General features: G+C 44.8%; 1 protein-coding gene across 4 annotated transcripts; it reads right to left on the minus strand.

The window, feature by feature from the left end:
* Positions 1 to 17825: 17825 nt before the first annotated feature.
* Positions 17826 to 38173, minus strand: prkag3b (protein kinase, AMP-activated, gamma 3b non-catalytic subunit). Of its 4 annotated transcripts, none has more exons than XM_031806139.1 (13): positions 37863 to 38173; positions 36308 to 36344; positions 35404 to 35516; positions 34176 to 34257; positions 32663 to 32721; positions 32339 to 32384; positions 30215 to 30266; positions 29970 to 30096; positions 29597 to 29762; positions 28343 to 28380; positions 28074 to 28220; positions 24775 to 24868; positions 17826 to 18173 (listed from the first exon to the last, which is right to left on the minus strand). In XM_031806139.1, the coding sequence occupies exons 1-13, from the start codon at positions 37878 to 37880 to the stop codon at positions 18121 to 18123; spliced, it is 1032 nt and encodes a 343-aa protein (XP_031661999.1). In that variant the 5' UTR covers positions 37881 to 38173; the 3' UTR covers positions 17826 to 18120. The 4 variants fall into 4 exon arrangements, 3 of the variants coding, with proteins under 3 accessions (XP_031661999.1, XP_031661998.1, XP_031662000.1); XM_031806138.1 differs by having other exon boundaries at positions 17828 to 18173; positions 30215 to 30269; XM_031806140.1 differs by having other exon boundaries at positions 17828 to 18173; positions 30215 to 30269; positions 35404 to 35544; positions 37863 to 38086.
* Positions 38174 to 67159: the final 28986 nt, after the last annotated feature.

Genomic DNA, 67159 nt, shown 5'->3' on the forward strand with positions numbered 1-67159 from the left:
GAGCCACATTCCCACTGGGCCTGTCAATTAGACTGGAGAGAAAGAGAGGGGAGAGGAAGAGGAGGAGAGGAAGAGAGGGGGAAAACAAAGGAGAGGAGAGGAAGAGAGGGGGAACAAATAGGAGAGGAGATGAAGAGAGGGGGACAAAGGGGAGAAGATGAGAGGAAAAGAGGAAGAGAGGAAGAACAGAAAGGAGGAGAGGAGAGGAGAGGAGAGGAGAGGAGAGGAGAGGAGAGGAGAGGAGAGGAGAGGAGAGGAGAGGAGAGGAGAGGAGAGGAGAGGAGAGGAGGAGAGGAAGAGAGGGAGAGAGGAAAGGAGGAGAGGAGAGGAAGAGAGGGAGAGAGGAAAGGAGGAGAGGAGAGGAAGAACAGAAAGGAGGAGAGGAGAGGTAGGGATTCATATTTTCCTGAAAATCTCCCAACTTTCAATACGAGGAATAATTCTTATCCCCAAAGTCCTGGGAAATGGGAAAGTGCCCATTTAAAACGTTTAAAGCCAAGATATGGTCACTATTCCAGGGTTCTCCAAAAATACGATTGTCACTGCGCCACCTGTCCGTCTTGGTGGTGCCACTATGTAAAGATTTCACAGCAAGTAAAACTGGTATTTAATAAATGGTAGAGTAACTTCTGATCGCAAATAACATTGTTGTGAATTGCGAAAAAAAGGTTGTTCATAAATTCTGATCGTTACCGTGTTCCCCAGTTAATTCAGCAGTAAGCCTAGGCTATTTCAACACAGAGCGTGATCAGGACCCACAGAGCGTGATCAGGACCCACAGAGCGTGATCAAGACCCAGAGAGCCACAGAGCGTGATCAGGATCCACAGAGCGTGATCAGGACCCACAGAGCGTGATCAGGACCCACAGAGCGTGATCAGGACCCACAGAGCGTGATCAGGACCCACAGAGCGTGATCAGGACCCACAGAGCGTGATCAGGACCCACAGAGCACACCCCGAGAAGGCTATAGCGTTGTCAAATCATACAAACTTTGTAACGGCAGTCAAACAAAAGTCAAATGACAAAAGTTACTTTGATTTGCTAAATAATCTTCAACAAATGACATGATATCTCCTATTTGGAAAAAAAATGTAGTTGATGGGGAGATGAAGATTGGAAATAGTTAGTATCAAAGTATCTTAACGGGGAGATTAATTCTCCAAAACTTCACCACACACAAAACAACGGTTAAACATTACATCCCGTAACTGTCAGCCAAATGATTTGATTCACCTTGTGACACGTCAGGCAGCAGCGTGCAATCTGGTGTTTGTAGTGTGGAAAACAAAACCAAGTGCATGGCATCCTTTCAAGTCCAGTTAGCTTCACGTCGTCAATGCATTCGTGCAGAACTTGAGTTTCATTTCCAACTTTTATTACGCTTTTATTATTATTATTATTTTACTGATAATGGCCGTAGCTTAAATGGCTTTAAAACATCTTATGAATCAAACACTTTTCCTTTCAATTTTCCGCCTAAAATTACATACCCAAATCTAACTGCCTGTTGCTCAGGAATTGAATTGAAAGAAGGAACCAAAATATAAGAAAAAATGGTTCTTTTCTTTGCCTGTTGTTGCTCTGGTTCTGTAATAGTCACAGTTGAATGCAACTGACTCAGAATCCCACAGGTCTGACCTTTCTAACAGTACTAACCAGGTATTTGTAAGACTTGTAGTTTGAAATGCATTTCCTGAAGTTATTATAAAAAGCCACCAGAGGGCGCAAGAGTTTAACAAGTTTAAACTGATCTTTGTTGAGGATGCTGGAGCCGTGATAGATTTCTGTTCGTTCATTATTTCCATGGATTACTATGGACTTTAGCAATCTCAGCAAAACCTAAAAATATAAAATTGTGTGTGTGTGTGTGTGTGTCCCAGCTAGTACACAATGTTCTGAGAACCATATGTTTCTAGGGCTTGGTGAGAGTGTGGTTGTTTTGTGGTTATTTTACAAACAATCTTCCCACAATGTTCTGGGAATGGTGCAGGGTAGTTGCTTGTTTTAGGAACATTCTCAGCACATTTAAGGAACTTGTCAAAAAACACATTATTTTTCTCCAACTGGTTTGACAAAGGGAATGTTCTCAAATAGTACAAAAGAACATGTTTTTCTGTGGGAAATTTCAGGACTTCAGTATAAAGTTTACTAAGAGGTTACCTCATCGTTCTATTTAAAAAGTCCCGGTCTCAAATTGTTCAGAGAACGTTTAAAAAAACGTTCCATAAAAACCCACAAGGAAACATTAGTAAGGTTCAGAGAACGTTCACAGAATGTTATTTAAAAACATATTGCGTTCCGTTCTCAGCGTCAATCAAACTCCTGTCTGTCCCCCATCTTGTTAAGTGTGTTCAGGTGTGTTTGGCCGCGCCCACTGATTGGCCACACCGGATCTTAAATGAGTGTTTGTTTAGTTTGAAATGGAGTCCGTTTGAATAAACGAAAACGAACAGCTTCGTATGCTAACGCCATCTTTGTGGCACAGTGGACTAAATACATGGATAGAAAACAGAAGACTATGATTGGAATCTCACTGATGCCTTGTGACAATAAAATGAATACATGTTTTTCAATGATTCAGGAAATGAACTTCCATGTGTCCTGTGTCTGTGCTTGGAGTTCAAAACAGATCAACCAAAACAAGCTGTCAGAGTTATTAAATGTCTCATTGAAACATTCAGTGAAACCTTTAACCCTTTGTGCTTTGCTGGAAAAGAAAACGACATCCATTGTGCTATGGGTCAGACTGACCCGCACAGTTTAAACACACTGAGGACAGACAAAGAATCAATTAAAAACAGACTCAACTTTATTTTTGTCATGTCATACCTTTCAGATTTCAGAAATTTCAAGAACATTTGATTTTAAAAAGTCTATATTTAATAACTATGAGTTAAACACATTTGCCTTTCTGAAGGCAAATGTATATTGTAGTGTACTGTATACTGAGCTACTGTATATTGTACTGTATACTGAGCTACTGTATATTGTACTGTACTGTATACTGAGCTCCTGTATATTGTAATGTACTGTATACTGAGCTCCTGTATATTGTAGTGTACTGTATACTGAGCTACTGTATATTGTCTGTATACTGAGCTACTGTATATTGTCTGTATACTGAGCTACTGTATATTGTAGTGTACTGTATACTGAGCTACTGTATATTGTCTGTATACTGAGCTACTGTATATTGTAGTGTACTGTATACTGAGCTACTGTATATTGTCTGTATACTGAGCTACTGTATATTGTCTGTATACTGAGCTACTGTATATTGTACTGTACTGTATACTGAGCTACTGTATATTGTACTGTACTGTATACTGAGCTATTGTATATTGTACTGTACTCTACACTGAGCTACTGTATATTGTACTGTACTGTATACTGAGCTCCTGTATATTGTCTGTATACTGCGCTACTGTATATTGTAATGTACTGTATACTGAGCTACTGTATATTGTCTGTATACTGAGCTACTGTATATTGTCTGTACTGTATACTGAGCTACTGTATATTGTACTGTACTGTATACTGAGCTACTGTATATTGTCTGTATACTGAGCTACTGTATATTGTCTGTATACTGAGCTACTGTATATTGTACTGTACTGTATACTGAGCTACTGTATATTGTAGTGTACTGTATACTGAGCTACTGTATATTGTACTGTACTGTATACTGAGCTACTGTATATTGTAGTGTACTGTATACTGAGCTACTGTATATTGTAATGTACTGTATACTGAGCTACTGTATATTGTAGTGTACTGTATACTGAGCTACTGTATATTGTCTGTATACTGAGCTCCTGTATATTGTCTGTATACTGAGCTACTGTATATTGTCTGTATACTGAGCTACTGTATATTGTCTGTATACTGAGCTACTGTATATTGTCTGTACTGTATACTGAGCTACTGTATATTGTACTGTACTGTATACTGAGCTACTGTATATTGTCTGTACTGTATACTGAGCTACTGTATATTGTCTGTACTGTATACTGAGCTACTGTATATTGTACTGTACTGTATACTGAGCTCCTGTATATTGTCTGTATACTGCGCTACTGTATATTGTAATGTACTGTATACTGAGCTACTGTATATTGTCTGTACTGTATACTGAGCTACTGTATATTGTCTGTACTGTATACTGAGCTACTGTATATTGTACTGTACTGTATACTGAGCTACTGTATATTGTCTGTATACTGAGCTACTGTATATTGTCTGTATACTGAGCTACTGTATATTGTCTGTATACTGAGCTACTGTATATTGTCTGTATACTGAGCTACTGTATATTGTACTGTACTGTATACTGAGCTACTGTATATTGTAGTGTACTGTATACTGAGCTACTGTATATTGTACTGTACTGTATACTGAGCTACTGTATATTGTACTGTACTGTATACTGAGCTACTGTATATTGTAGTGTACTGTATACCGAGCTACTGTATATTGTACTGTACTGTATACTGAGCTACTGTATATTGTCTGTATACTAAGCTACTGTATATTGTACTGTACTCTACACTGAGCTACTGTATATTGTCTGTATACTGAGCTACTGTATATTGTCTGTATACTGAGCTACTGTATATTGTAGTGTACTGTATACTGAGCTACTGTATATTGTCTGTATACTGAGCTACTGTATATTGTCTGTATACTGAGCTACTGTATATTGTACTGTACTGTATACTGAGCTACTGTATATTGTACTGTACTGTATACTGAGCTATTGTATATTGTACTGTACTCTACACTGAGCTACTGTATATTGTACTGTACTGTATACTGAGCTCCTGTATATTGTCTGTATACTGCGCTACTGTATATTGTAATGTACTGTATACTGAGCTACTGTATATTGTCTGTATACTGAGCTACTGTATATTGTCTGTACTGTATACTGAGCTACTGTATATTGTACTGTACTGTATACTGAGCTACTGTATATTGTCTGTATACTGAGTTACTGTATATTGTCTGTATACTGAGCTACTGTATATTGTACTGTACTGTATACTGAGCTACTGTATATTGTAGTGTACTGTATACTGAGCTACTGTATATTGTACTGTACTGTATACTGAGCTACTGTATATTGTAGTGTACTGTATACTGAGCTACTGTATATTGTAATGTACTGTATACTGAGCTACTGTATATTGTAGTGTACTGTATACTGAGCTACTGTATATTGTCTGTATACTGAGCTCCTGTATATTGTCTGTATACTGAGCTACTGTATATTGTCTGTATACTGAGCTACTGTATATTGTCTGTATACTGAGCTACTGTATATTGTCTGTACTGTATACTGAGCTACTGTATATTGTACTGTACTGTATACTGAGCTACTGTATATTGTCTGTACTGTATACTGAGCTACTGTATATTGTCTGTACTGTATACTGAGCTACTGTATATTGTACTGTACTGTATACTGAGCTCCTGTATATTGTCTGTATACTGCGCTACTGTATATTGTAATGTACTGTATACTGAGCTACTGTATATTGTCTGTACTGTATACTGAGCTACTGTATATTGTCTGTACTGTATACTGAGCTACTGTATATTGTACTGTACTGTATACTGAGCTACTGTATATTGTCTGTATACTGAGCTACTGTATATTGTCTGTATACTGAGCTACTGTATATTGTCTGTATACTGAGCTACTGTATATTGTAGTGTACTGTATACTGAGCTACTGTATATTGTAGTGTACTGTATACTGAGCTACTGTATATTGTAGTGTACTGTATACCGAGCTACTGTATATTGTACTGTACTGTATACTGAGCTACTGTATATTGTCTGTATACTAAGCTACTGTATATTGTACTGTACTCTACACTGAGCTACTGTATATTGTCTGTATACTGAGCTACTGTATATTGTAGTGTACTGTATACTGAGCTACTGTATATTGTCTGTATACTAAGCTACTGTATATTGTCTGTATACTGAGCTACTGTATATTGTCTGTATACTGAGCTACTGTATATTGTAGTGTACTGTATACTGAGCTACTGTATATTGTCTGTATACTGAGCTACTGTATATTGTCTGTATACTGAGCTACTGTATATTGTAATGTACTGTATACTGAGCTACTGTATATTGTAGTGTACTGTATATTGAGCTCCTGTATATTGTCTGTATACTGAGCTACTGTATATTGTCTGTATACTGAGCTACTGTATATTGTCTGTATACTGAGCTACTGTATATTGTACTGTATACTGAGCGACTGTATATTGTACTGTATACTGAGCTCCTGTATATTGTCTGTATACTGAGCTACTGTATATTGTACTGTACTGTATACTGAGCTACTGTATATTGTCTGTATACTGAGCTACTGTATATTGTACTGTATACTGAGCTCCTGTATATTGTCTGTATACTGAGCTACTGTATATTGTACTGCACTGTATACTGAGCTACTGTATATTGTAGTGTACTGTATATTGAGCTCCTGTATATTGTCTGTATACTGAGCTACTGTATATTGTCTGTATACTGAGCTACTGTATATTGTCTGTATACTGAGCTACTGTATATTGTCTGTATACTGAGCTACTGTATATTGTCTGTATACTGAGCTACTGTATATTGTCTGTATACTGAGCTACTGTATATTGTAGTGTACTGTATACTGAGCTACTGTATATTGTACTGTACTGTATACTGATCTACTGTATATTGTCTGTATACTGAGCTACTGTATATTGTCTGTATACTGAGCTACTGTATATTGTCTGTATACTGAGCTACTGTATATTGTACGCGCAAAAAATGTGGGAAATTATAATATTTTCTACTAATGCTTTTTGGGACTCTGTTCTGGATGTGGTGAGGAAAGAGAAGATTCATCTCTACTACAATGAGACAACCGGTGGGCCAACGTGCACAACATTTAACTTCGTAACATTAGCTAGCTGTCTAGTTGGACTATTTTACATTAATTCTAAGGCATTTGTGTCCCAACAGGAGGAAAATATGTCCCCAGAGAATCTGGAGTCAGACATGGATTCAGTTCACTCTGGACCATTAGAATCTGGAGTCAGACATAGATTCAGTTCACTCTGGACTATTAGAATCTGGAGTCAGACATGGATTCAGTTCACTCTGGACCATTAGAATCTGGAGTCAGGCATGGATTCAGTTCACTCTGGGCTATTAGAATCTGGAGTCAGACATGGATTCAGTTCACTCTGGACCATTAGAATCTGGAGTCAGACATGGATTCAGTTCACTCTGGACCATTAGAATCTGGAGTCAGACATGGATTCAGTTCACTCTGGACCATTAGAATCTGGAGTCAGGCATGGATTCAGTTCACTCTGGACCATTAGAATCTGGAGTCAGGCATGGATTCAGTTCACTCTGGACCATTAGAATCTGGAGTCAGGCATGGATTCAGTTCACTCTGGACTATTAGAATCTGGAGTCAGACATGGATTCAGTTCACTCTGGACCATTAGAATCTGGAGTCAGGCATGGATTCAGTTCACTCTGGACCATTAGAATCTGGAGTCAGGCATGGATTCAGTTCACTCTGGACCATTAGAATCTGGAGTCAGACATGGATTCAGTTCACTCTGGACCATTAGAATCTGGAGTCAGACATGGATTCAGTTCACTCTGGACCATTTGGACAAACCTTTAGATTAGATAATTTTGTCTTTGGTATGTGAAGTTTGGAAATACAAATAAGTTGATATCACAACGATGTCATCAGTCAAATATTTTAAATGTGTATTAGCCAATTCACTCAGGTTACACACAACACAGATAACATGAACTAACATTTGGGGAAACTGTCAAATGAATGTATTGAAAATGCCTAAAATGTATTTTTCTGCTCATAGGGCAGAGTGGTGCTGGTAACAACTGGGCTAAAGGCCACTACACAGAGGGAGCTGGTGGACTCTGTTCTGAATGTGGTGAGGAAAGAGGCCCGGGAGCTGGTGGACTCTGTTCTGGATGTGGTGAGAAAAGAGGCCCGGGAGCTGTGACTGTCTACAGGGAAATCCGTGAATAATACTCCAACCGAAATCGGGAACACTTTTACAGTTGTGCCCTCTACCAAAGTATCAGACACTGTTGTTGAGTCTTACAATGTTACCCTGTCCATTCACCAGCTTGTAGAGAACAGATGAACAGACTTATTGCCTAGACAATGAAGCCTACGATATCTGCTTTGTGTACCGTAAAGCTGGACGACACGGAGTTCACTGAGGCAGAGAGCAGCACGAATGGCCTGGTGTCAAGAGTACCAGCATTACCAGGACGCCACCGCTGAGGAGGAAGGAGAGTTTGAAGATGATATAGGCTGAAAAGACTAACACCTAACATCTTCATTTTCCTTGGTTCTGTTGTCCAGTTCTATCAGGTTCTGTTGTCCAGTTCTATCAGGTTCTGTTGTCCAGTTCTATCAACAGGGTTCTGTTGTCCAGTTCTATCAACAGGGTTCTGTTGTCCAGTTCTATCTATAGGGTTCTGTAGTCCAGTTCTATCAGGTTCTGTTGTCCAGTTCTATCAGTGTCTGTTGTCCAGTTCTATCAACAGGGTTCTGTTGTCCAGTTCTATCAGGTTCTGTTGTCCAGTTCTATCCATAGGGTTCTGTTGTCCAGTTCTATCTATAGGGTTCTGTTGTCCAGTTCTATCAATAGGGTTCTGTTGTCCAGTTCTATCAATAGGGTTCTGTTGTCCAGTTCTATCAATAGGGTTCTGTTGTCCAGTTCTATCAATAGGGTTCTGTTGTCCAGTTCAATCAATAGGGTTCTGTTGTCCAGTTCTATCAATAGGGTTCTGTTGTCCAGTTCTATCAATAGGGTTCTGTTGTCCAGTTCTATCAATAGGGTTCTGTTGTCCAGTTCTATCTATAGGGTTCTGTTGTCCAGTTCTATCTATAGGGTTCTGTTGTCCAGTTCTAACAACAGGGTTATGTTGTCCAGTTCTATCTATAGGGTTATGTTGTCCAGTTCTATCAATAGGGTTCTGTTGTCCAGTTCTATCAATAGGGTTCTGTTGTCCAGTTCTATCAATAGGGTTCTTTTGTCCAGTTCTATCAATAGGGTTCTGTTGTCCAGTTCAATCAATAGGGTTCTTTTGTCCAGTTCTATCAATAGGGTTCTGTTGTCCAGTTCAATCAATAGGGTTCTTTTGTCCAGTTCTATCAATAGGGTTCTGTTGTCCAGTTCAATCAATAGGGTTCTTTTGTCCAGTTCTATCAATAGGGTTCTGTTGTCCAGTTCTATCAATAGGGTTCTTTTGTCCAGTTATAATTCTTGGTTTTGTTTAACACCACCTGTTTTTCTGTGATATTCTGTCCATATGAATGTTGCATTTGGTTTATCTACCAAAACACACGGTCTCAGCCTAATGGTTGGTTTATCTACCAAAACACACGGTCTCAGCCTAATGGTTGGTTTATCTACCAAAACACACGGTCTCAGCCTAATGGTTGGTGTGTTTACCAAAACACACGGTCTCAGCCTAATGGTTGGTGTGTTTACCAAAACACATGGTCTCAGCCTAATGGTTGGTTTATCTACCAAAACACATGGTCTCAGCCTAATGGTTGGTTTATCTACCAAAACACACGGTCTCAGCCTAATGGTTGGTTTATCTACCAAAACACATGGTCTCAGCCTAATGGTTGGTTTATCTACCAAGACACATGGTCTCAGCCTAATGGTTGGTTTATCTACCAAAACACATGATCTCAGCCTAATGGTTGGTTTATCTACCAAAACACACGGTCTCAGCCTAATGCTTGGTGTGTTTACCAAAACACACGGTCTCAGCCTAATGCTTGGTGTGTTTACCAAAACACACGGTCTCAGCCTAATGCTTGGTGTGTTTACCAAAACACACGGTCTCAGCCTAATGCTTGGTGTGTTTACCAAAACACATGGTCTCAGCCTAATGGTTGGTTTATCTACCAAAACACATGGTCTCAGCCTAATGGTTGGTTTATCTACCAAAACACACGGTCTCAGCCTAATGGTTGGTTTATCTACCAAAACACACGGTCTCAGCCTAATGGTTGGTTTATCTACCAAAACACACGGTCTCAGCCTAATGGTTGGTGTGTTTACCAAAACACACGGTCTCAGCCTAATGGTTGGTGTGTTTACCAAAACACATGGTCTCAGCCTAATGGTTGGTTTATCTACCAAAACACATGGTCTCAGCCTAATGGTTGGTTTATCTACCAAAACACACGGTCTCAGCCTAATGGTTGGTTTATCTACCAAAACACATGGTCTCAGCCTAATGGTTGGTTTATCTACCAAAACACATGGTCTCAGCCTAATGGTTGGTTTATCTACCAAAACACATGATCTCAGCCTAATGCTTGGTGTGTTTACCAAAACACACGGTCTCAGCCTAATGCTTGGTGTGTTTACCAAAACACACGGTCTCAGCCTAATGCTTGGTGTGTTTACCAAAACACACGGTCTCAGCCTAATGCTTGGTGTGTTTACCAAAACACACGGTCTCAGCCTAATGCTTGGTGTGTTTACCAAAACACACGGTCTCAGCCTAATGCTTGGTGTGTTTACCAAAACACACGGTCTCAGCCTAATGCTTGGTGTGTTTACCAAAACACACGGTCTCAGCCTAATGCTTGGTGTGTTTACCAAAACACACGGTCTCAGCCTAATGCTTGGTGTGTTTACCAAAACACACGGTCTCAGCCTAATGCTTGGTGTGTTTACCAAAACACACGGTCTCAGCCTAATGCTTGGTGTGTTTACCAAAACACACGGTCTCAGCCTAATGCTTGGTGTGTTTACCAAAACACACGGTCTCAGCCTAATGCTTGGTGTGTTTACCAAAACACACGGTCTCAGCCTAATGCTTGGTGTGTTTACCAAAACACACGGTCTCAGCCTAATGCTTGGTGTGTTTACCAAAACACACGGTCTCAGCCTAATGCTTGGTGTGTTTACCAAAACACACGGTCTCAGCCTAATGCTTGGTGTGTTTACCAAAACACACGGTCTCAGCCTAATGCTTGGTGTGTTTACCAAAACACACGGTCTCAGCCTAATGCTTGGTGTGTTTACCAAAACACACGGTCTCAGCCTAATGCTTGGTGTGTTTACCAAAACACACGGTCTCAGCCTAATGCTTGGTGTGTTTACCAAAACACACGGTCTCAGCCTAATGCTTGGTGTGTTACCAAAACACACGGTCTCAGCCTAATGCTTGGTGTGTTTACCAAAACACACGGTCTCAGCCTAATGCTTGGTGTGTTTACCAAAACACACGGTCTCAGCCTAATGCTTGGTGTGTTTACCAAAACACACGGTCTCAGCCTAATGCTTGGTGTGTTTACCAAAACACACGGTCTCAGCCTAATGCTTGGTGTGTTTACCAAAACACACGATCTCAGCCTAATGATTTTAATAAACACTAGATATTCAGAGGTAATAATTTATTACATTTAATTCAGTAGAATGTGAAATCAGTATTGACAACATCAAGCTTTTTACACAGGTTTCTATAATGTCAACTTTGAATGAATTCTCAGTTGTATGTTTTACCTTTTCTGCTGACTGGTTTACAATGGATGACTGCAACTGTGTAATTGAATATTGCATAAAGAACAAATAAGATGTAAGGCAGAAACTAATATCACCTAATGCTAATGACTACTGCAAACTATTGGTACGCTTTACGTTCCTGAGGTAGAGAGAGACTCAACACCACTACAAAATTAGACGGTTCAATTGTTATGAATATTGCTATGACAATCCAATTGTAAGGCCATTTTAATTTCAGTTTAGTTACATGTTTAATGTTTGTCTGAAAATATTTTACATTGATCCAAATATTACACTTTTTAAAACGTTTACATTTCAAGACTGTTATGAGGCACAGACAGTAGCATCCAGGTCAGGGGGTAGGCAGGGTCAGGGGGTAGGCAGGGTCAGGGGTAGGCAGGGTCAGGGGGTAGGGGGTAGGTAGGGTCAGGGGGTAGGTAGGGTCAGGGGGTAGGCAGGGTCAGGGGGTAGGGGGTAGGTAGGGTCAGGGGGTAGGTAGGGTCAGGGGGTAGGCAGGGTCAGGGGGTAGGTAGGGTCAGGGGGTAGGCAGGGTCAGGGGGTAGGCAGGGTCAGGGGGTAGGTAGGGTCAGGGGGTAGGCAGGGTCAGGGGGTAGGGGGTAGGTAGGGTCAGGGGGTAGGCAGGGTCAGGGGGTAGGCAGGGTCAGGGGGTAGGGGTAGGTAGGGTCAGGGGGTAGGTAGGGTCAGGGGGTAGGCAGGGTCAGGGGGTAGGTAGGGTCAGGGGGTAGGCAGGGTCAGGGGGTAGGCAGGGTCAGGGGGTAGGTAGGGTCAGGGGGTAGGCAGGGTCAGGGGGTAGGGGGTAGGTAGGGTCAGGGGGTAGGCAGGGTCAGGGGGTAGGGAGTAGGTAGGGTCAGGGGGTAGGTAGGGTCAGGGGGTAGGCAGGGTCAGGGGGTAGGTAGGGTCAGGGGTTAGGCAGGGTCAGGGGGTAGGTAGGGTCAGGGGTTAGGCAGGGTCAGGGGGTAGGCAGGGTCAGGGGGTAGGCAGGGTCAGGGGTTAGGCAGGGTCAGGGGGTAGGCAGGGTCAGGGGGTAGACAGGATAAAGAGGGGTATATATCTGTGCAGCAGGCGAGGCCAGGGTCAGGGTGTAGGTAAGGTCATAGGTGAGGCTCCTTCTTCATCAGGAGACTCCTGTCCTGGCAGCCTCAAGTCCTGACAGACTCCTGTCCTTCCTGGCAGACTGCTGTCCTTCCCGGCAGACTGCTGTCCTTCCTGGCAGACTGCTGTCCTTCCTGGCAGACTGCTGTACTTCCTGGCAGACTGCTGTCCTTCCTGGCAGACTGCTGTACTTCCTGACAGACTGCTGTCCTTCCTGGCAGACTCCCTCCCATTCACCCCCCTAACACCTTTCTGTTTCTACTGTTCCCAAAGAAAATGTTCTTCCCACTAAGGTTGAAAAGATTTGGTATCAGATCCTCAAAAAATGTATCCAGCTCCATCATTGAGAGCATCTTGACTGACTGCATCACTGCTTGGTACGGTAAGTGCATCACCGTCGACCGCATGGCGCTACAGATGGTGGTGCGGACAGCCCAGTACAGCACTGGGGTCGAGTTCCTTTCCATTCAGTACCTCCATATCAAATCGGTGGGAAAGGAAGACATGGAAATATGTCTAAGACTCAAGCAACTGTTCTCTCTTCTACCGAATGGCAAGAGGTACCGGAGCGCCAAGTCTGATACCAACAGGCTCCTGAACAGCTTCTACCCCCAAGCCATCAGACTGCTGAACAGCTTTTACACCCAAGCCATCAGACTGCTGAACAGCTTCTATCCCCAAGCCATCAGACTGCTGAACAGCTTCTATCCCCAAGCCATCAGACTGCTGAACAGCTTCTACCCCCAAGCCATCAGACTGCTGAACAGCTTCTACCCCCAGGCCATCAGACTGCTGAACAGCTTCTATCCCCAAGCCATCAGACTGCTGAACAGCTTCTACCCCCAAGCCATCAGACTGCTGAACAGCTTCTACCCCCAAGCCATCAGACTGCTGAACAGCTTCTACCCCCAAGCCATCAGACTGCTGAACAGCTTCTACCCCCAAGCCATCAGACTGCTGAACAGCTTCTACCCCCAAGCCATCAGACTGCTGAACAGCTTCTACCCCCAGGCCATCAGACTGCTGAACAGCTTCTACCCCCAGGCCATCAGACTGCTGAACAGCTTCTATCCCCAAGCCATAAGATTGCTGAACAGCTTCTACCCCCAAGCCATCAGATTGCTGAACAGCTTCTATCCCAAAGCCATCAGACTGCTGAACAGCTTCTACCCACAAGCCATCAGACTGCTGAACAGCTTCTACCCCCAAGCCATCAGACTGCTGAACAGCTTCTACCCCCAAGCCATCAGATTGCTGAACAGCTTCTATCCCCAAGCCATCAGACTGCTGAACAGCATCTACCCCCAAGCCATCAGACTGCTGAACAGCTTCTACCCCAAGCCATCAGACTGCTGAACAGCTTCTACCCCCAAGCCATCAGACTGCTGAACAGCGTCTACCCCCAAGCCATCAGACTGCTGAACAGCTTCTACCCCCAAGCCATCAGACTGCTGAACAGCTTCTACCCCCAAGCCATCAGACTGCTGAACAGCTTCTACCCCCAAGCCATCAGACTGCTGAACAGCTTCTACCCCCAAGCCATCAGACTGCTGAACAGCTTCTACCCCCAAGCCATCAGACTGCTGAACAGCTTCTACCCCCAAGCCATCAGACTGCTGAACAGCTTCTACCCCCAAGCCATCACACTGCTGAACAGCTTCTATCCCCAAGCCATCAGACTCCTGAACAGCTTCTACCTCCAAGCCATCAGACTGCTGAACAGCTTCTACCCCCAAGCCATCAGACTGCTGAACATCTAACAAAAAATACCTACATTTACTTTTGCAGTGACTGTATGCACACTCAAAAGGACTCTGCACACTCACACTGAGACTCCAACACACATTTGCTCACAAACACATTCATTCTGACTCTACACATATGCACGCATACACACTCCCGTAGAATCATCATATACGCTGCTGCTACTCTGTTTATCAGATATCCTGATATCTAGTCTCCTTACTCCTATATACAGTGCCTTGCGAAAGTATTCAGCCCCCTTGAACTTTGCGACCTTTTGCCACATTTCAGGCTTCAAACATAAAGATATAAAACTGTATTTTTTTGTGAAGAATCAACAACAAGTGGGACACAATCATGAAGTGGAAGGACATTTATTGGATATTTCAAACTTTTTTAACAAATCAAAAACTGAAAAATTGGGCGTGCAAAATTATTCATCCCCTTTACTTTCAGTGCAGCAAACTCTCTCCAGAAGTTCAGTGAGGATCTCTGAATGATCCAATGTTGACCTAAATGACTAATGATGATAAATACAATCCACCTGTGTGTAATCAAGTCTCCGTATAAATGCACCTGCACTGTGATAGTCTCAGAGGTCCGTTAAAAGCGCAGAGAGCATCATGAAGAACAAGGAACACACCAGGCAGGTCCGAGATACTGTTGTGAAGAAGTTTAAAGCCGGATTTGGATACAAAAAGATTTCCCAAGCTTTAAACATCCCAAGGAGCACTGTGCAAGCGATAATATTGAAATGGAAGGAGTATCAGACCACTGCAAATCTACCAAGACCTGGCCGTCCCTCTAAACTTTCAGCTCATACAAGGAGAAGACTGGTCAGAGATGCAGCCAAGAGGCCCATGATCACTCTGGATGAACTGCAGAGATCTACAGCTGAGGTGGGAGACTCTGTCCATAGGACAACAATCAGTCGTATATTGCACAAATCTGGCCTTTATGGAAGAGGGGCAAGAAGAAAGCCATTTCTTAAAGATATCCATAAAAAGTGTCGTTTAAAGTTTGCCACAAGCCACCTGGGAGACACACCAAACATGTGGAAGAAGGTGCTCTGGTCAGATGAAACCAAAATTGAACTTTTTGGCAACAATGCAAAACATAACGTTTGGCGTAAAAGCAACACAGCTCATCACCGTGAACACACCATCCCCACTGTCAAACATGGTGGTGGCAGCATCATGGTTTGGGCCTGCTTTTCTTCAGCAGGGACAGGGAAGATGGTTAAAATTGATGGGAAGATGGATGGAGCCAAATACAGGACCATTCTGGAAGAAAACCTGATGGAGTCTGCAAAAGACCTGAGACTGGGACAGAGATTTGTCTTCCAACAAGACAATGATCCAAAACATAAAGCAAAATCTACAATGGAATGGTTCAAAAATAAACATATCCAGGTGTTAGATTGGCCAAGTCAAAGTCCAGACCTGAATCCAATCGAGAATCTGTGGAAAGAACTGAAAACTGCTGTTCACAAATGCTCTCCATCCAACCTCACTGAGCTCGAGCTGTTTTGCAAGGAGGAATGGGAAAAAATTTCAGTCTCTCGATGTGCAAAACTGATAGAGACATACCCCAAGCGACTTACAGCTGTAATCGCAGCAAAAGGTGGCGCTACATAGTATTAACTTAAGGGGGCTGAATAAATTAGCATGCCCAATTTTTCAGTTTTTGATTTGTTAAAAAAGTTTGAAATATCCAATAAATGTCGTTCCACTTCATGATTGTGTCCCACTTGTTGTTGATTCTTCACAAAAAAATACAGTTTTATATCTTTATGTTTGAAGCCTGAAATGTGGCAAAAGGTCGCAAAGTTCAAGGGGGCCGAATACTTTTGCAAGGCACTGTATATCTACCTCCATCACTCCAGTATCCCTGTACAATGTTAATATGCTACTGATCCTGTATATAGTCACCTTCCCCCTATACATATCTACCTCCATCACTCCAGTATCCCTGTACATTGTTAATATGGTACTGGACCTATTAATTAAAGATGACATCATATTTATGGACCAGAAGAACATTATTTAAAGATACATAATATTTACAGTAGTGGTCAAACGTTTGGACACACCTACCCATTCAAGTTATGGTATACAGAAGACAGCCCTATTTGGTAAAAGACCAAGTTCGTATTATGGCAAGAACAGCTCATATAAGCAAAGAGAAACGACAGTCCATCATTACTTTAAGACATGAAGGTCAGTCAATACAGAACATTTCAAGAACTTTGAAAGATTCTTCAAGTACAAAAACCATCAAGTGCTATGATGAAACTGGCTCTCATGAGGAAATGAAGACCCAGAGTTACCTCTGCTGCAGAGGATAAATTCATTAGAGTTACCTGTCTCTCATGAGGACCGCCACAGGAAAGGAAGACCCAGAGTTGCATCTGCTGCAGAGGATAAGTTCATTAGAGTTAACTGCACCTTAGATTGCAGCCAAAATAAATGCTTCACAGAGTTCAAGTAACAGACACATCTCAACATCAACTATGCAGAGGAGTGTGCTTGAATCAGGCCTTCATGGTCAAATTGCTGCAAAGTGGCCGCTACTAAAGGACACCAATAAGAAGAGACTTGCTTGGGCCAAGAAACACGAGCAATGGACATTAGACCGGTGGAAATCTGTCCTTTGGTCTGACGAGTTCAAATTTGAGATTTTTGGTTCCAACCACCATGTCTTTTCGAGACAGAGTAGGTGAACGGATGATCTCCGCATGTGTATTTCCCACCGTGAAGCATGGAGGAGGAGGTGTGATGGTGTTGGGGTGCTTTGCTGGTGACACTGTCAGTGATTTATTTAGAATTCAAGGCACACTTAACCAGCATGGCTACCACAGCATTCTGCAGCGATACACCATCCCATCTGGTTTGTGCTTAGTGGGATTATCATTGGTTTTTCAACAGGACAATGACCCACAACACACCTCCAGGCTGTGTAATGGCTATTTGACCGAAAAGGAGAGTGATGGAGTGCTGCATCAGATGACCTGGCCTCCACAATCACCCGACCTCAACCCAATTGAGATAGTTTGGGATGAGTTTGACCGCAGAGTTAAGGAAAAGCAGCCAACAAGCGCTCAGCATAAGTGGGAACTCCTTCAAGACTGTTGAAAAAGCATTCCAGGTGAAACTGGTTGAGAGAATGCCAAGAGTGTGCAAAGCTGTCATCAAGGCAAAGGGTGGCTACTTTGAAGAATCTCAAAATCTAAAATATATTTTTGATTTGTTTAACACTTTTTTTGGTTACTACATGATTCCATGTGTGTTATTTTAATCATTTTTGATAACAGTCTTCACTGTTATTCTACAATGTAGCAAATAGTACAAAATAAAGAAAAACCTTGAATGAGTAGGTGTGTCCAAACTATTGACTGGTACTGTATATATATATAAATAAATAATAGTTTTGAACGGGTTAGGAGAGATTTTATAAAATGTACATTTTTTTGGTTGAATTTATACAAACAAGTAAAATGTATAGAAACAAACACAAGTAAAAACAAGAATATAAAAATATGAAAGTATTATCATTATTATTATTATTATATTAAGTATTGGTGCAGAAAATAATAAACCTTTTAAAAAGCATTTTAAAGTTACCGAGCAAAATCCAAAAAATATTTACAGAGTTTCTGTCTTCATTCATTATTAGTGTCCCAATGTGTCTTCAGTGATCAGAGTTTGAGCTCTTCGTGAAATCTCTGTAAAAAGAAGCAGATCAACAAGTCATTATTTTTGACAGAGACTTTACAAAAATCAAGCATGTCTGATTTCACCTCCAATATGAAGATGTGTTGTCTTAAATGGTTTCATTTTTGTCCTTGTTTCATTTTATGCAGTTCAGCAGCTCAGAAACATCAAAGACAAAGATGCTGTTTTGATGATCAAAACAAACGCTGTGCAAACAAGAAGAAATGGGTCAAGCAGATTGGTTTACTGCAGTTACCTCTCACCTATCACACAGAACTGATTGACAACAGCCTCCCTCTCACACAGAGCTGACTGACAACAGCCTCCCTCTCACACGGAGCTGACTGACAACAGCCTCCCTCTCCCACAGAGCTGACTGACAACAGCCTCCCTCTCACACAGAGCTGATTGACAACAGCCTCCCTCTCACACGGAGATGACTGACAACAGCCTCCCTCTCACACAGAGCTGACTGACAACAGCCTCCCTCTCCCACAGAGCTGACTGACAACAGCCTCCCTCTCACACAGAGCTGACTGACAACAGCCTCCCTCTCACACAGAGCTGACTGACAACAGCCTCCCTCTCACACGGAGCTGACTGACAACAGCCTCCCTCTCCCACAGAGCTGACTGACAACAGCATCCCTCTCACACAGAGCTGATTGACAACAGCCTCCCTCTCACACGGAGATGACTGACAACAGCCTCCCTCTCACACAGAGCTGACTGACAACAGCCTCCCTCTCCCACAGAGCTGACTGACAACAGCCTCCCTCTCACACAGAGCTGACTGACAACAGCCTCCCACTCCCACAGAGCTGACTGACAACAGCCTCCCTCTCACACAGAACTGATTGACAACAGCCTGCCTCTCACACAGAAGTGATTGACAACAGCCTCCCTCTCACACAGAACTGACTGACAACAGCCTCCCTCTCACACAGAACTGACTGACAACAGCCTGCCTCTCACACATAGGCTGCCAATTCGCACCCTATTCCATACATAGTGCACTACTTTTGACCAGGGCCCATATCTGGTCAAAAGTAGTGAAATATATAGGGAATATGGTCCAATGTAGTGCACTACATAGGGAATAGGGTGCTATTTGGGATGTAGCCGTTCAGAGATAAAATACCATGTTGACTCTACAGAGGTTATTCACAGACACAGAGACAGATATTCTGGTCTCTGGTCTCGAGGTCGACCGATTAAATCGGCGTGGCCGATTAATTCGGGCAGATTTGAAGTTTCCATAACAATCGGTAATCGGCATGATGGCAGATTAGATTACATTGTGTTCCACGAGGAGACTGCGTGGCAGGCTGACTACCTGTTACGCAAGTGCAGCAAGGAGCCAAGGTAAGGTGCTAGCATTAAACTTATCTTAGAAAAAACAATCAATCTTCACATAATCACTAGTTATCTACACATGGTTGATGATATTACTAGGTTAACTAGCTTGTCCTGCGTTGCATATAATCAATGCGGTTAATTTATCATCGAATCACAGCCAACTTCGCCAAACGGGGGATGATTTAACAAACACATTCATGGAAAAAAGCACAATCGTTGCATGAATGTACCTAACCATAAACATTAATGCCTTTCTTTAAATCAATACACAAGTATATATTTTTAAACCTGCATATTTAGTAAAAATAAATTCATGTTAGCAGGCAATATTAACCAGGTGAAATTGTGTCACTTCTCTTGCGTTCGTTGCACGCAGAGTCAGGGTATATGCGACAGTTTGGGCCGCCTGGCTCGTTACGAACTAATTTGCCAGAATTTGACGTAATTATGACACAACATTGAAGGTTGTACAATATAACAGCAATATTTAGACTGATGGATGCCACCCGTTAGATAAAATACTGAACGGTTCCGTATTTCACTGAAAGAACAAACGTTTTGTTTTCGAAATGATAGTTTCCAGATTTGACCATATTAATGACCAAAGGCTCGTATTTCTGTGTATATTATATTATAATTAAGTCTTTGATTTGATACTTGATAGAGCAGTCTGTCTGAGCGATGGTAGGCAGCAGCAGGCTCGTAAGCATTCATTTAAACTTTCCTGTGTTTGCCAGCAGCTCTTCGCTGTGCTTGAAACACCGCTCTGTTTATGACTTCAAGCCTATCAACTCCTGAGATTAGGCTGGCAATACTAAAGTACCCATTAGAACATCCAATAGTCAAAGGTATATGAAATACAAATGGTATAGAGAGAAATAGTCGACACGTCATAATTCCTATAATAACTACAACCTAAAACATATTAACTGGGAATATTGAAGAACTGGGAATACTGATCCATCAGCTTTCATATGTTCTCATGTTCTGAGCAAGGAACTTAAACGTTAGCTTTTTAACATGGCACATATTGCACTTTTACTTTCTTCTTCTTCAACACTTTGTTATGGCATTATTAAAACCAAATGTTTCATTATTTATTTGAGACTAAATTGTTTTTATGTATAATATTAAGTTATAATAAAAGTGTTCATTGTTCATTCAGTATTGTTGTAATTGTAATTATTACAAAAAAACACAGCCAAACTTGATTGTTTTTTTTTGCGGGGTGTATTGAGCGAAGTGAACTGATTTGAAGACAACGAGCAATGGCCTCATTGCGCACCAATAATATTAGCGAAGTTTCGTTGATTGACTGTATTTCTGCCCAATGACCACTGATCTTCTTGAAATCTAGCTTGGTAGATAGCCAATGAGCTGAGATAAACAGCAGTATGATATATAAATATATATATATAAAATACAAATAATATATATATATATACAAATCGGCAGATTCATCGGCTTTTTTTGGTCCTCCAATAAATCGGTATCGGCGTTGAAAAAATCAGAATCGATCGACCTCTACTCTGGTCAGAGACCACTGCCACTACTCTACTCTGGTCAGAGACCACTGCCGCTACTCTACTCTGGTCAGAGACCACTGCCACTACTCTACTCTGGTCAGAGACCACTGCCGCTACTCTACTCTGGTCAGAGACCACTGCCACTACTCTACTCTGGTCAGAGACCACTGCCACTACTCTACTCTGGTCAGAGACCACTGCCACTACTCTACTCTGGTCAGAGACCACTGCCGCTACTCTACTCTGGTCAGAGACCACTGCCGCTACTCTACTCTGGTCAGAGACCACTGCCACTACTCTACTCTGGTCAGAGACCACTGCCACTACTCTACTCTGGTCAGAGACCACTGCCGCTACTCTACTCTGGTCAGAGACCACTGCCACTACTCTACTCTGGTCAGAGACCACTGCCACTACTCTACTCTGGTCAGAGACCACTGCCGCTACTCTACTCTGGTCAGAGACCACTGCCACTACTCTACTCTGGTCAGAGACCACTGCCGCTACTCTACTCTGGTCAGAGACCACTGCCACTACTCTACTCTGGTCAGAGACCACTGCCGCTACTCTACTCTGGTCAGAGACCACTGCCGCTACTCTACTCTGGTCAGAGACCACTGCCACTACTCTACTCTGGTCAGAGACCACTGCCACTACTCTACTCTGGTCAGAGACCACTGCCGCTACTCTACTCTGGTCAGAGACCACTGCCACTACTCTACTCTGGTCAGAGACCACTGCCACTACTCTACTCTGGTCAGAGACCACTGCCGCTACTCTACTCTGGTCAGAGACCACTGCCGCTACTCTACTCTGGTCAGAGACCACTGCCACTACTCTACTCTGGTCAGAGACCACTGCCACTACTCTACTCTGGTCAGAGACCACTGCCACTACTCTACTCTGGTCAGAGACCACTGCCACTACTCTACTCTGGTCAGAGACCACTGCCACTACTCTACTCTGGTCAGAGACCACTGCCACTACTCTACTCTGGTCAGAGACCACTGCCGCTACTCTACTCTGGTCAGAGACCACTGCCACTACTCTACTCTGGTCAGAGACCACTGCCACTACTCTACTCTGGTCAGAGACCACTGCCGCTACTCTACTCTGGTCAGAGACCACTGCCACTACTCTACTCTGGTCAGAGACCACTGCCACTACTCTACTCTGGTCAGAGACCACTGCCGCTACTCTACTCTGGTCAGAGACCACTGCCACTACTCTACTCTGGTCAGAGACCACTGCCACTACTCTACTCTGGTCAGAGACCACTGCCGCTACTCTACTCTGGTCAGAGACCACTGCCACTACTCTACTCTGGTCAGAGACCACTGCCACTACTCTACTCTGGTCAGAGACCACTGCCACTACTCTACTCTGGTCAGAGACCACTGCCACTACTCTACTCTGGTCAGAGACCACTGCCACTACTCTACTCTGGTCAGAGACCACTGCCACTACTCTACTCTGGTCAGAGACCACTGCCACTACTCTACTCTGGTCAGAGACCACTGCCACTACTCTACTCTGGTCAGAGACCACTGCCACTACTCTACTCTGGTCAGAGACCACTGCCACTACTCTACTCTGGTCAGAGACCACTGCCACTACTCTACTCTGGTCAGAGACCACTGCCACTACTCTACTCTGGTCAGAGACCACTGCCACTACTCTACTCTGGTCAGAGACCACTGCCGCTACTCTACTCTGGTCAGAGACCACTGCCACTACTCTACTCTGGTCAGAGACCACTGCCGCTACTCTACTCTGGTCAGAGACCACTGCCACTACTCTACTCTGGTCAGAGACCACTGCCGCTACTCTACTCTGGTCAGAGACCACTGCCACTACTCTACTCTGGTCAGAGACCACTGCCGCTACTCTACTCTGGTCAGAGACCACTGCCACTACTCTACTCTGGTCAGAGACCACTGCCACTACTCTACTCTGGTCAGAGACCACTGCCGCTACTCTACTCTGGTCAGAGACCACTGCCACTACTCTACTCTGGTCAGAGACCACTGCCGCTACTCTACTCTGGTCAGAGACCACTGCCGCTACTCTACTCTGGTCAGAGACCACTGCCGCTACTCTACTCTGGTCAGAGACCACTGCCACTACTCTACTCTGGTCAGAGACCACTGCCGCTACTCTACTCTGGTCAGAGACCACTGCCACTACTCTACTCTGGTCAGAGACCACTGCCACTACTCTACTCTGGTCAGAGACCACTGCCGCTACTCTACTCTGGTCAGAGACCACTGCCACTACTCTACTCTGGTCAGAGACCACTGCCGCTACTCTACTCTGGTCAGAGACCACTGCCGCTACTCTACTCTAGTCAGAGACCACTGCCACTACTCTACTCTGGTCAGAGACCACTGCCACTACTCTACTCTGGTCAGAGACCACTGCCGCTACTCTACTCTGGTCAGAGACCACTGCCGCTACTCTACTCTGGTCAGAGACCACTGCCACTACTCTACTCTGGTCAGAGACCACTGCCACTACTCTACTCTGGTCAGAGACCACTGCCGCTACTCTACTCTGGTCAGAGACCACTGCCACTACTCTACTCTGGTCAGAGACCACTGCCACTACTCTACTCTGGTCAGAGACCACTGCCGCTACTCTACTCTGGTCAGAGACCACTGCCACTACTCTACTATGGTCAGAGACCACTGCCGCTACTCTACTCTGGTCAGAGACCACTGCCACTACTCTACTCTGGTCAGAGACCACTGCCACTACTCTACTCTGGTCAGAGACCACTGCCACTACTCTACTCTGGTCAGAGACCACTGCCGCTACTCTACTCTGGTCAGAGACCACTGCCACTACTCTACTCTGGTCAGAGACCACTGCCACTACTCTACTCTGGTCAGAGACCACTGCCGCTACTCTACTCTGGTCAGAGACCACTGCCACTACTCTACTATGGTCAGAGACCACTGCCGCTACTCTACTCTGGTCAGGCCACAGTGAGGAGCATGATGAGCCAAGGCAGAGTGAGTCGAAGACAGATGCTGGAAAAATGATTGACCAAGAATCATCAAGTTCTGTAGATTCTTGGGTTTGAAAGAATTGTCCCACAGGCCAACAGGACAGCAGGCAGACAACAGGACCACAAGCCAAGCAGGCAAGCAGGGAAGAAAGAAGGGAGGAGGGGAGTGGAAAGGAGGGGAGAGGAGAGGAGGTGGCAGGGAGGAGAGGAAGGGAGAAGAGGGGATGAGGTGAGAGGAGAAGGGAAAAGGAGGGAAGAGGGGAGTGGAAAGGAGGGGAGAGGAGGGGAGGAGAAGAGATGGCAGGGAGGAGGGAAGGGAAGAGGAGAGTTGGGGAGAGTGGGGGAGAGGGGAGGAGGGAGGTAAGGAGAGGGCGAGAGCAGAAGAGAGGAGAGGAGGGGAGGAGGTGAGAGGAGAGTGGAGAGGGAAGAGGAGAGGGGAGAAGGGGAAAGGAGGGATGGGAGAGGAGGGAGAGGGGAGAAGGGGAAAGGAGGGAGGGGAGAGGAGGGAGAGGGGAGAAGGGGAAAGGATGGAGGGGAGAGGGGAGAAGGGGAAAGGATGGAGGGGAGAGGAGGGAGAGGGGAGAAAGGGGAGGGTGGGCGACCGACAGCCAGTGGGCTTACCTGGGGTTGGGGCTGGGGAGGGGCTGGGAGGTGGTGGGTAGTGATAGATGGACCCCCCAACCCACAGTCAGGTGCTAAGAGAAAAGGGCATCAATACCTGCCGGGGTCAAGACCAGGGCCTGGAGGAGGTCAGAGAGCGAGACGATCCCCCCCACCACGTCATCTTTATCCACCAGCACGAGACGGTGGACCTGGGAGGAAGAGGAGAGAGGGTGAACCTGGAGGAAGAGGAGAGAGGGTAGAGGAAGAGGAGAGAGGGTGAACCTGGGAGGAAGAGGAGCGAGGGTGAACCTGGAGGAAGAGGAGAGAGGGTGAACCTAGAGGAAGAGGAGAGAGGGTAGAGGAAGAGGAGAGAGGGTGATCCTGGAGGAAGAGGAGAGAGGGTGAACCTGGGAGGAAGAGGAGTGAGGGTGAACCTGGAGGAAGAGGAGAGAGGGTGAACCTGGGAGGAAGAGGAGAGAGGGTGAACCTGGAGGAAGAGGATAGAGGGTGAACCAGGGAGGAAGGGGAGCGAGGGTGAACCTGGAGGAAGAGGAGAGAGGGTGAACCTGGGAGGAAGAGGAGCGAGGGTGAACCTGGAGGAAGAGGAGAGAGGGTGAACCTGGGAGGAAGAGGAGAGAGGGTGAACCTGGGAGGAAGAGGAGAGAGGGTGAACCTGGAGGAAGAGGAGAGAGGGTGAACCTGGGAGGAAGAGGAGAGAGGGTAGAGGAAGAGGAGAGAGGGTGAACCTGGGAGGAAGAGGAGCGAGGGTGGACCTGGAGGAAGAGGAGAGATGGTGAACCTGGAGGAAGAGGAGAGAGGGTGAACCTAGAGGAAGAGGAGAGAGGTTGAACCTGGAGGAAGAGGAGAAAGGGTTAACCTGGGAGGAAGAGGAGAGAGGGTGAACCTGGAGGAAGAGGAGAGAGGGTGAACCTGGGAGGAAGAGGAGAGAGGGTGAACCTGGGAGGAAGAGGAGAGAGGGTGAACCTGGAGGAAGAGGAGAGAGGGTGAACCTGGAGGAAGAGGAGAGAGGGTAGAGGAAGAGGAGAGAGGGTGAACCTGGGAGGAAGAGGAGAGAAGGTGAACCTGGGAGGAAGAGGAGAGAGGGTGAACCTGGAGGAAGAGGAGAGAAGGTGAACCTGGGAGGAAGAGGAGAGAGGGTGAACCTGGGAGGAAGAGGAGAGAGGGTGAACCTGGAGGAAGAGGAGAGAGGGTGAACCTAGAGGAAGAGGAGAGAGGGTGAACCTGGAGGAAGAGGAGAGAAGGTGAACCTGGGAGGAAGAGGAGAGAGGGTGAACCTGGAGGAAGAGGAGAGAGGGTGAACCTGGAGGAAGAGGAGAGAAGGTGAACCTGGGAGGAAGAGGAGAGAGGGTGGAAGAAGAGGAGAGCGTGTGGAAGAAGAGGTGAGAGGGTGGTAGAAGAGGAGCGAGGGTGGAAGAAGAGGAGCGAGGGTGGAAGAAGAGGAGGACTGGAAGAGACACAACAAATGGAACCCTATGTAGTTTATTACTTTGGACCAGAGTCAATAGGTATACTACTGTACTATATTATACTACTGTACTATATTATACTACAGTACTATATTATACTACTGTACTATATTATACTACAGTACTATACTATACTACTGTACTATATTATACTACTGTACTATATTATACTACTGTACTAGACTATACTACTGTACTATATTATACTACTGTACTATATTATACTACAGTACTATATTATACTACTGTACTAGACTATACTACTGTACTATATTATACTACTTTACTATATTATACTACTGTACTATATTATACTACTTTACTATATTATACTACTGTACTATATTATACTACTGTACTAGACTATACTACTGTACTATATTATACTACTGTACTAGACTATACTACTGTACTATATTATACTACTGTACTATATTATACTACTGTACTATATTATACTACTGTACTAGACTATACTACTGTACTATATTATACTACAGTACTATACTATACTACTGTACTATATTATACTACAGTACTATATTATACTACTGTACTACACTATACTACAGTACTATATTATACTACTTTACTATATTATACTACTGTACTATATTATACTACTGTACTAGACTATACTACTGTACTATATTATACTACTGTACTATATTATACTACTGTACTATATTATACTACAGTACTATATTATACTACTGTACTACACTATACTACAGTACTAGACTATAATACTGTACTATATTATACTACTGTACTATATTATACTACTGTACTATATTATACTACAGTACTATACTATACTACTGTACTATATTATACTACTGTACTATATTATACTACAGTACTATATTATACTACTGTACTAGACTATACTACTGTACTACACTATACTACAGTACTATATTATACTACTGTACTAGACTATACTACTGTACTACACTATACTACAGTACTATATTATACTACTGTACTGGACTATACTACTGTACTACACTATACTACAGTACTATATTATACTACTGTACTAGACTATACTACTGTACTAGACTATACTACTGTATTAGACTATACTACTGTACTACACTATACTACTGTACTAGACTATACTACTGTACTAGACTTTACTACTGTACTATAATATACTACTGTACTATATTATACTACTGTACTAGACTATACTACTGTACTATATTATACTACTGTACTATAATATACTACTGTACTATATTATACTACTGTACTACACTATACTACTGCACTAGACTATACTACTGTACTACGCTATACTACAGTACTATACTATACTACTGTACTATACTATACTACTGTACTAGACTATACTACTGCAATACACTATACTACAGTACTATACTATACTACTGTACTATACTATACTACTGTACTATAATATACTACCGTACTGTACTATACTACTGTACTACACCATACTACTCTACTACGCAATACTGCTGTACTATACTATACTACTGTACTATAATATACTACTGTACTATACTGCTGTACTATAATATACTACTGTACTATACTATACTACTGTACTATAATATACTACTGTAATATGCTATTGTACTATACTATACTGCTGTACTATACTATACTGCTGTACTATACTATGCTATACTACTGTACTATACTACTATACTATACTACTGTACTATGCTATACTACTGTACTATACTGCTGTACTATACTATGCTATACTACTGTACTATACTACTGTACTATACTACTGTACTATACTATCCTACTGTACTCTACTGTACTACTATACTATACTACTGTACTCTACTATGCTATACTACTGTACTATATACAGGACGGTGACAGGAGGGACACAGCGGGGACAGTACACCACGACCAGCAGGGAAACAACTTCAGTAGTCTTTACCTCTGCCTTAGCAATACGATCGATGATAGTCTCCAGAGTCTCGTGAGGGTAACACTTCAGCACCCCGTCCACACAGCAGGCCCTGCTACTGATCGCCTCCTGCATGGTCATGTTCAGGTTATTGTAGTTCTTCTGAGCGGCCAGATTCTACAGCAACACAGGGAGGTGGGGGGGGGGGGGGGGGGCAAATCCAAGGAACATTTCCCATGTGAATCATTTGCATGCTGTTTTCCTTCTCAATGCAGAGTTATTGACATGGTGCCACTTACAATCACATCAAACCTGGAGTACAGGGCCTTGATTTTCCCTGAAAACAGAAGACATACAGATAAGGCTGGCGTTCAAACTAGGGCTAAAGGGCTAATGCTAGTATTAGGCATTTAAACTAGGGCTAAAGGGCTAACGCTAGTATTAGGCATTTAAACTAGGGCTAAATGGCTAACCCTAGCATTAGGCATTTAAACTAGGGCTAAATGGCTAACACTAGCATTAGGCATTTAAACTAGTGCTAAAGGGCTAACCCTAGCATTAAGTGTTCAAACTTAAGCTAAAGAGCTAACCCTAGCATTTGTCATTCAAACTAAAGCTAAAGGGCTAACCCTAGCATTAAGTGTTCAAACTAAAGCTAAAGGGCTAACCCTAGCATTAAGTGTTTAAACTAAAGCTAAAGGGCTAACCCTAGCATTTGTCGTTCAAACTAAAGCTAAAGGGCTAACCCTAGCATTAGGCATTTAAACTAGGGCTAAAGGGCTAACCCTAGCATTAAGTGTTCAAACTAAAGCTAAAGGGCTAACCCTAGCAGTTGTCATTCAAACTAAAGCTAAAGAGCTAACCCTAGCATTAAGTGTTCAAACTAAAGCTAAAGAGCTAACCCTAGCATTTGTTGTTCAAACTAAAGCTAAAGAGCTAACCCTAGCATTTGTCGTTCAAACTAAAGCTAAAGAGCTAACCCTAGCATTAAGTGTTCAAACTAAAGCTAAAGGGCTAACCCTAGCATTAAGTGTTCAAACTAAAGCTAAAGGGCTAACCCTAGCATTTGTCATTCAAACTAAAGCTAAAGGGCTAACCCTAGCATTAAGTGTTCAAACTAAAGCTAAAGAGCTAACCCTAGCATTTGTCGTTCAAACTAAAGCTAAAGGGCTAACCCTAGCATTAGGCATTTAAACTAGGGCTAAAGGGCTAACCCTAGCATTAAGTGTTCAAACTAAAGCTAAAGGGCTAACCCTAGCATTTGTCATTCAAACTAAAGCTAAAGGGCTAACCCTAGCATTTGTCATTCAAACTAAAGCTAAAGGGCTAACCCTAGCATTAAGTGTTCAAACTAAAGCTAAAGGGCTAACCCTAGCATTAAGTGTTCAAACTAAAGCTAAAGAGCTAACCCTAGCAGTTGTCGTTCAAACTAAAGCTAAAGAGCTAACCCTAGCATTTGGCATCATAAAACAAAATAGCTCTAATTTTCCTAAATGTTAGTGGAAGTAAATGTTAAAGGTGTTTTCATCACTGAGGTGAAACCAGACACATACCCTCCTCATTGACCACTGGCAGAGCGGAGACCCTCCGCTGTACGAAGATGGCCAGGGCGTCGTACACCGTGTCTGTCTCCCGGACAGTAGCAATCTGTTTAAATGTTCCAATGTCCACCTCCTCAATTCTCTTCTGGAGGTACCGAGGCTTCGGGATCATGGTGCCCTGGGAGGAAAGAATGGCGCCAGAAAAAGTTTCTAGCCTGGTCCCAGATCAGTTTGAGATGTCTTGTCAACTCCTATATGGTCCTTGTCACAATGGCCATAGAAATTGGAAAGATATGTCAAAAAACAGATCTGGGACCAGGCTATCAAGTGTCCAGAATCATTACATGTTGTTTATCAGATAGGCTAATGTGAAAGAGGTTCTCACAAAGATATGCAGGAACTTGAGGATGCGTTTGTGGGTGAGGATGTGCAGGACGTTGCCAGATTCTGGGTCGATCACAGGCAGCCGATGGATCTTATACTTCAGCAGAGAATAGATGGCATCAAAAAGGCTGTAGAGAACAAGAGACGGGTTGTCCTGACAACGGCTTAGGAGTTGGCGAGACGGCACAAAGAAATGTGGGGACTAGGGGCTCGAGAAGGTAAGGCTGCAGAGGCACCGCTAGTTACCTGGAGTCAGGTGTGATACTGATCAGAGTATGGTTGGAGTACTTCAGCAATTCTTCTGGATCATGAAGCAGGAGGAGACACACAGAGAGAGAATATAAACAAGACTTTTAATCAATCAAATGTATTTCATAAAGCCTTCTTTATATTACAGCAATTGTTTCAAAGTGGTTTTATGGATACCTAGACTAAAACCCCAAGGGGATTCCATTGTGCCATCCATTTCTAGGTAGCTACAGGTTAACAGTCACCTCTACAGGTCTACAGTCACCTCTACAGGTCTACAGTCACCTCTACAGGTGGCTAGTCACCTCTACAGGTCTACAGTCACCTCTACAGGTATACAGTCACCTCTACAGGTATACAGTCACCTCTACAGGTCTACAGTCACCTCTACAGGTGGCTAGTCACCTCTACAGGTCTACAGTCACCTCTACAGGTCTACAGTCACCTCTACAGGTATACAGTCACCTCTACAGGTATACAGTCACCTCTACAGTCACCTCTACAGGTATACAGTCACCTCTAAAGATCTACAGTCACCTCTACAGGTCTACAGTCACCTCTACAGGTCTACAGTCACCTCTAAAGGTCTACAGTCACCTCTACAGGTCTATAGTCACCTCTACAGGTCTACAGTCACCTCTAAAGGTCTACAGTCACCTCTAAAGGTCTACAGTCACCTCTACAGGTCTATAGTCACCTCTACAGGTATACAGTCACCTCTACAGGTCTACAGTCACCTCTACAGTCACCTCTACAGGTCTATAGTCACCTCTACAGGTCTACAGTCACCTCTACAGGTCTACAGTCACCTCTACAGGTCTCTAGTCACATCTACAGGTTTATAGTCACCTCTACAGTCACCTCTACAGGTATACAGTCACCTCTACAGGTCTACAGTCACCTCTACAGGTCTATAGTCACCTCTACAGGTCTACAGTCACCTCTAAAGGTCTACAGTCACCTCTACAGGTCTATAGTCACCTCTACAGGTCTACAGTCACCTCTAAAGGTCTACAGTCACCTCTAAAGGTCTACAGTCACCTCTACAGGTCTATAGTCACCTCTACAGGTATACAGTCACCTCTACAGGTCTACAGTCACCTCTAAAGGTCTACAGTCACCTCTACAGGTCTACAGTCACCTCTACAGGTCTATAGTCACCTCTACAGGTATACAGTCACCTCTACAGGTCTACAGTCACCTCTACAGTCACCTCTACAGGTCTATAGTCACCTCTACAGGTCTACAGTCACCTCTACAGGTCTACAGTCACCTCTACAGGTCTACAGTCACCTCTACAGGTCTCTAGTCACATCTACAGGTTTATAGTCACCTCTACAGTCACCTCTACAGGTATACAGTCACCTCTACAGGTCTACAGTCACCTCTACGGGTCTATAGTCACCTCTACAGGTCTACAGTCACCTCTAAAGGTCTACAGTCACCTCTACAGGTCTATAGTCACCTCTACAGGTCTACAGTCACCTCTAAAGGTCTACAGTCACCTCTAAAGGTCTACAGTCACCTCTACAGGTCTATAGTCACCTCTACAGGTATACAGTCACCTCTACAGGTCTACAGTCACCTCTAAAGGTCTACAGTCACCTCTACAGGTCTCTAGTCACATCTACAGGTTTATAGTCACCTCTACAGTCACCTCTACAGGTCTATAGTCACCTCTACAGGTCTACAGTCAACTCTAAAGGTCTACAGTCACCTCTACAGGTCTACAGTCACCTCTACAGGCCTACAGTCACCTCTACAGGTATACAGTCACCTCTACAGGTCTACAGTCACCTCTACAGGTCTACAGTCACCTCTACAGGTCTACAGTCACCTCTAAAGGTCTACAGTCACCTCTACAGGTATACAGTCACCTCCACAGGATTATAGTCACCTCTACAGGTCTACAGTCACCTCTACAGGTCTACAGTCACCTCTACAGGTCTACAGTCACCTCTACAGTCACCTCTACAGGTCTACAGTCACCTCTACAGGTATACAGTCACCTCTACAGGTCTACAGTCACCTCTACAGGTTTATAGTCACCTCTACAGTCACCTCTACAGGTGTATAGTCACCTCTACAGGTTTTTAGTCACCTCTACAGGTTTATAGTCACCTCTACAGTCTTCTATCTTGTGCTCCTCCAGTTCGTAGATCTCTACCTGGAAGACACAAGTGTACAGCAGGAGGTTTATCTCTCCAGGGACAGGGTTGGAGTTAAAATCTCCAGGAGGGTATCTCTCCAGGAACAGGGTTAGAGAGCCCTGGTATATCATGTGAGACACACATAGATATACCATACAACACAGCGGTATACTGTGTGAGACTAGTGTCTAGTGAGACATTAGCAGGGTCCTATATAACTTCTACTTCTGTGGTCCTGCATTATGATGAGCTCCAGTAATCTGGATGCCAGGTCCAACAACAACAGATCACTCACCAGAGGAGACTGCCAATACCGGTGGAGAATGTTGATAAAGTCTGTGATGGTCAGCATACCTGGAAGGTACAGGGAAAGAACAAAGCTTTAAATGGGATACAGGGAAAGAACAAAGCTTTAAATGAGATACAGGGAAAGAACAAAGCTTTAAATGGGATACAGGGAAAGAACAAAGCTTTAAATGGGATACAGGGAAAGAACAAAGCTTTAAATGGGATACAGGGAAAGAACAAAGCTTTAAATGGGATACAGGGAAAGAACAAAGCTTTAAATGGGATACAGGGAAAGAACAAAGCTTTAAATGGGACAGACAGACAGACAGGCAGGCAGATAGACAGACAGACAGGCAGACAGACAGACAGAGATAGACAGACCGACAGACAGACAGACAGACAGACAGACAGACAGACAGACAGACAGACAGACAGACAGACAGACAGAGATAGACAGACAGACAGACAGACAGACAGAGATAGACAGACAGACAGACAGACAGACAGAGACAGACAGACAGACAGACAGACAGGTTCAATCATCTGGTGAGCTCCTGTATGAGGGCCCGTTGACATTCTCAGTGGTGTAGCTGTGTATAAATAACCACAGAAAGGGTGCAGGGGATTATAGGATTCTGTCCCAGACGACACACTATTCCCTATATAGTACACTTCTTTGACGAGGGAACAGGGTGCCGTTTGGGATGCAGAATAGAGTCCCACTAGACACTGGAGCTCAGGTGCTGTACTATAGTTAGATCTCTGGCACCAAATTCTGCAGAGGGGATGGATCTGGCTCTAACCCAGAAAACACCCCAGGGCTAAGGTCCAAATGGAATCCCATTCCCTATATAGTGTGCAGGGCCCCTGGTCAAAAGTAGTGCACTAACGTAGGGAATACGGTGTTCATTTTGGGACGCAGCCCTAATCCAGAAACCAGACCAGCCGGGTGGGAAGGGTGGAACGGACCCGGCCCACTTGCCTTTCAAAGGTTTCTTGAAAGGCCACCCAGCAGCGACCCAGCATGGAGCCAGCATGGAGCCAGCATTGGTCTAGCTAATTGATGATCTGCATTTAATCATATCAACACCCCTGTTTATAACCCTCCCAGAGACAAGGAGGGATGTTTAGTAGCCTCATAAGGGATTTATATATTTATAAAATACTTATTCACAGGAAACACAGTTAGACGTGAATACAGAGAGACATGTAACCAAAACCGCAGATACGTCACACACATACACAGCAGTAACTTACACCTTTTCAAACCATCCGTCACTTACTTTATGGTTCAACTACCTACGGTCTAATTTCAGGGACCCTAACCTCTGAACCCAGACAGTCGCCTAGCTGATCCCCAAGCAGGGGAAGCGGAGTTGGGTTGTTGGGGTTTAAGAGGAATGCTGCATTGATATTACGGGGTGTCTGTCTGTAATCTGAGTCTAAACTCATAGCTGACCCATTGGACTTTAAAGGTTAGATGCCAGATTGGGAAATGCTCGGGTTCCAGGTTACCTTACCTACAAAACACTGCAGCTTGTTATCCCACAGCGGCGCCGCCCGAACACCGTTCGCCACCAGAGCAAAGAAAGCTTTTTTTACCTGAAACACACAAAAAAAACACAGAAACTCTGATACGCTGGTCGTGTTGGGTGTCTGGTCGCTCATTGGTCGTGTTGGGTGTCTGGTCGCTCATTGGTCGTGTTGGGTGTCTGGTCGCTCATTGGTCGTGTTGGGTGTCTGGTCGCTCATTGGTCGTGTTGGGTGTCTGGTCGCTCATTGGTCGTGTTGGGTGTCTGGTCGCTCATTGGTCGTGTTGGGTGTCTGGTCGCTCATTGGTCGTGTTGGGTGTCTGGTCGCTCATTGGTCGTGTTGGGTGTCTGGTCGCTCATTGGTCGTGTTGGGTGTCTGGTCGCTCATTGGTCGTGTTGGGTGTCTGGTCGCTCATTGGTCGTGTTGGGTGTCTGGTCGCTCATTGGTCGTGTTGGGTGTCTGGTCGCTCATTGGTCGTGTTGGGTGTCTGGTCGCTCATTGGTCGTGTTGGGTGTCTGGTCGCTCATTGGTCGTGTTGGGTGTCTGGTCGCTCATTGGTCGTGTTGGGTGTCTGGTCGCTCATTGGTCGTGTTGGGTGTCTGGTCGCTCATTGGTCGTGTTGGGTGTCTGGTCGCTCATTGGTCGTGTTGGGTGTCTGGTCGCTCATTGGTCGTGTTGGGTGTCTGGTCGCTCATTGGTCGTGTTGGGTGTCTGGTCGCTCATTGGTCGTGTTGGGTGTCTGGTCGCTCATTGGTCGTGTTGGGTGTCTGGTCGCTCATTGGTCGTGTTGGGTGTCTGGTCGCTCATTGGTCGTGTTGGGTGTCTGGTCGCTCATTGGTCGTGTTGGGTGTCTGGTCGCTCATTGGTCGTGTTGGGTGTCTGGTCGCTCATTGGTCGTGTTGGGTGTCTGGTCGCTCATTGGTCGTGTTGGGTGTCTGGTCGCTCATTGGTCGTGTAGGGTGTCTGGTCGCTCATTGGTCGTGTTGGGTGTCTGGTCGCTCATTGCTATGTTGCAAAGACATTTCAGCGATTCCAATTTAAGACAAAAAAAAAGGTTTTATGACCCATTAAATAAACAATTTATTAAAATATCTGCTATTTAGCAGACGATTCTATCCAATGTAACTCACAGACATACGTGCATACGGGTGGTGCCTCTGGGAATTAAACCCACGAAAAAACATCGCAGTGTTGAAGTTGAGCTTTTGGATGTACCTGCAAGGTGGTGTCGAAGATGACCAGTTTGGAGCTGGTTGGAATGGCGTCATAGCAGCAGTGGTTCCTCATGAACTTGGTGTAGACATTGGCATCTGGGGCCGAGGCTGGGGCTGCAGGGAGGAACAGGGGTGGAGCACCCTGCCACAGGTCCGTCAGTGTCCTGACACAGGGCTTCTCTAACCTCACCCCGAAAAAAACCTTAACCCTTAACCCCCCCCCGCCCCAACCATGGATTTGATCCATTCCAGAGCCAGTATGTCAACAAATCGTCAAGCCCTAGGTTATGTTAATCAGGTAGTTCAGGGTTAGAACAAAAAAAAAACTGTGCAACCTTGGTGGGTCCCAGAGAAGAGGGTTCAGATCCACTGTCCTAACACACTCTCAGAGAGGCTTTTTCACACTACCGAGCCAAACCGAACCAGGCCAAGCCAAACCAAGGTGTACTGAACTGGCCTGGTTGGTTACACATCCACCGTAGCAGCTGGGACCGGACAATGTGAAATATGAGTGGAGCCAGGACAGGTCGGTTCTGTCGGCACGGTAGAACCAGGACAGGTCGGTTTGTGTCAGCACGGTAGAACCAGGACATGTTGGTTTGTTTCGGCACGGTAGAACCAGGACAGGTTGGTTTGTTTCGGCACGGTAGAGCAAGGACAGGTTGGTTCTGTCGGCACGGTAGAGCCAGGACAGGTTGGTTCTGTCAGCACGGTAGAACCAGGACATGTTGGTTTGTTTCGGCACGGTAGAACCAGGACAGGTTGGTTCTGTCGGCACGGTAGAGCCAGGACAGGTTGGTTCTGTCAGCACGGTAGTGTGAAAAGGTCTGTCTGGTATAGCAGCAATACAACAGTATGGATACAACAACACACACACACACACACACTAAACACATGAGAGTTACCTATGTCCTTCATAGTGAGACCATCCATGAAGGGGACCTGCACGAAGACAGAAGATTCTATAATTACTTGTTCTTCAACTCCCAATGCGTGTCTGTGTGAGTTTCACGTCATTTGAGTTACATTTCTGGGTTGAAGATGCATATCTGCATATCTGATGGGAACAGAATATCTCACAGTAGAGCTCACAGACTATCTCACAGTAGAGCTCACAGAATATCTCACAGTAGAGCTCACAGAATATCTCACAGAGTAGAACTCACAGAGTAGAACTCACAGTGTAGAACTCACAGAGTAGATCTCACAGAGTAGAACTCACAGCGTAGATCTCACAGAGTAGAACTCACAGAGTAGATCTCACAGTGTAGAACTCACAGAGTAGATCTCACAGTGTAGAACTCACAGAGTAGATCTCACAGAGTAGAACTCACAGAGTAGAACTCACAGTGTAGAACTCACAGAGTAGATCTCACAGAGTAGAACTCACAGAGTAGATCTCACAGAGTAGAACTCACAGAGTAGAACTCACAGTGTAGAACTCACAGAGTAGATCTCACAGAGTAGAACTCACAGCGTAGATCTCACAGAGTAGAACTCACAGAGTAGATCTCACAGTGTAGAACTCACAGAGTAGATCTCACAGAGTAGAACTCACAGAGTAGATCTCACAGAGTAGAACTCACAGAGTAGATCTCACAGACATTACCCAGTCATTAAAAACATGGATACATGGGTTTTAAGTAAGAAGCAACATAACAGTGACTTATTTATATAGATGTGCAATACTGTGATATGTACTGTATGTACTGTATGTACTGTATGTACTGTATGTACTGTATGTACTGTATGTACTGTATGTACTGTATGCCAACTCATATGGTGTGTTGTAAGGACATACATTGTGCTTAGTTTAATAACTGTAAAGCAGTCAGGTGTGAGGGTTGCCACACAGGGCCAGGAAGCTAAATACAAAACAAGAGCTTGTCAACACTGTCAACAGAATGCCTTGACACATATCAAGCAGGGACTGAGAGCTACAAACAAAAGGAATGTATTGGGGTAGAACGACACAGGGTCTTAGCAACAGCTAACTGTTAGCTAACAGCTAAGTCATTTAGAGCCCGTTCCAGTTCTCTGAACTATGTCCCCCCCAAAAATTAATGTTGTTCTAGATTTTCTAGATTTTCATATAAACCTTGTCTTCTTCTGCTCTGAGGCAAGCCAATGTCTTCATGAAAAGGGTGAGAGAAAAATGAGTGAAGTATTTGGCTTCGCGGCTTGCAATTCTCTGGAGACCGGGATTGTGACGCTTGGCACTTCTACACTTGAGGTTAGAAGATGTAGGCTACGGTATCAACTTTGATAAGATTTCACAACGTGCTAACAGTTCAACAACAACAACAACAAGTATATCTATTTACAACAGTCTACTGTACTGGTGTCGTCTACCACTGTAGCAGACCTAGATTCTCTTCAGTTCCTAAACATCCATGTAGGCGTGCAGCTGTCGTAAAACCTGTTTAACACAGGTGAGAATGTTCTGCTTCATTGCCTTACCTCATGGGAAGACTCCATGGCTCTGAGGCTGAAGAGAGGAGAGGCTGGGCTGGAGAGAGGGAGAGGAGTGGACGGAGCAGGCTGAGAGAGAGACGGTTTTACTGGGGCTGCTCGTGTCACCTCCTGAGCATGATCCAACTGTGCTCCAGTCCCTGGGAGCAGCGGGGACTAAATTGGGAGCGGACTGTTGCAAGAGGGAGACTGTCAGAGGGAAGGGGGGGAATAACAGATGTGTGTGTGTGTGTGTGTGTGTGTGTGTGTGTGTGTGTGTGTGTGTGTGTGTGTGTGTGTGTGTGTGTGTGTGTGTGTGTGTGTGTGTGTGTGTGTGTGTGTATACAAGTCCGTAGACCAGCCCTGCAATAAAAAGGGCAAGAAAGGCTACAGGGTTAGCAGCAGGCAAGGAGATCAGTGCTGCTGAGACAGACAGGGACAGGCAGAGACAGACAGAGACAGACAGAGACAGACAGAGATAGGCAGAGACAGACAGAGATAGGCAGAGACAGGCAGAGACAGGCAAAAGGCAGCAGTGACTCAGCTTTAGACAGGTGCTGTAGAGACAGACAGAGACAGGCAGAGACAGACAGAGACAGGCAGAGAAAGGCAGAGACAGACAGAGACAGGCAGAGACAGGCAAGAAGCAGCAGTGACTCAGCTTTAGACAGGTGCTGCAGAGACAGGCAGAGACAGGCATTGATCCAGATGGTATTGGTGTTCGTTTTGTCTACCTGCATTTCTTAAAAGTGTATTAAAATAAACAACTTAGCGATTACATTCACTATCAGTTTTAAAAAGCAAGTGTTTTGGCATCATTACGTTTGCTAAAAGCCGATTGAAGCTGCTTAAACTAAATGTTAAAGGACATAACTAATATCTGATCAAGCTATTTAGAAATGAGTAGATCAATCAAACAATAGAACCTGGAAAACTAAACATGTGAAGTTCAACACTACAGAAAAATAACGCTCAGTAAAATGAAACTGAAAGCTGACAACGAAAATGAAAAAAGCGATGACTGTGCAACAACTGATGTCCTCTTCAACACGTCTTACTTTGTAACTTGTATGGCAGCCTCCTCGGGTGTTAGAAGTTCCCTGCCATGACAGATGAAGTTATTTATACCTACCGTGACCTGACGCTTGTGTGCCCAGTGCCAAATGGCACCCTTTTAGCTATGTAGTGGGATAGTGCTCTGGTCCAAAGTAGAGCACTATATTAGAGCACTATATAGAGATTAGGGTGCATATTGAGACTCATCAACACTGTAATATCCCTGTCTCACTCACCAGGACATGGAATGGCACCGCAGAAGCAACTGGACAGGTTTATGTGGCACTGAAAAATACAGAATACAAAAAAATGCTTAAATATAATTATTGAAATAAATTATTATTATTATATTTTTTTTTACCTTTGACATATTTGAAGGACATCATTTAATAGGACTCAGAGGCTGCATTTGCACAGACCCACCGGGAAGCCAACTTAACAAAAAGGAGGGAAATTAACATTTGAAAAGATGATGCCCACAACGTACCCACAGCATACCCACAGCGTACCCACAGCGTACCCACAGCGTACCCACAGCGTACCCACAGCGTACCCACAGCGATTGAAGTCAATAAGCCAATAGTGTTCCTCCACTATGAGATGGCCTGTTCCTCCACTATGAGATGGCGTGTTCCTCCTATGAGATGGCGTGTTCCTCCACTATGAGATGGCGTGTTCCTCCACTATGAGATGGCGTGTTCCTCCACTATGAGATGGCGTGTTCCTCCACTATGAGATGGCGTGTTCCTCCACTATGAGATGGCGTGTTCCTCCACTATGAGATGGCGTGTTTCTCCACTATGAGATGGCGTGTTTCTCCACTATGAGATGGCGCGTTTCTCCACTATGAGATGGCGTGTTCCTCCACTATGAGATGGCGTGTTCCTCCACTATGAGATGGCGTGTTCCTCCACTATGAGATGGCGTGTTCCTCCACTATGAGATGGCGTGTTCCTCCACTATGAGATGGCGTGTTCCTCCACTATGAGATGGCGTGTTCCTCCACTATGAGATGGTGTGTTCCTCCACTATGAGATGGCGTGTTCCTCCACTATGAGATGGTGTGTTCCTCCACTATGAGATGGCGTGTTCCTCCACTATGAGATGGCGTGTTCCTCCACTATGAGATGGCGTGTTCCTCCACTATGAGATGGCGTGTTCCTCCACTATGAGATGGCGTGTTCCTCCACTATGAGATGGCGTGTTCCTCCACTATGAGATGGCGTGTTCCTCCACTATGAGATGGCGTGTTCCTCCACTATGAGATGGCGTGTTCCTCCACTATGAGATGGCGTGTTCCTCCACTATGAGATGGCGTGTTCCTCCACTATGAGATGGCCTGTTCCTCCACTATGAGATGGCGTGTTCCTCCACTATGAGATGGCGTGTTCCTCCACTATGAGATGGCGTGTTCCTCCACTATGAGATGGCGTGTTCCTCCACTATGAGATGGCGTGTTCCTCCACTATGAGATGGCCTGTTCCTCCACTATGAGATGGCGTGTTCCTCCACTATGAGATGGCGTGTTCCTCCACTATGAGATGGCGTGTTCCTCCACTATGAGATGGCGTGTTCCTCCACTATGAGATGGTGTGTTCCTCCACTATGAGATGGCGTGTTCCTCCACTATGAGATGGCGTGTTCCTCCCTATGAGATGGCGTGTTCCTCCACTATGAGATGGCGTGTTCCTCCACTATGAGATGGCGTGTACCTCCACTATGAGATGGCGTGTTCCTCCACTATGAGATGGCGTGTTCCTCCACTATGAGATGGCCTGTTGCATCACTATGAGATGGCGTGTTCCTCCACTATGAGATGGCGTGTACCTCCACTATGAGATGGCCTGTTGCATCACTATGAGATGGCGTGTTCCTCCACTATGAGATGGCCTGTTGCATCACTATGAGATGGCGTGTTCCTCCACTATGAGATGGCCTGTTCCTCCACTATGAGATGGCGTGCTAATACTTTTCAGTTTGAGTCTTACTGGATGGAATGCTGCCACCCACCAGCAAGGCTGTTAATTCATCAGAAACACCTGCTAAAATTCTTCCCCCTTTGCAAGTAGCGACTGAGCTGAGCCAAACAGATTTTCACTGAAGCCAAACACTTGGCCGCTTGAGAAAATTAAAACTCGGATGTTGTTGCACCACTTTTTCTACCAGAAAATAACACATAAGCCATCTGAATAAAAAAAAATATATAAATATATATATATTCATCTGATCACTTTATAAATGGAATAAATGAGTGATATGATTGCACTTTGCAACCCTGCTCCCCCGTCGCACCAAGATGATTGGTTTAGACCACTAAAGGGTTGGTTCATGACTACACACTCCCCCCCCCGCCCCCCCCACACCACCCCACCTCTCTTCTGAGCTGCTGCTACTCTGTTATTATCTATGCATAGTCACTTTAATAACTCTACCTACATGTACGTAATTACCTCGACACCGGTGCACCCCGCACAAAGACTCTGTACCGGTACCCCCTGTATATAGCCTCCACATTGACTCTGTACCAGTACACCCTGTATATAGCCTCCACATTGACTCTGTACCGGTACCCCCTGTATATAGCCTCCACATTGACTCTGTACCGTAATACCCTGTATATAGCCTCCACATTGACTCTGTACCGTAACACCCTGTATATAGCCTCCACATTGACTCTGTACCGGTACCCCCTGTATATAGCTTCCACATTGACTCTGTACCGGTACCCCCTGTATATAGCCTCCACATTGACTCTGTATCATAATACCCTGTATATAGCCTCCACATTGACTCTGTACCGGTACCCCCTGTATATAGCCTCCACATTGACTCTGTACCATAATACCCTGTATATAGACTCCACATTGACTCTGTACCAGTACCCCCTGTATATAGCCTCCACATTGACTCTGTACCGGTACCCCCTGTATATAGCCTCCACATAGACTCTGTACCGGTACCCCCTGTATATAGCCTCCACATTGACTCTGTACCGGTACCCCTTGTATATAGCCTCCACATTGACTCTGTAATGGTACCACCTGTATATAGCCTCCACATTGACTCTGTACCGGTACCCCCTGTATATAGCCTCCACATTGACTCTGTACCAGTACCCCCCTGTATATAGCCTCCACATTGACTCTGTACCGGTACCCCCTGTATATAGTCTCCACATTGACTCTGTACTGGTATTTCGTCTCCACATTGACTCTGTACCGTAATACCCTGTATATAGCCTCCACATTGACTCTGTACCGTAATACCCTGTATATAGCCTCCACATTGACTCTGTACGGTAATACCCTGTATATAGCCTCCACATTGACTCTGTACCGGTACCCCCTGTATATAGCCTCCACATTGACTCTGTACCGGTACCCCCTGTATATAGCCTCCACATTGACTCCAGCATTTCACTGTGAGGTCTACTACACCTGTTGTATTCAGCATTTCACTGTGATGTCTACTACACCTGTTGTATTCAGCATTTCACTGTAGGGTCTACTACACCTGTTGTATTCAGCATTTCACTGTAAGGTCTACTACACCTGTTGTATTCAGCATTTCACTGTAAGGTCTACTACACCTGTTGTATTCAGCATTTCACTGTAAGGTCTACTACACCTGTTGTATTCAGCATTTCACTGTAAGGTCTACTACACCTGTTGTATTCAGCATTTCACTGTAAGGTCTACTACACCTGTTGTATTCAGCATTTCACTGTAAGGTCTATGACACCTGTTGTATTCAGCATTTCACTGTAAGGTCTACTACACCTGTTGTATTCAGCATTTCACTGTGAGGTCTACTACACCTGTTGTATTCATTATTTCACTATAAGGTCTACTACACCTTTTGTATTCAGCATTTCACTGTAAGGTCTACCACACCTGTTGTATTCAGCATTTCACTGTAAGGTCTACTACACCTGTTGTATTCAGCATTTCACTGTAAGGTCTACTACACCTGTTGTATTCAGCATTTCACTGTAAGGTCTACTACACCTGTTGCATTCATCATTTCACCGTAAGGTCTACTACACCTGTTGTATTCAGCATTTCACTGTAAGGTCTACTACACCTGTTGTATTCAGCATTTCACTGTGAGGTCTACTACACCTGTTGTATTCAGCATTTCACTGTGATGTCTACTACACCTGTTGTATTCGGCATTTCACTGTAAGGTCTATTACACCTGTTGTATTCAGCATTTCACTGTGAGGTCTACTACACCTGTTGTATTCAGCATTTCACTGTAAGGTGCACTACACCTGTTGTATTCAGCATTTCACTGTAAGGTCTACTACACCTGTTGTATTCAGCATTTCACTGTAAGGTCTACTACACCTGTTGTATTCAGCATTTCACTGTGAGGTCTACTACACCTGTTGTATTCAGCATTTCACTGTGAGGTCTACTACACCTGTTGTATTCAGCATTTCACTGTAAGGTCTACTACACCTGTTGTATTCAGCATTTCACTGTAAGGTCTACTATACCTGTTGTATTCAGCATTTCACTGTAAGGTCTACTACACCTGTTGTATTCAGCATTTCACTGTGAGGTCTACTACACCTGTTGTATTCAGCATTTCACTGTAAGGTCTACTACACCTGTTGTATTCAGCATTTCACTGTAAGGTCTACTACACCTGTTGTATTCAGCATTTCACTGTGAGGTCTAATACACCTGTTGTATTCAGCATTTCACTGTAAGGTCTACTACACCTGTTGTATTCAGCATTTCACTGTGAGGTCTAATACACCTGTTGTATTCAGCATTTCACTGTAAGGTCTACTACACCTGTTGTATTCAGCATTTCACTGTAAGGTCTACTACACCTGTTGTATTCAGCATTTCACTGTAAGGTCTACTACACCTGTTATATTCAGCATTTCACTGTAAGGTCTACTACACCTGTTGTATTCAGCATTTCACTGTAAGGTCTACTACACCTGTTATATTCATCATTTCACTGTAAGGTCTACTACACCTGTTGTATTCAGCATTTCACTGTAAGGTCTACTACACCTGTTGTATTCAGCATTTCACTATAAGGTCTACTACACCTGTTGTATTCAGCATTTCACTGTAAGGTCTACTACACCTGTTGTATTCAGCATTTCACTGTGAGGTCTACTACACCTGTTGTATTCAGCATTTCACTGTGAGGTCTACTGCACCTGTTGTATTCAGCATTTCACTGTAAGGTCTACTACACCTGTTGCATTCATCATTTCACCGTAAGGTCTACTTCACCTGTTGTATTCGGCATTTCACTGTAAGGTCTATTACACCTGTTGTATTCAGCATTTCACTGTGAGGTCTACTACACCTGTTGTATTCAGCATTTCACTGTAAGATGCACTACACCTGTTGTATTCAGCATTTCACTGTAAGGTCTACTACACCTGTTGTATTCAGCATTTCACTGTAAGGTCTACTACACCTGTTGTATTCAGCATTTCACTGTGAGGTCTACTACACCTGTTGTATTCAGCATTTCACTGTGAGGTCTACTACACCTGTTGTATTCAGCATTTCACTGTAAGGTCTACTACACCTGTTGTATTCAGCATTTCACTGTAAGGTCTACTACACCTGTTATATTCATCATTTCACTGTAAGGTCTACTACACCTGTTGTATTCAGCATTTCACTGTAAGGTCTACTACACCTGTTGTATTCAGCATTTCACTATAAGGTCTACTACACCTGTTGTATTCAGCATTTCACTGTAAGGTCTACTACACCTGTTGTATTCAGCATTTCACTGTGAGGTCTACTACACCTGTTGTATTCAGCATTTCACTGTGAGGTCTACTGCACCTGTTGTATTCAGCATTTCACTGTAAGGTCTACTACACCTGTTGCATTCATCATTTCACCGTAAGGTCTACTACACCTGTTGTATTCGGCATTTCACTGTAAGGTCTATTACACCTGTTGTATTCAGCATTTCACTGTGAGGTCTACTACACCTGTTGTATTCAGCATTTCACTGTAAGATGCACTACACCTGTTGTATTCAGCATTTCACTGTAAGGTCTACTACACCTGTTGTATTCAGCATTTCACTGTAAGGTCTACTACACCTGTTGTATTCAGCATTTCACTGTGAGGTCTACTACACCTGTTGTATTCAGCATTTCACTGTGAGGTCTACTACACCTGTTGTATTCAGCATTTCACTGTAAGGTCTACTACACCTGTTGTATTCAGCATTTCACTGTAAGGTCTACTATACCTGTTGTATTCAGCATTTCACTGTAAGGTCTACTACACCTGTTGTATTCAGCATTTCACTGTGAGGTCTACTACACCTGTTGTATTCAGCATTTCACTGTATGGTCTACTACCTGTTGTATTCAGCATTTCACTGTAAGGTCTACTACACCTGTTGTATTCAGCATTTCACTGTAAGGTCTACTACACCTGTTGTATTCAGCATTTCACTGTGAGGTCTACTACACCTGTTGTATTCAGCATTTCACTGTAAGGTCTACTACACCTGTTATATTCATCATTTCACTGTAAGGTCTACTACACCTGTTGTATTCAGCATTCACTGTAAGGTCTACTACACCTGTTGTATTCAGGATTTCACTATAAGGTCTACTACACCTGTTGTATTCAGCATTTCACTGTAAGGTCTACTACACCTGTTGTATTCAGCATTTCACTGTGAGGTCTACTACACCTGTTGTATTCAGCATTTCACTGTAAGGTCTACTACACCTGTTGTATTCAGCATTTCACTGTAAGGTCTACTACACCTGTTGTATTCAGCATTTCACTGTGAGGTCTACTACACCTGTTATATTCAGCATTTCACTGTGAGGTCTACTACACCTGTTGTATTCAGCATTTCACTGTGAGGTCTACTACACCTGTTGTATTCAGCGTTTCACTGTAAGGTCTACTACACCTGTTTGTATTCAGCATTTCACTGTAAGGTCTACTACACCTGTTGTATTCAGCATTTCACTGTGAGGTCTACTACACCTGTTATATTCAGCATTTCACTGTGAGGTCTACTACACCTGTTGTATTCAGCATTTCACTGTGAGGTCTACTACACCTGTTGTATTCAGCATTTCACTGTGAGGTCTACTACACCTGTTGTATTCAGCATTTCACTGTAAGGTCTACTACACCTGTTGTATTCAGCATTTCACTGTAAGGTCTACTACACCTGTTGTATTCAGCATTTCACTGTATGGTCTACTACACCTGTTGTATTCAGCATTTCACTGTAAGGTCTACTACACCTGTTGTATTCAGCATTTCACTGTAAGGTCTACTACACCTGTTGTATTCAGCATTTCACTGTGAGGTCTACTACACCTGTTGTATTCAGCATTTCACTGTGAGGTCTACTACACCTGTTGTATTCAGCATTTCACTGTAAGGTCTACTACACCTGTTATATTCATCATTTCACTGTAAGGTCTACTACACCTGTTGTATTCAGCATTTCACTGTAAGGTCTACTACACCTGTTGTATTCAGCATTTCACTGTAAGGTCTACTACACCTGTTGTATTCAGCATTTCACTGTGAGGTCTACTACACCTGTTGTATTCAGCATTTCACTGTGAGGTCTACTACACCTGTTGTATTCAGCATTTCACTGTAAGGTCTACTACACCTGTTATATTCATCATTTCACTGTAAGGTCTACTACACCTGTTGTATTCAGCATTTCACTGTAAGGTCTACTACACCTGTTGTATTCAGCATTTCACTATAAGGTCTACTACACCTGTTGTATTCAGCATTTCACTGTAAGGTCTACTACACCTGTTGTATTCAGCATTTCACTGTGAGGTCTACTACACCTGTTGTATTCAGCATTTCACTGTAAGGTCTACTACACCTGTTGTATTCAGCATTTCACTGTAAGGTCTACTACACCTGTTGTATTCAGCATTTCACTGTGAGGTCTACTACACCTGTTATATTCAGCATTTCACTGTGAGGTCTACTACACCTGTTGTATTCAGCATTTCACTGTGAGGTCTACTACACCTGTTGTATTCAGCGTTTCACTGTAAGGTCTACTACACCTGTTGTATTCAGCATTTCACTGTAAGGTCTACTACACCTGTTGTATTCAGCATTTCACTGTGAGGTCTACTACACCTGTTATATTCAGCATTTCACTGTGAGGTCTACTACACCTGTTGTATTCAGCATTTCACTGTGAGGTCTACTACACCTGTTGTATTCAGCATTTCACTGTGAGGTCTACTACACCTGTTGTATTCAGCATTTCACTGTAAGGTCTACTACACCTGTTGTATTCAGCATTTCACTGTAAGGTCTACTACACCTGTTGTATTCAGCATTTCACTGTATGGTCTACTACACCTGTTGTATTCAGCATTTCACTGTAAGGTCTACTACACCTGTTGTATTCAGCATTTCACTGTAAGGTCTACTACACCTGTTGTATTCAGCATTTCACTGTGAGGTCTACTACACCTGTTGTATTCAGCATTTCACTGTAAGGTCTACTACACCTGTTGTATTCAGCATTTCACTGTGAGGTCTACTACACCTGTTGTATTCAGCATTTCACTGTGAGGTCTACTACACCTGTTGTATTCAGCATTTCACTGTAAGGTCTACTACACCTGTTGTATTCAGCATTTCACTGTAAGGTCTACTACCTGTTGTATTCAGCATTTCACTGTGAGGTCTACTACACCTGTTGTATTCAGCATTTCACTGTAAGGTCTACTACACCTGTTGTATTCAGCATTTCACTGTGAGGTCTACTACACCTGTTGTATTCAGCATTTCACTGTGAGGTCTACTACACCTGTTGTATTCAGCATTTCACTGTAAGGTCTACTACACCTGTTGTATTCAGCATTTCACTGTAAGGTCTACTACACCTGTTGTATTCAGCATTTCACTGTAAGGTCTACTACACCTGTTGTATTCAGCATTTCACTGTGAGGTCTACTACACCTGTTATATTCAGCATTTCACTGTGAGGTCTACTACACCTGTTGTATTCAGCATTTCACTGTGAGGTCTACTACACCTGTTGTATTCAGCATTTCACTGTGAGGTCTACTACACCTGTTGTATTCAGCATTTCACTGTGAGGTCTACTACACCTGTTGTATTCAGCATTTCACTGTAAGGTCTACTACACCTGTTGTATTCAGCATTTCACTGTAAGGTCTACTACACCTGTTGTATTCAGCATTTCACTGTATGGTCTACTACACCTGTTGTATTCAGCATTTCACTGTAAGGTCTACTACACCTGTTGTATTCAGCATTTCACTGTGAGGTCTACTACACCTGTTGTATTCAGCATTTCACTGTGAGGTCTACTACACCTGTTGTATTCAGCATTCACTGTGAGGTCTACTACACCTGTTGTATTCAGCATTTCACTGTGAGGTCTACTACACCTGTTGTATTCAGCGTTTCACTGTAAGGTCTACTACACCTGTTGTATTCAGCATTTCACTGTAAGGTCTACTACACCTGTTGTATTCAGCATTTCACTGTGAGGTCTACTACACCTGTTATATTCAGCATTTCACTGTGAGGTCTACTACACCTGTTGTATTCAGCATTTCACTGTGAGGTCTACTACACCTGTGTATTCAGCATTTCACTGTGAGGTCTACTACACCTGTTGTATTCAGCATTTCACTGTAAGGTCTACTACACCTGTTGTATTCAGCATTTCACTGTAAGGTCCACTACACCTGTTGTATTCAGCATTTCACTGTATGGTCTACTACACCTGTTGTATTCAGCATTTCACTGTAAGGTCTACTACACCTGTTGTATCAGGCATTTCACTGTAAGGTCTACTACACCTGTTGTATTCAGCATTTCACTGTGAGGTCTACTACACCTGTTGTATTCAGGCATTTCACCTGTAAGGTCTCTACTACACCTGTTGTATTCAGGCATTTCACTGTGAGGTCTACTACACCTGTTGTATTCAGCATTCACTGTGAGGTCTACTACACCTGTTGTATTCAGCATTTCACTGTAAGGTCTACTACACCTGTTGTATTCAGCATTTCACTGTAAGGTCTACTACCTGTGTATTCAGCATTTCACTGTGAGGTCTACTACACCTGTTGTATTCAGCATTTCACTGTAAGGTCTACTACACCTGTTGTATTCAGCATTTCACTGTGAGGCTACTACACCTGGTTGTATTCAGCATTTCACTGTGAGGTCTACTACACCTGTTGTATTCAGCATTTCACTGTAAGGTCTACTACACCTGTTGTATTCAGCATTTCACTGTAAGGTCTACTACACCTGTTGTATTCAGCATTTCACTGTAAGGTCTACTACACCTGTTGTATTCAGCATTTCACTGTGAGGTCTACTACACCTGTTATATTCAGCATTTCACTGTGAGGTCTACTACACCTGTTGTATTCAGCATTCACTGTGAGGTCTACTACACCTGTTGTATTCAGCATTTCACTGTGAGGTCTACTACACCTGTTGTATTCAGCATTTCACTGTGAGGTCTACTACACCTGTTGTATTCAGCATTTCACTGTAAGGTCTACTACACCTGTTGTATTCAGCATTTCACTGTATTGGTCTACTACACCTGTTGTATTCAGCATTTCACTGTAAGGTCTACTACACCTGTTGTATTCAGCATTTCACTGTGAGGTCTACTACACCTGTTGTATTCAGCATTTCACTGTGAGGTCTACTACACCTGTTGTATTCGGGCGGCATTTGACAAACAAAATGTGATGTTAATTTGAAGTGTCTATCCTATAATGAACAGGCACCTTCACAACTGTGGTGCTGTTGTACATTTGTCTCCCCCCCCCACTCACATCACCCCCCCCCCCCCCGCCCCCCCCACTCACATCTCTCCTCTCCGCCCCCCCACTCACAGCACTCCTCTCCGCCCCCCCCCCACTCACATCACTCCTCTCCGCCCCCCCCCACTCACACCACTCCACCCCCCCCCCACTCCTCTCCGCCCCCCCCGCCCCCACTCACACCACTCCTCTCCCCACCACTCACACCACTCCTCTCCGCTCCCCCCCCACTCACACCACTCCTCTCCCCCCCACCACTCACACCACTCCTCTGCCCCCACCACTCACACCACTCCTCTCCGCCCCCCCCCACTCACACCACTCCTCTCCCCCCACCACTCACCACCACTCCTCTCCGCCCCCCCGCCCCCCCCCCCCCCCCCACCCCCCACACATGCAGTCTGACATGTTTCCCAACTCAGCCTGCGTGCCCAGCGTGCCCAGGGGCATTCCACACAGCCTTTTCTCAAGCATCCGGGGGGGGGGGGGGGTCAACATTGGCACAGTGTTTCCTCAAAAGCATTGACCCACTTCCTATCCAGTCCCATGTTGTTTAGTCTTAAAATAGGCATTTAACTATTGCTTGGTCATTGTGTTTTAGTCATTTAGCGTCTATCCAAAGTGACTGACAGGAACATTTAGGTTTAAGTGCCTTGCACAAGGGCACAAGGGCCCCGACAGACTATTATTTTTTCCCCACCTAGGTCGGTTCTGGGTTTCAAACCAGCAACCTTTCAGTTACCGGCCAGACATTCTTAACCGCTAGGTTAACTGCCGTTAACTGCCGCCCAAAAGTCTTCAAAATGGACATTGAACTATTCCTTGGTTTTTGGTAGATCATTGTGGAAAATATAATATACCTTTCGTTATATCAAATATCAAATACAATGCATTTCTCATGGATATGTTAAACCTATCTGCACGGTCACAATTTACGTTTTCTATGCACATCAGATTTCTTCAATTGTAATTCAAGGAATAGACGTGAATTAGTAAGTATTCTTCAAATCTCAGTTTTAATATGACAACTTGAACCAGTCCCATTCTGAGACTCATTTTATCATTTTAACACAAATGATAGAACACCTATTCTATACTTTAATTATTACAATTTTAAATTATGTTCAAAAATTCACAGATATACTTTATAAATGTTTAAAATTACCAGCCAAATGAATGCAGATATATACCCATCCCATAGTAACAAGGCTGAATGCAGATAGACACCCATCCCATAGTAACAAGGCTGAATGCAGATATATACCCATCCCATAGTAACAAGGCTGAATGCAGATAGACACCATCCCAGAGTAACAAGGCTGAATGCAGATAGACACCCATCCCAGAGTAACAAGGCTGAATGCAGATAGACACCCATCCCAGAGTAACAAGGCTGAATGCAGATAGACACCCATCCCATAGTAACAAGGCTGAATGCAGATAGACACCCATCCCATAGTAACAAGGCTGAATGCAGATAGACACCCATCCCATAGTAACAAGGCTGAATGCAGATAGACACCCATCCCATAGTAACAAGGCTGAATGCAGATAGACACCCATCCCATAGTAACAAGGCTGAATGCAGATAGACACCCATCCCATAGTAACAAGGCTGAATGCAGATATATACCCATCCCATAGTAACAAGGCTGAATGCAGATAGACACCCATCCCATAGTAACAAGGCTGAATGCAGATAGATACCCATCCCATAGTAACAAGGCTGAATGCAGATAGACACCCATCCCATAGTAACAAGGCTGAATGCAGATAGACACCCATCCCATAGTAACAAGGCTGAATGCAGATAGACACCCATCCCATAGTAACAAGGCTGAATGCAGATAGACACCCATCCCATAGTAACAAGGCTGAATGCAGATAGACACCCATCCCATAGTAACAAGGCTGAATGCAGATAGACACCCATCCATAGTAACAAGGCTGAATGCAGATAGACACCCATCCCATAGTAACAAGGCTGAATGCAGATAGATACCCATCCCATAGTAACAAGGCTGAATGCAGATAGACACCCATCCCATAGTAACAAGGCTGAATGCAGATAGATACCCATCCCATAGTAGCAAGGCTGAATGCAGATAGATACCCATCCCATAGTAGCAAGGCTGAATGCAGATAGACACCCATCCCATAGTAACAAGGCTGAATGCAGATAGACACCCATCCCATAGTAACAAGGCTGAATGCAGATAGACACCCATCCCATAGTAACAAGGCTGAATGCAGATAGAACCCATCCCATAGTAACAAGGCTGAATGCAGATAGACACCCATCCCATAGTAACAAGGCTGAATGCAGATAGACACCCATCCCATAGTAACAAGGCTGAATGCAGATAGACACCCATCCCATAGTAGCAAGGCTGAATGCAGATAGACAACCCATCCCATAGTAACAAGGCTGAATGCAGATAGACACCCATCCCATAGTAACAAGGCTGAATGCAGATAGACACCCATCCCATAGTAACAAGGCTGAATGCAGATAGACACCCATCCCATAGTAGCAAGGCTGAATGCAGATAGACACCCATCCCATAGTAGCAAGGCTGAATGCAGATAGACACCCATCCCATAGTAGCAAGGCTGAATGCAGATAGAAACCCATCCCATAGTAACAAGGCTGAATGCAGATAGACACCCATCCCATAGTAACAAGGCTGAATGCAGATATATACCCATCCCATAGTAACAAGGCTGAATGCAGATATATACCCATCCCATAGTAACAAGACTGAATGCAGATAGACACCCATCCCATAGTAACAAGGCTGAATGCAGATAGACACCCATCCCATAGTAACAAGGCTGAATGCAGATAGACACCCATCCCATAGTAACAAGGCTGAATGCAGATACACACCCATCCCATAGTAACAAGGCTGAATGTAGATAGACACCCATCCCATAGTAACAAGGCTGAATGCAGATAGACACCCATCCCATAGTAACAAGGCTGAATGCAGATACACACCCATCCCATAGTAACAAGGCTGAATGTAGACAGACACCCATCCCATAGTAACAAGGCTGAATGCAGATAGACACCCATCCCATAGTAACAAGGCTGAATGCAGATAGACACCCATCCCATAGTAACAAGGCTGAATGCAGATAGACACCCATCCCATAGTAACAAGGCTGAATGCAGATAGACACCCATCCCATAGTAACAAGGCTGAATGCAGATAGACACCCATCCCATAGTAACAAGGCTGAATGCAGATATATACCCATCCCATAGTAACAAGGCTGAATGCAGATAGATACCCATCCCATAGTAACAAGGCTGAATGCAGATAGATACCCATCCCATAGTAACAAGGCTGAATGCAGATATATACCCATCCCATAGTAACAAGGCTGAATGCAGATAGACACCCATCCCATAGTAACAAGGCTGAATGCAGATATATACCCATCCCATAGTAACAAGGCTGAATGCAGATAGACACCCATCCCATAGTAACAAGGCTGAATGCAGATAGACACCCATCCCATAGTAACAAGGCTGAATGCAGATATATACCCATCCCATAGTAACAAGGCTGAATGCAGATAGACACCCATCCCATAGTAACAAGGCTGAATGCAGATATATACCCATCCCATAGTAACAAGGCTGAATGCAGATAGACACCCATCCCATAGTAACAAGGCTGAATGCAGATATATACCCATCCCATAGTAACAAGGCTGAATGCAGATAGACACCCATCCCATAGTAACAAGGCTGAATGCAGATAGATACCCATCCCATAGTAACAAGGCTGAATGCAGATATATACCCATCCCATAGTAACAAGGCTGAATGCAGATAGATACCCATCCCATAGTAACAAGGCTGAATGCAGATAGACACCCATCCCATAGTAACAAGGCTGAATGCAGATAGACACCCATCCCATAGTAACAAGGCTGAATGCAGATAGATACCCATCCCATAGTAACAAGGCTTAATGTAGATAGATACCCATCCCATAGTAACAAGGCTGAATGCAGATAGATACCCATCCCATAGTAACAAGGCTGAATGCAGATATATACCCATCCCATAGTAACAAGGCTGAATGCAGATAGACACCCATCCCATAGTAACAAGGCTGAATGCAGATATATACCCATCCCATAGTAACAAGGCTGAATGCAGATATATACCCATCCCATAGTAACAAGGCTGAATGCAGATAGACACCCATCCCATAGTAACAAGGCTGAATGCAGATATATACCCATCCCATAGTAACAAGGCTGAATGCAGATATATACCCATCCCATAGTAACAAGGCTGAATGCAGATAGACACCCATCCCATAGTAACAAGGCTGAATGCAGATATATACCCATCCCATAGTAACAAGGCTGAATGCAGATAGACACCCATCCCATAGTAACAAGGCTGAATGCAGATAGACACCCATCCCATAGTAACAAGGCTGAATGCAGATACACACCCATCCCATAGTAACAAGGCTGAATGTAGATAGACACCCATCCCATAGTAACAAGGCTGAATGCAGATACACACCCATCCCATAGTAACAAGGCTGAATGTAGATAGACACCCATCCCATAGTAACAAGGCTGAATGCAGATAGACACCCATCCCATAGTAACAAGGCTGAATGCAGATAGACACCCATCCCATAGTAACAAGGCTGAATGCAGATAGACACCCATCCCATAGTAACAAGGCTGAATGCAGATAGACACCCATCCCATAGTAACAAGGCTGAATGCAGATAGACACCCATCCCATAGTAACAAGGCTGAATGCAGATATATACCCATCCCATAGTAACAAGGCTGAATGCAGATAGATACCCATCCCATAGTAACAAGGCTGAATGCAGATAGATACCCATCCCATAGTAACAAGGCTGAATGCAGATATATACCCATCCCATAGTAACAAGGCTGAATGCAGATAGACACCCATCCCATAGTAACAAGGCTGAATGCAGATATATACCCATCCCATAGTAACAAGGCTGAATGCAGATAGACACCCATCCCATAGTAACAAGGCTGAATGCAGATAGACACCCATCCCATAGTAACAAGGCTGAATGCAGATATATACCCATCCCATAGTAACAAGGCTGAATGCAGATAGACACCCATCCCATAGTAACAAGGCTGAATGCAGATATATACCCATCCCATAGTAACAAGGCTGAATGCAGATAGACACCCATCCCATAGTAACAAGGCTGAATGCAGATAGATACCCATCCCATAGTAACAAGGCTGAATGCAGATAGACACCCATCCCATAGTAACAAGGCTGAATGCAGATAGATACCCATCCCATAGTAACAAGGCTGAATGCAGATATATACCCATCCCATAGTAACAAGGCTGAATGCAGATAGATACCCATCCCATAGTAACAAGGCTGAATGCAGATAGACACCCATCCCATAGTAACAAGGCTGAATGCAGATAGACACCCATCCCATAGTAACAAGGCTGAATGCAGATAGATACCCATCCCATAGTAACAAGGCTTAATGTAGATAGATACCCATCCCATAGTAACAAGGCTGAATGCAGATAGATACCCATCCCATAGTAACAAGGCTGAATGCAGATAGATACCCATCCCATAGTAACAAGGCTGAATGCAGATATATACCCATCCCATAGTAACAAGGCTGAATGCAGATAGACACCCATCCCATAGTAACAAGGCTGAATGCAGATATATACCCATCCCATAGTAACAAGGCTGAATGCAGATATATACCCATCCCATAGTAACAAGGCTGAATGCAGATAGACACCCATCCCATAGTAACAAGGCTGAATGCAGATATATACCCATCCCATAGTAACAAGGCTGAATGCAGATATATACCCATCCCATAGTAACAAGGCTGCATGCAGATAGACACCCATCCCATAGTAACAAGGCTGAATGCAGATATATACCCATCCCATAGTAACAAGGCTGAATGCAGATAGACACCCATCCCATAGTAACAAGGCTGAATGCAGATAGACACCCATCCCATAGTAACAAGGCTGAATGCAGATATATACCCATCCCATAGTAACAAGGCTGAATGCAGATATATACCCATCCCATAGTAACAAGGCTGAATGCAGATAGATACCCATCCCATAGTAACAAGGCTGAATGCAGATATATACCCATCCCATAGTAACAAGGCTGAATGCAGATATATACCCATCCCATAGTAACAAGGCTGAATGCATATATATACCCATCCCATAGTAACAAGGCTGAATGCAGATATATACCCATCCCATAGTAACAAGGCTGAATGCAGATATATACCCATCCCATAGTAACAAGTCTGTATGCAGATAGATACCCATCCCATAGTAACAAGGCTGAATGCAGATAGAAACCCATCCCATAGTAACAAGGCTGAATGCAGATAGACACCCATCCCATAGTAACAAGGCTGAATGCAGATACACACCCGTCCCATAGTAACAAGGCTGAATGCAGATAGACACCCATCCCATAGTAACAAGGCTGAATGCAGATAGATACCCATCCCATAGTAGCAAGGCTGAATGCAGATAGAAACCCATCCCATAGTAACAAGGCTGAATGCAGATAGACACCCATCCCATAGTAACAAGGCTGAATGCAGATACACACCCGTCCCATAGTAACAAGGCTGAATGCAGATAGACACCCATCCCATAGTAACAAGGCTGAATGCAGATAGATACCCATCCCATAGTAACAAGGCTGAATGCAGATATATACCCATCCCATAGTAACAAGGCTGAATGCAGATATATACCCATCCCATAGTAGCAAGGCTTAATGTAGATAGATACCCATCCCATAGTAACAAGGCTGAATGCAGATAGATACCCATCCCATAGTAACAAGGCTGAATGCAGATATATACCCATCCCATAGTAACAAGGCTGAATGCAGATATATACCCATCCCATAGTAACAAGGCTGAATGCAGATATATACCCATCCCATAGTAACAAGTCTGTATGCAGATAGATACCCATCCCATAGTAACAAGGCTGAATGCAGATAGAAACCCATCCCATAGTAACAAGGCTGAATGCAGATAGACACCCATCCCATAGTAACAAGGCTGAATGCAGATACACACCCGTCCCATAGTAACAAGGCTGAATGCAGATAGACACCCATCCCATAGTAACAAGGCTGAATGCAGATAGATACCCATCCCATAGTAGCAAGGCTGAATGCAGATAGAAACCCATCCCATAGTAACAAGGCTGAATGCAGATAGACACCCATCCCATAGTAACAAGGCTGAATGCAGATACACACCCGTCCCATAGTAACAAGGCTGAATGCAGATAGACACCCATCCCATAGTAACAAGGCTGAATGCAGATAGATACCCATCCCATAGTAGCAAGGCTGAATGCAGATAGATACCCATCCCATAGTAGCAAGGCTGAATGCAGATAGATACCCATCCCATAGTAACAAGGCTGAATGCAGATACACACCCATCCCATAGTAGCAAGGATGAATGCAGATATATACCAATCCCATAGTAACAAGGCTGAATGCAGATAGATACCCATCCCATAGTAACAAGGCTGAATGCAGATAGATACCCATTCAATAGTAACAAGGCTGAATGCAGATATATACCCATCCCAGAGTAACAAGGCTGAATGCAGATACACACCCGTCCCATAGTAACACGGCTGAATGTAGATAGATACCCATCCCATAGTAACAAGGCTGAATGCAGATAGATACCCATCCCATAGTAACAAGGCTGAATGTAGATAGATACCCATCCCATAGTAACAAGGCTGAATGCAGATAGATACCCATCCCATAGTAACAAGGCTGAATGCAGATACACACCCGTCCCATAGTAACAAGGCTGAATGCAGGTAGACACCCATCCCATAGTAACAAGGCTGAATGCAGATACACACCCATCCCATAGTAGCAAGGCTGAATGCAGATAGATACCCATCCCATAGTAACAAGGCTGAATGCAGATAGATACCCACCCCATAGTAACAAGGCTGAATGCAGATAGACACCCGTCCCATAGTAACAAGGCTGAATGCAGATAGATGGCCATCCCATAGTAGCAAGGCTGAATGCAGATAGATACCCATCCCATAGTAGCAAGGCTGAATGCAGAAAGATACCCATCCCATAGTAGCAAGGCTGAATGCAGATAGACACCCATCCCATAGTAGCAAGGCTGAATGCAGAAAGATACCCATCCCATAGTAGCAAGGCTGAATGCAGATACAGCAAAACAACGTTGGGAAAAGATCTTGAGACAATAGTACGTTGTTATCATAATCCTGTCCAGTTTACTGGTCAATCACACTAGCCTGGTCCCAATGGGCAGAATCTGGCAAGATAACATCTGGGACAAGGCTACAATCACATTCACACCACTAGAAGAAGTGTTTGTCATTCCCAGGCAGTGGACGTACTTCTGCACTAGGAGCGATATCTTGCGTGGCATCTGACTCCACTTGTGAATAACCTGGATCCCAATACCCAGAACAGATGCAGGCTAGGGCAACAGGGGAGAAAGTCTACACTTGTTGTATTCCGCATTTCACGGTAAAGTGTACACTTGTTGTATTCAGCATTTCACGGTAAAGTGTACACTTGTTGTATTCAGCATTTCACGGTAAGATTCTACACTTGTTGTAATCAGCATTTCACGGTAAAGTCTACACTTGTTGTATTCAGCATTTCACGGTAAGGTTCTACAGTTGTTGTATTCAGCATTTCACTGTAAAATGTACACTTGTTGTATTCAGCATTTCACGGTAAAATGTATAATTGTTGTATTCCGCATTTCACGGTAAGGTTCTACACTTGTTGTATTCTGCATTTCACGGTAAGGTCATACACTTGTTGTATTCTGCATTTCACGGTAAAGTCTACACTTGTTGTATTCTGCATTTCACGGTAAGGTCATACACTTGTTGTATTCAGCATTTCACGGTAAAGTCTACACTTGTTGTATTCAGCATTTCACGGTAAAGTCTACACTTGTTGTATTCAGCATTTCACGGTAAGGTTCTACAGTTGTTGTAATCAGCATTTCACGGTAAAGTTTACACTTGTTGTATTCAGCATTTCACGGTAAGGTCATACACTTGTTGTATTCAGCATTTCACGGTAAGGTCTACACCTGTTGTATTCAGCATTTCACTGTAAGGTCCTACAGTTGTTGTATTCGGCGCATGTCACAAATAAACTTTTATTTGATTTATGTGACATCATTTTACCATTCTTGTTTACAATGTACTTCATGAATATTATTCCTTTCTGGTACCTTTGTTTTGGTATGTATATATTATTTTCTCTATCAGTATTTTGGAGTTTAGACATATTATCTACCGTAACATTAGATCTGTATTAGTTTGTTGACATTTAGATATATAAAGTTTTTTAGCTTGCAATCTTCAATAGCTATTGAATCAATCATGCCATGAGTTATGAAGATGGTATGTTATATTCTAAATCAGGGGAGGATAGAGCTAAATCCACAGTTTCAACAACTAAAAAAAAGTGTGGATTGCTCTCTATTCATCCCAGATTCAGAATAAACCATCTACACAGTCATATCTATTGACTAGAGAAAACAGAGTATCCACCGAATATCCAATGTAAAACTAATTTTTCCTTGGTGATCCTATACAGTTTCACATGCAAATAGCTCTTAATTTCCATGTAGGCAATGGTACATACTCATTGCATGAGCATAATATGAATCAATAGGCACAAAGCCATAGTGGTTAGGTGTGCCTCTGTTTTATTGTCACATACACCAAATAGATTCAGTGAAATGTGTTGTTTTACAAGGTTGGCCACAGTAGTACGGCACCCCTGGAGCAAATCAGGGTTAAGTGCATTGCTAAAGGGCAATGGTATACTGCCAGCAGCATACCACCCTGCATCACCAGCAGCATACCACCCTGCATCACCAGCAGCATACCACCCTGCATCACCAGCAGCATACCACCCTGCATCACCAGCAGCATACCACCCTGCATAACCAGCAGCATACCACCCTGCATAACCAGCAGCATACCACCCTGCATCACCAGCAGCATACCACCCTGCATCACCAGCAGCATAACACCCTGCATCACCAGCAGCATACCACCCTGCATCACCAGCAGCATACCACCCTGCATCACCAGCAGCATACCACCCTGCATCACCAGCAGCATACCACCCTGCATCGCCAGCAGCATACCCCCCTGCATCACCAGCAGCATACCACCCTGCATCACCAGCAGCATACCACCCTGCATCACCAGCAGCATACCACCCTGCATCACCAGCAGCATACCACCCTGCATCGCCAGCAGCATACCACCCTGCATCACCAGCAGCATACCACCCTGCATCACCAGCAGCATACCACCCTGCATCACCAGCAGCATACCACCCTGCATCCCACTGTTAACTTGCTTCTGAAGCTAAACAGGGTTGGTCCTGGTCCAGTCCCTGGATGGGAAACCAGATGCTGCTGGAAGTGGTGTTGGAGGGCCAGTAGGAAGCACTCTTTCCTCTGGTCTAAACAAATATTCCAATGCCTCAAGGCAGTGATTGGGGACATTGCCCTGTGTTGGGTGTTGTCTTTCGGATGGGATGTTAACCCTGGTGTCCTGGCTAAATTCCCAATCTGGCCCTCAAACCATCATGGCCACCTAATCATCCCCAGTTTACAATAGGCTCATTCCTCCCCCTCCTCTCCCCTGTAACTATTCCCCAGGTCGTTGCTGTAAATGAGAACGTGTTCTCAGTCAACTTACCTCGTAAAATGTTTAAATCAACAGATTTTTCACCTTGTTAGCTCGGGTATTCAAACCTGCAACCTTTCGGTTACTGGCCCGGCGCGCTAAATGCCACCCTACCTACTTACCTGCCACCTAATGCAGAATTGTGTATAAGGCCCGAATGGGGTTGTAAATTCTACAAGCACTTCTGCACACAAACAATAGCAAAACAAAGTAGAACTGGAACATAGTCAAGGTCATGTTTGGAGCTCTCGGCTCTTCATCAAAACAACTCCTATATCCCCCCTAGTCAGTGGATACTCTCCTTTACAACGGAACCACGTAACGAACCTCACCTCTATCGTCTCATCATTAAATATGCATAGCGACAAACCACCTGCAATTCACACTGATAGTAGGCCACTCTGAAGCTTTGTCCCAAATGGTTCCTTATATAGTACACTACCCGTAGGGCTCTGGTCAAAAGGAGTGCACTATATAGGGAATAGAGTGCCACGGCCCATAGGGCTCTGGTCAAAAGGAGTGCACTATATAGGGAATAGAGTGCCACGGCCCATAGGGCTCTGATCAAAAGGAATACACTATATAGGGAATAGGGTGCCACGGCCCATAGGGCTCTGGTCAAAAGGAATACACTATATAGGGAATAGGGTGCCACGGCCCATAGGGTTCTGGTCAAAAGGAATACACTATATAGGGAATAGGGTGCCATTTGGGATGTTGCTTGTAATGCCACTACTGTAACAATTGATGCACACTCTGCTCTGTCTCTGGTTGCCTGGTGACTGCTACAGTATATTCAGTCATCATAGACTTCCATAGGCTGCTACAGTATAATCAGTCATCATAGACCTCCATAGACTGCTACAGTATATTCAGTCATCATAGACTTCCATAGGCTGCTACAGTATAATCAGTCATCATAGACTTCCATAGGCTGCTACAGTATAATCAGTCATCATAGACCTCCATAGACTGCTACAGTATAATCAGTCATCATAGACGTCCATAGGCTGCTACAGTATAATCAGTCATCATAGATTTCCATAGGCTGCTACAGTATAATCAGTCATCATAGACTTCCATAGGCTGCTACAGTATAATCAGTCATCATAGGCTGCTACAGTATAATCAGTCATCATAGGCTGCTACAGTATAATCAGTCATCATAGACCTCCATAGGCTGCTACAGTATAATCAGTCATCATAGACCTCCATAGGCTGCTACAGTATAATCAGTCATCATAGACTGCTACAGTATAATCAGTCATCATAGACCTCCATAGACTGCTACAGTATAATCAGTCATCATAGACTGCTACAGTATAATCAGTCATCATAGACCTCCATAGGCTGCTTGTAATGCTCCGGGTGTCGTGGGTATGGAGTCAAATGCAGGAGACAGAGAGTTCAATGCTGTGTGTCTTATAATAGCACCAACGCACCACAGGGTGCTCACAAAAGTTACGTTCCCAAACACAGGCAATCAAAATGTACAATGGAAAAAATCACGACCAGGCACTAACACGTACCTCTACAACAGAGCCGAAGGTTACATTGAAATAATCCCGCACACCAACCAGGCGGGCCGGCTGTCTAATAAAGACAAACTAATTAACCCTACACAGGTGCTACCACTAAACATACAAGAAGGGGGAGGAAAAACAATCAGTGGCAGCTAATAGGCCGGTGAGCGCCACCCGCCCGGGAAGGGGAAACACCCTCGGTCGGACTCGTGACAGTCGCCCCGGAGGACAAGGTGCAGGGCGATCCGGATGGAGGCGATGGAAATCCCTCAACATGGAGGGATCCAAGATGTCCCCCACCGGTACCCAGCACCTCTCCTCCGGACCGTACCCCTCCCAGTCCACGAGGTACTGCAGGCCCCTCACCCGGCGTCTTGAGTCCAGAATGGCCCGGATCGTGTACGCCGGGGTCCCCTCGATGTCCAGAGGGGGGAGGGACCTCCGGCACCTCACTGTCCTGCAGAGGACCAGCTACCACCGGCCTGAGGAGAGACACATGAAACGAGGGGTTAATACGATAATAGGAAGGGAGTTGTAATCGATAACACACCTCGTTTATTCTCCTCAGGACTTTAAAGGGCCCTACACACTGCGGACCCAGCTTCCGACAGGGCAAGCGGAGAGGTAGGTTTCGGGTCGAGAGCCAGACCCTGTCCCCCGGTACAAACACGGGGGCCTCACTGCGGTGGAGGTCAGCACTCCTCTTCTGCCGTCCACTCGCTTGTCGTAGAGATTCCTGGACGGCCCTCCAGGTCTCCTTGGAGCGCTGTACCCATTCCTCCACCGCAGGAGCCTCGGTCTGGCTTGGATGCCATGGTGCCAGGACCGGCTGGTACCCCAACACACACTGAAAAGGGGACACGTTAGTAGAGGAGTGGCGTAGTGAGTTCTGAGCCATTTCAGCCCAGGGAATGTATCGTGCCCACTCCCCTGGCCGATCCTGGCAATACGACCGCAGAAACCTACCCACCTCCTGGTTCACTCTCTCCACCTGTCCATTACTCTCGGGGTGATAACCGGAGGTCAGGCTGACAGAGACCCCCAAGCGTTCCATAAACGCTCTCCATACCCGAGACGTGAATTGGGGGCCCCGATCAGAAATGATGTCCTCCGGCACCCCGTAGTGCCGAAAGACATGGGTGAATAACGCCTCCGCAGTCTGTAGGGCTGTAGGGATACCTGGCAACGGGAGGAGACGGCAGGACTTAGAGAACCGATCCACAATCACTAGAACCGTGGTGTTCCCCTGAGACGGCGGAAGATCGGTCAGGAAATCTATGGACAGATGTGACCATGGCCACTGTGGAACGGGGAGGGGTTGTAGCTTCCCTCTAGGAAGGTGCCTAGGAGCCTTACTCTGAGCGCACACTGAACAGGAGGAGACATAACCCTTAACGTCCTTAGCCAACGTAGGCCACCAATACCTCCCCTGAAGGCTCCCCACTGTCCTCGTCACCCCAGGGTGACCCGAGGAGGGTAGGACGTGAGCCCACCGAATCAGTTTGTCCTGAACACCAAGCGGCACGTACCCCCCAGGTGTGTTGTTGTTATTGTATGAACCCTCCAGGTGTGTTATTGTATGAACCCTCCAGGTGTGTTATTGTATGAACCCTCCAGGTGTGTTATTGTATGAACCCTCCAGGTGTGTTGTTGTTATTGTATGAGCCCTCCAGGTGTGTATTGTTATTTTATGAGCCCTCCAGGTGTGTTGTTGTTATTGTATGAGCCCTCCAGGTGTGTATTGTTATTTTATGAACCCTCCAGGTGTGTTATTGTATGAACCCTCCAGGTGTGTTATTGTATGAACCCTCCAGGTGTGTTGTTGTTATTGTATGAGCCCTCCAGGTGTGTTATTGTATGAGCCCTCCAGGTTTGTTGTTGTTATTGTATGAACCCTCCAGGTGTGTTGTTGTTATTGTATGAACCCTCCAGGTGTGTTGTTGTTATTGTATGAACCCTCCAGGTGTGTTGTTGTTATTGTATGAACCCTCCAGCTGTGTTGTTGTTATTGTATGAGCCCTCCAGGTGTGTTGTTGTTATTTTATGAACCCTCCAGGTGTGTTATTGTATGAACCCTCCAGGTGTGTTATTGTATGAACCCTCCAGGTGTGTTGTTGTTATTTTATGAGTCCTCCAGGTGTGTTGTTGTTATTGTATGAGCCCTCCAGGTATGTTATTGTATGAACCCTCCAGGTGTGTTATTGGGTTCAGCCCGTAACGCCCGCTCGATGTCCGAGTCCACCTCCCATACCACTGGGGCTACCAGCTTTGAGGCGCCCCCTCAAGCCAGTGTCTCCACACCTTCAGAGCTCTAACCACCGGTAGCAACTCCCGGTCCCCCACATCATAGTTACTCTCCTCTGGGCTGAGCTTCCTTGAGAAGAAAGCGCAGGGGCGGAGTTTTGGTGGCGTACCCGAGCGCTGTGATAGCACGGCACCCACCCCAGCCTCGGACGCGTCCACCTCCACTATGAATGCTAGAGAGGGGTCCGGATGCGCCAACACGGGCGCATCATTGAACAGCGCCTTCAACTTGTTGAATGCTCCGTCCGCCTCTGCTGACCACTGCAACCGCACCGGGCCCCCCTTCAGCAGTGAGGTGATGGGAGCCGCTATCTGGCCAAAACCCCGGATAAACCTCCGGTAGTAGTTGTCAAAACCCAAAAACCGCTGCACCTCCTTTACCGTGGTCGGAGTCGGCCAATTACCACGGCCCTAATGCGGTCACCCTCCATCACTACCCCCGAGGTGGAAGTGCGATATCCCAGAAAAGAGACGTCTCGTTTAGAGAACAGCATTTCTCAGCCTTGACGTATAGGTCATGCTCCAGCAGTCTACCAAGCACGTTGCGCACCAGAGACACATGTGCGGTGTGAGTGGCCGAGTAGATCAGAATGTCATCGATATAAACAACCACTCCCTGCCCGCACAGGTCCCTGAGAATCTCGTCTATAAAGGATTGAAAAATGGCTGGAGCATTTTTTAACCCATACGGCATGACGAGGTACTCATAGTGGCCTGATGTAGTACTAAATGCGGTTTTCCACTCGTCTCCCTTCCGAATACGCACCAGACTATACGCGCTCCTGAGATCCAGTTTTGTGAAGAACTGCGCTCCGTGGAACGATTCCACCGCCGTAGCGATGAGAGGTAGAGGGTAACTATACCCCACTGTGATGGCGTTTAGACCTCTATAATCGATACACGGACACAAACTTCCCTCCTTTTTCCTCAAAAAAAAGAAACTCGAGGAGACGGGTGAAATGGAGGGCCGAATGTACCCCTGTCCCAGCGACTCCGTGACATATGTCTCCATTGCCAACGTCTCCTCCTGGGACAGCGGGTACACGTGACTCTTGGGAAGCGCAGCGTCTACCTGGAGATCTATCGTACAATCCCTTCCCGGTCGATAAGGTGGTAATTTAGTCGCTTTCACTTTACTGAAAGCCATTGCCAAATCGGCATACTCGGGGGGAATGCACACCGTGGAACCCTGGTCTGGACTCTCCACCGACGTGGCACCGATGGAAACTCACAAACACCTTCCAGAACACTCCTCTGACCAGCCCTGGAGAACCCCCTGTCTCCACAAAATGTTAGGATTGTGCCGGGCCAGCCAGGGAGTCCCCAGCACCACTGGAAACGCAGGCGAATCAATAATAAAAAACGGATACGCTCACTATGATTCCCCTGCGTCACCATGTCCAGTGGGACCGTGGTCTCCCTGACCATCCCTGACCCTAATGGCCGGCTATCTAGGGAGTGCACGGGGAAAGGAGAATCTATCGGCACCAGCGGAACCCCTAACTTAAGGGCGAGTCCGCGATCCATAAAGTTCCCAGCTGCGCCTGAATCGACTAGCGCCCTATGCTGGGAAGATGTAAAAAAGTGAAGGAAAAAGGTTAAGACAAACATGTGGCCAACAGGGGTTTCTGGGTGAGTTTGATTCTGACTCACCTGGGGTGACCGAGAAGCGTTCCGCCTGCCATCTCTACTCCCAGACGGACCCCACCAGCACCGATCAGACGTGTGTCCTCTCCGACCACAGTTGGTGCAGGGAAGGCCTCCTCCTCCGGTACCCCTCGACGCAGCCCCTCCCAACTCCATCAGAATGGGAGCGGAGGGGTTGGGTGGTGGAACGCACAGGACCCTCTCTGAACGCCTGCGGGCAGCCAGCAGATTATCCAGTCGAATGGACATGTCAATCAGCTGATCCAGTGACAGAGTGGTGTCCCGACACGCTAACTCCCTGCGGACGTCCTCTCGGAGACTACACCTGTAGTGGTCAATAAGGGCCCTGTCGTTCCACCCAGATCCGGCTGCCAAGGTCCGGAACTCAAGCTCGTAATCCTGGGCGCTCCTCCTCTCCTGCCTGAGATGAAATAGTCGTTCTCCCACTGCTCGGCCGTCTAGAGGGTGATCAAACACGGCACGGAAGCGGCGGGAAAACTCTGGGTAGTGCTCCCGCGCTGAGTCTGGGCCATTCCAGACTGCGTTCGCCCACTCCAGAGCACGACCCGTGAGGCAGGAGATGAGGACACTCACCCTCTCTGCTCCTGAGGGAGTGGGTCTGATGGTGGCTAGGTACAGTGCCTTTGTGAAAGTATTCGGCCCCCTTGAACTTTGCGACCTTTTGCCACATTTCAGGCTTCAAACATAAAGATGTAAAACTGTATTTTTTTGTGAAGAATCAACAACAAGTGGGACACAATCATGAAGTGGAACGACATTTATTGGATATTTCAAACTTTTTTAACAAATCAAAAACTGAAAAATTGGGCGTGCAAAATTATTCAGCCCCCTTAAGTTGACGTTTGTAGAAATGTTACAATAATGTAGGACAGTCTTTGACTGATTATACTGCAGCAGTCTATGGAGGTCTATGATGACTGATTATACTGCAGCAGTCTATGGAGGTCTATGATGACTGATTATACTGTAGCAGCCTATGGAGGTCTATGATGACTGATTATACTGCAGCAGTCTATGATGACTGATTATACTGTAGCAGTCTATGATGACTGATTATACTGCAGCAGTCTATGGAGGTCTATGATGACTGATTATACTGTAGC

The sequence above is a fragment of the Oncorhynchus kisutch genome, linkage group LG26, assembly GCF_002021735.2.
Source record: "Oncorhynchus kisutch isolate 150728-3 linkage group LG26, Okis_V2, whole genome shotgun sequence".
In the NCBI taxonomy this organism is placed as follows: Eukaryota; Metazoa; Chordata; class Actinopteri; order Salmoniformes; family Salmonidae; genus Oncorhynchus; species Oncorhynchus kisutch.

Coding starts and splice junctions, on each gene's coding strand:
- prkag3b (XM_031806138.1), bottom strand. Junction 35,517..36,307: donor TCTCACTATGAAGGACATAG/GTAACTCTCATG, acceptor TCCTCCCTGCAG/CCCCAGCCTCGGCCCCAGAT. Junction 30,097..30,214: donor AGTATCACACCTGACTCCAG/GTAACTAGCGGT, acceptor TGTTCTCTACAG/CCTTTTTGATGCCATCTATT.